This window comes from Mizuhopecten yessoensis, unplaced genomic scaffold (assembly GCF_002113885.1).
Source record: "Mizuhopecten yessoensis strain PY_sf001 unplaced genomic scaffold, ASM211388v2 scaffold11059, whole genome shotgun sequence".
NCBI classification, from domain to species: Eukaryota; Metazoa; Mollusca; class Bivalvia; order Pectinida; family Pectinidae; genus Mizuhopecten; species Mizuhopecten yessoensis.
Genome location: NW_018408858.1, coordinates 1,755,267 through 1,827,355, shown reverse-complemented (window position 1 = coordinate 1,827,355; position 72,089 = coordinate 1,755,267). Strand labels below are relative to the sequence as shown.

General features: G+C 35.8%; 2 protein-coding genes across 8 annotated transcripts in view; both read left to right on the top strand.

Annotated features, from left to right (window-relative positions):
- Window positions 1-4,080, top strand: part of LOC110465170 (alpha-N-acetylgalactosaminidase-like) — an 8,010-nt gene extending 3,930 nt beyond the window's left edge. For all 3 annotated transcript variants that reach the window (XM_021520821.1, XM_021520820.1, XM_021520822.1), the window contains exons 5-9: window positions 87-169; window positions 698-859; window positions 1,633-1,830; window positions 2,154-2,249; window positions 2,780-4,080. In XM_021520821.1, the coding sequence (XP_021376496.1) occupies window positions 87-169; window positions 698-859; window positions 1,633-1,830; window positions 2,154-2,249; window positions 2,780-2,944 (704 nt within the window). In that variant the 3' untranslated portion in view covers window positions 2,945-4,080. The remainder of the gene's footprint in view (window positions 1-86; window positions 170-697; window positions 860-1,632; window positions 1,831-2,153; window positions 2,250-2,779) is intronic.
- Window positions 4,081-13,048: 8,968 nt separating this feature from the next.
- Window positions 13,049-65,792, top strand: LOC110465198 (trichohyalin-like). 5 transcript variants are annotated; one of them, XM_021520865.1, is made up of 19 exons: window positions 13,049-13,202; window positions 15,764-15,816; window positions 17,145-17,167; window positions 17,473-17,764; window positions 18,199-18,445; window positions 21,132-21,674; window positions 23,889-24,472; window positions 24,740-24,840; window positions 39,752-39,910; window positions 40,297-40,369; window positions 41,168-41,396; window positions 43,227-43,314; window positions 43,670-43,831; window positions 45,396-45,540; window positions 47,413-47,430; window positions 51,491-51,778; window positions 53,663-54,579; window positions 55,452-55,538; window positions 64,895-65,792. In XM_021520865.1, exons 1-19 carry the CDS (start codon window positions 13,192-13,194, stop codon window positions 64,949-64,951), a joined length of 4,077 nt encoding a protein of 1,358 aa, XP_021376540.1. In that variant the 5' UTR covers window positions 13,049-13,191; the 3' UTR covers window positions 64,952-65,792. The 5 variants fall into 5 exon arrangements, with proteins under 5 accessions (XP_021376540.1, XP_021376541.1, XP_021376539.1 ...); XM_021520866.1 differs by lacking the exon at window positions 47,413-47,430 and adding an exon at window positions 46,572-46,640 and having other exon boundaries at window positions 51,491-51,709; XM_021520864.1 differs by lacking the exon at window positions 47,413-47,430 and adding an exon at window positions 46,572-46,640.
- The last annotated feature ends 6,297 nt before the right edge of the window (window positions 65,793-72,089 follow it).

The window sequence follows — 72,089 nt, the reverse complement described above, 5'->3', positions numbered from 1 at the left end:
GTGAAATAAAGTATAAACACAATAACTAATTAGTCTTACATGATGTTCTGTCTCCTCTGGTCATTTGTTTATTAAATATTTTACAGGCTTTCCCATCATGCGGCAATTTCTAAATTTAACTGGAAGGCCCATTCTGTATACCTGTGAGTGGCCATTACAACTCAAACACGTAAGTACAAATCCTACCTGTCCGAATGCAGTAAATAAATTTATAATAGAATAAAATAAATCACTAAGGATGGTCCATTTTTTTCGTTCACAACAAAGGCAATTACGTATTAATCTTAATATTTGAGTCCACGGTTTCCTACAAGAGTAAGTTGACAATTGCAGTCATTCAGCCCTTTATGTATACATGTAAAGCAAAACAATATGTTAACCCTTTGAAGATTAAAACAATTTTACATTCTCTTTTGTTTGGACATACATGAAAAAAAGATTTAATATTCATAAAAGGAACTTAAAACGTCATACATTGGAAATCCTTCACTAAAATCTCTTCATGTACATTGTATTGAAAAAATACGATAAAACTGTGTGATATATACAAGTAAAATCTTGATTCTTGACGAGATCTGGATGCTGTGATATATTTTGTCTTTGTGAGTTATCGCTGTGATATATTTTTTCTTGTGTCGTGACGTTGTGGTACTTTTTGATTTTATATATATATTTAACTTTACGTTGTCATGCGCAGCCGGACTATAAGGCAGTCGCCGAGAACTGTAATATCTTCAGGATCTTTAATGACATCGACGACTCCTGGGATAGTGTCACGTCAGTCATCAACTTTTACGGCCAGGACAAGTACAATTTCAGTGGCGTCGCCGGACCTGGTAATTTTAACGACCCCGACATGGTACGAATTGTATTTTTTTGTGCAGGTGCATGACGCATTTTCTGTTGTTTTGATGTCTCAACGGTTGTCGTAGTTTTAATCATGATTGATATGTCAATTATTCACACTGCCGGTGATTCCATTTTTAAGATAATTTGCATTTCTGATTAAAGTTATCTGACCGTTACGGTTCAGATTAGTTTCAGTGTTCATGGTTAAGAATAGAACATTGGGTTAAAAAACATATTTCTATTGTAAAGTATTATTGCAATAAATTACCGTTATTAATCCTAAATTATTTCCATCACTACACGATATTAGCATAGTACAAAGGAGTTGCCAAGATCTATCACCATTTTTGAAACAACCAATACATATGTTTAAATTAAATATTGTGTACCTTATAAGGTTTATTAAGTGGTGATGTTCAGATCTGAGAAATCAGTTACATTGCATACGTTATGAATGACATGTCAAAAATACAGTGTTCTTTTAACGTTATCAGGATAGCCGGTTGGTCCGAAAATATAACCAGGTACATGTAATGTAGATATGCCTATATATTTAACATACCTATATATGGATTTTGCACTAACTCGTGTCGTTAAACAAACACCAGTCTTGGAAGGTTTTAACAGTTTCTTCGTTCTTTTCATTTTTAAAATCAAGTAACTTGGCACTAGTACATAAAAGCGGGTGCCACATCCTGTTAAAATGTTGGGAGATCAGTAATACAAGTTTCTAAACCTTTGATAATTCGTGTTTAGTCGTAACATCGTTGCTTTCTGTCACAGCTCGTCATAGGGAACTTTGGATTGAGCATCGAACAGGAACGGGTCCAAATGGCTATGTGGGCCTTGTTCGCTGCCCCTCTCTTCATGTCAAACGATCTGAGGAATATTCGACCGGAGTCAAAGGCCATACTTCAGAACAAGCGTGTCATCTCCATTAATCAAGACCCGCTAGGGATTCAGGGGAGATTAATCTCAACAGTAGGTTACAACAGCTGACTGTTTTGTCTAATTTAGTCATATTAGCAGAGGTTTTGAGAGTTTAAAATGTTGTAAATGAAATACACACAAGTATTTTTATGTCTGAGTAGTACATGAATTGAAACAGCATGAATTATCGTTAACATCCCGAAGTAACTATTGAAACATGAACTCTACTTGTATTTGATATGTCATATCTATTTGATGATAATTATCTGCTGATTAAAATCAGGGATATAACATGAATTTTTAATCTAGCAGAGAAGCTGTCCATTAAATGAATATTTTACTCTTATAACTAAACAATTACGTGTTTCTTGCAGATGGGAACTGTTCAAGTATGGTCAAAACCAATCTCACCAAAAGGCAATTTTGCGTTTGCATTAGTGAATTTTGCAAACGGTGGCTCAGGAGCACTGGTAAGATTATATTCGAAAATACATTTATGCATGCCATTTTACATGTAAGACATAGAGTATATGGAACGTTGATACATTACAATTTTGATAAAATTGTTTTATCTTAAATCATGCAAAACACATGAAGATTTCTGGATTATTGTATTGGATTCCTGATCTCGATTTCTCAAAATAAAGGGTCCGAAATTTATGATCGAAAAACAATCTAAAATAATTATTTCATGAATCAGGGAAAAACACACAAAACAAAATACATAAAAAGGCCACAAAGTCAAAATAATTTCGAGTCGGCCCTAAGTTGAGTTTGAGCTTAACTCATTCGCCCCTACAGACACATGTGAACTCTTCTAATTCAAAGGTAGGAATAGTTCATAATGAAATTTCAGGGGTGAATGAGTTAAAGTACCTATTGTAACGTATGGAAAACTGCGTTTTAGCTCAGCTTGAGACGAAGTCTAAGTTTAGGTGATACTTAGTACCGAGAAGGAGATCACAACATTTACTTAAACAACATCATTATTTATTTGTAGGTCTCTGTGAAGGGATCTTCGTTGGATTTACAAGACGTTTGTGGTTATAACATCACTGACGCGTTCACAGGAAACTTTGTGACAGTAATTAAACCGAATACCTTCCTTAAATACACCGTGGTACCTTCTGGTGTCTTCCTGGGAATAGCCCATCTCTTGGTATAATGTGTGATAAAGGATCTACATCTCCTGTCAGTACCTACAGACAAAGGGGGCCAACATTGAATCTCGTTTTATGTTTGCAGCGTTTGAATGCCATCGGAATAAACCGGTTATTTTTCAAATCTGTATAACTGATATTAAATGTTTAGTATATATAAAGCAAATCTTCTCTGCCAGAACGAATAATTACATTTGCTGCCCTAGACACCATTGACTGATTGGTGATAATATTCATAATCGGGTTGATGGACCACATATGATTTGTTTATTAAAAACTCAGAAACAGTAAAGTTATTTTATACAAACGTCGGATTTTGATGATAATTCTGTCAGTTTTAACTGACTGAAATGTTTGTTTCGTATTTGTCGATAATGTATTGTTCATGTTGGGGTTATTGTCGGATGAAAACGCTTACTTCAATTTTCAGTTCCCTCAATATGTGCAGCTGCACTATTTGTATTCATTTACAATTTATTTACAATTTTGATGAGCTTTGTATATTATTGTTATTATTCTGTATATCTACAAGCAGCTATTTATTTGTATTGTTATCATTTATTTTACTGGTTCTGTTTTGACAGGTAATACTATATTATTTCTTTTCAATTTTGTCGATCGTAGGCAGAATACAATTAATACTATATCTTTTAAGAATGTTTTCAGAAATCTATGAACGTTTGCACAATCTTTAGGTATAGTGTTTTCATCTGAACTATTGAGGTAAAAAAATCTTTCTTTACCTGATATTCAAGATATAGCAGATAAAGCAGTTAAGCTCCCTCACACCTTTCATTTTATTTATTTTTAAATCCTTATTCCTAAATTTTTGCTAATTTAACACTTGATTAATAGTCCTGATAACTAACCTTTTTAATATGCACTGGAGTGAAAGAAAATTTGTTTCTCCTCTTACACAGTCAAAAACTGGGTGTCACTTTGCTTTTTTGCCATATTGTTTATCGTTATTTTTCACGTTTTGCAGGATCAAAAACGAAAGGGCTTTAGATGATGTAAATGAACAATAAACACCAATTTCCCACTGTTATATGTCATATTTTCATAATATTGGACATTAAAAGCATGTATAGCAAAAATCAACTTGATCCAATTAAAAACTGCAAACAATGGGTATTTCGTTTTGACACATTTTTCATATGCATGCTTGCTAATAAACTATTCTTAGCTTGTTAAATGTAGTAGAATTTTGTTTCAGTAAAGCAAAACGAGATTTGAACGTGAGTAAAACCTCTAAAGAGCAGATCTCTGTTTAGAAAGTTAAGAAAACATTCTGAGCCCTCCCTTGGATATGACAGTGTATATGATATGAAATGTACATGAACACAGACACCAGAACTAGTCCGAATTATTCTGACGTTTTATCGACTTTTTTCATATCGGTCTGTCGTCGATTAACGTCAGAACTCCGTCCCTCTATAATATGCGGGAAATATGCGACCCGCGCCCGGAGCGCACTTCAAACTGATATTTTATAAACAAATCGTCCCTTTCACACACGATGCTATTTCACTATCATAGCAAATCATGGAGGTAATGAAACCAAAATGTCGTCAATGAACTTAAATTGACGGTGTTATATTAGAAATGTTCATTTGGTTTTATTGAATTAACAAACAAACATCACGTTAGAATTCGGTCGTTCTGGTCGCATGAACCACGTCTGTCTACCAAGGGTTCGATTTAAATGATGCTTACAGTTTTACAATGTCAGAGTATTATTACATTTTGCTTGATGTTCAGTATGCAAATTACATGTATGTATAATCTATGTTATACTCGGGAAATTACCTGTCTCAGTATTTAGCTCATTCATCAATGTTTTAGATGATTCAAATGCATATTTTGGCTTTTAAAACACAAATGCCTATCTTTTTGTTTAATGAACAGATTTTTGGCTTCATAAAGACGACTGTTAGAATTTACAATTTTTCGACTGGCAAATGTGTCAATGTGGCCTTGTGGGTTTGCAATGGGTAATTTTATTTGTTTATTTCCATTTCGATTATACATAGGTTTGGTCTTTTGTTCTTAACCTTTTATTACGTTGACAATTAGTGTCTTGTAACTACTTCAAACAGTATTTCTTAATCTCTTTTTCTCCCTTTTTGGGCCCTTTTCGTTCATCAGAGTAACATGATTTAAGTCGCATTACAAACAGAGCGACACAGATTTGAGACTAGCGGAAGCATACACACAGGTATAGTATTTTGAGTGGTCATATGACCGGGATGCACGACAGGCACCCATAGGGCAGGCTGTCCTTATATATATGTGTGTGTGTACAGCAAGTCTGTCTATGCATAGATATCAGTTTTAATATGATATAGATCTTTCGGGTTCACAGTCAATACAACATTTCTTTTAAGATCAGTGTAGGTTGTTTGAAAAAGATATATTTCCATTTTAACTATGTACGATCACGCCAATATGTACGATAATTTTACACTGGAGTTTGTTAATTCAGTCTGTAGTTTTATAATAACAGTATAATAAGTATTAATACACATATGTGTAGGGCTACAGTACCTGATATGGAGGAAGTAAAATAAACGTATTAATGTAGCAATGTTATACATGACGATCAGCAGATATAGATATATAGTATGTGTGTTCGTGTTTTGGAATATATGAAACATGATCCATAACAACCTGTACGCTTTATAATTAGGAGGAAGTCTTCTGTATATATTCTTTTGTATTTAGTTTCTTTGTGTTGATATACTGTCGACTATCAGCAAAAAGGTTTGAACCTGTGTTGCATAACACGAGGTAGACATTGACACTCATCTACACACTAGGTATCACATTGCCCTGCGACACTTTAATATAGGGTTGAGGAGCAATATTTTTTTTTTGAGCTCAGTGCTAGTAGAGACAAACAAGGCATTTTGAATTTGGTCTAGTCTCGATTGACTGCTCAAAATATTTAAATGGATATGCATGGATTGGCTTCGTTTTAAATGGCGAATAAATCATGCACTGCTATATACTCGATAAAATAGGCTGTCAGTCATACACTTAACTTTCCTATGTTTGCCTCTAAATGGCTCTTAAAATACAAAACATTTCAGATGAAGTAGAGTTTCATAACAGTAACTCGTGTTCCAGCTAGGAAACATGATTACTATAAGTACAAGCTATATCAAGCATATATTCATGCATGAATTGATATTTCCAGCGACAAATATGGTCATCGCACTGATTATTCTAGTCGTCATCGGTACAGTTTCCGGACTTGACAACGGGTTAGCCAGAACGCCGCCCGTGGGCTGGTTGTCTTGGCAACGGTTTCGCTGTAATATGGATTGCGTCAATTATCCAAAGACATGCATCAGGTAATGATTATTCCCTTTTGAAAAAAGAATGTAGGTTGGGTTGGTGTCTTTCAACTCTGTAAGTATTTATTCAAAACAAGATGAAAAACAAGGATCGAAATGTATATGTTCAACCTCATATTGATATTCAGTGCAGTAATACTCAAATATATTCTTTGATAAACAAAATCATGTTTGGCACAGTCCTAAATATTTTAAGAAGTTGCGTTTTAATCCTTATGTTTATTTTCGAGAAAAAAAGTAATACACTTTTTTTAATTGTATATAATGTTAATTGAAAAAAACCCTAACGCTACTAAATGGTGAAACAGCCATTTTAAAAGGTCATGTTACCAAGTCCGTCAAGCGACAAAACGCCAATAGGAACCAGTCGGGAATTTCCGTCAAATTTTGAATTTGACGTTTCGCCATGATTGGTCAAATATTTCGCTTACAAGTATAACGGAACCCAATCAGTTTCCGATAGGGAAACTGTAACCTGTATTAGGTGTTTGCAGTTTTTGGGTTTTAACAACATTTTAGTATAAGCATTCTTACTTTTAAGGGTGATAAATGATAAATGTTGCTATGTTTTGCACCTTTAAAGTCACAGTAAGGCTGTACAATTGGTTCTTTTGTAAACACCTATATATTTGAATTATGACGATATGCAATGTTTGAACGTAATGCTTTACAATATCTATTTCTATTTGCACATTGACTAGACATATGTTATATTATATCTGAGAGTAAATGTTTATAGATGGAGCTCTAATGAAGAAAATATGTTTTCAAAGGGTAATAAGACTCTCGTTTTAACAGCAAGAAGGTATTCGTTTTGACATTAAGGGAGTATACGCTATATCCGGTATGAGTTTTGATAGTAAGGAATTAAACATTTTTATGTGGATGGATTCATACATTGAGAAACTAGCGTAGTATATGTGTGTAATATTTACAGTAGCGTTGGTTTGAAAATAAGAAATTACAGAGGATGAATGCTGTTTTAGTCAGAATTACGTCAAATTTGGGTAAAACCAATGATGCCAAAAGGAAGTCGCGCCTTCGCTGTATTGAACTTTGCTAATAGAGGATCAGAAACTCATGTAAGCAGATAGATATATTTAAGGAAATCTAGCATATAATCTCCGTTTTAATAGAGTTTTTTACTGGAAAAACTGTACAACATACACGTAGCAAACATGTTTGAACAGAACTTTGACTGTTTTCCAAGTACCATTGAAGACTTATAACTATAGTACATTGTATATATGAGTGCTAATACTAAATTCATTTTTATATTTCTGTGAAGTGATAAACAAATAACAACAGGATAACGTATGTATGACTAATAACGCTTAAACTCCGCTGTACATGAACGTAAGATACACACAGTTACTTGTAAAATTTGCTAAAAGATACAGTATGCAAAACAAAGTATACTTGACGTCATTGTAGATCTCTATGACACCTATAACTAAATGTACTCCTTTGTATGATTTTGTGAAGCGATCCAGTTACACTGTAAAAACAATGTGTGTGTGACACACTCACACACACACACACACCCTTGTAGGATTCTGTGAAGCGATCCAGATACATTGTAATACAATATGTTTGACTCCTTTGTAGGATTTTGTTAAGCAATCCAGATACATTGTAATACAATGTGTGGGACTCCTTTGTAGGATTTTGTGAAGCGATCTAGATACATTGTAATACAATGTGTGTGACTCCTTTGTAGGATTTTGTTAAACGATCCAGATACATTGTAATACAATGCGTGTGACTCCTTTGTAAGATTTTGTGAAGCGATCCAGATACATTGTAATACAATATGCTTGACTCCATTGTAGGATTTTGTTAAGCGATCCAGATACATTGTAATACAATGTGTGTGACTCCTTTGTAGGGTTTTGTTAAGTGATCCAGATACATTGTAATACAATATGTGTGACTCCTTTGTGGGATTTTGTTAAGTGATCCATATACATTGTAATACAATATGCTTGACTCCATTGTAGGATTTTGTTAAGCGATCCAGATACATTGTAATACAATATGTGTGACTCCTTTGTAGGATTTTGTGAAGCGATCCAGATACATTGTAATACAATGTGTGGGACTCCTTTGTAGGATTTTGTGAAGCCATCCAGATACATTGTAACACAATGTGTGTGACTCCTTTGTAGGATTTTGTTAAGCGATCCAGATACATTGTAATACAATATGTGTGACTCCTTTGTAAATTACTTCAAATGGATCTGATGGATTTAATGTAGTCTAGTATCTCAAAACACATAGAAGGACACAACACTTGTATGGTGCAGTGCTATTCGTTTTGGAATGTTGGATCTATTTCCAAATCTTACACAAACACATGTGGGGCTTTCAGCTGTCTTGATAAACAAGTAGATTAATTGGTAGAAGTGTATACTGTCAGACAGATTCTTGGTGTAGTCCCAGATAAACGACTGACAGTAATTGCAGTTAGGCAAAGATCTCCATATTACACGTCACCTATTTAAGAATAATAACCAAGATCCTTGACCATACAGGGGTTATGCTCACTTTCGCTCTATGCACCCCTGGTAAATGTCATAGTAAAATCGAAGACATGTAGCTAGCTGATTGATTAACGTTGATCCTTTACTTGTATATTGTTGTAGAGGAATTTACTTACATAGTCGATAAATGACCACTAACATTGATCCTATGTAGATCGTTGTGGAGGGATTTACTTATATGGTATATAAATGACCACTAACATTGATCCTATGTAGATCGTTGTGAAGGTATCTAATTATATGGTATATAGATGACCACTGTCCTTGATCCTTTGTAGATCGTTGTGAAGGTATCTATTTATATGGTATATAGATGACCACTGTCGTTGATCCTTTGTAGATCGTTGTGAAGGTATCTATTTATATGGTATATAGATGACCACTGTCGTTGATCCTTTGTAGATCGTTGTGAAGGTTTCTATTTATATGGTATATAGATGACTACTATCGTTGATCCTTCATAGATCGTTGTGAATGTATCTATTTATATGGTATACATAGATGACCACTGTCGTTGATCCTTTGTAGATCGTTGTGAAGCTTTCTATTTATATGGTATATAGATGGCTACTATCGTTGATCCTTTATAGATCGTTGTGAAGGTGTCTATTTATATGGTATACATAGATGGCCACTGTCGTTGATCCTTTGTAGATCGTTGTGAAGCTTTCTATTTATATGGTATATAGATGACTAATATCGTTGATCCTTCATAGATCGTTCTGAATGTATCTATTTATATGGTATACATAGATACATTCACAACGATCTATGAAGGATCAACGATAGTAGTCATCTATATACCATATAAATAGAACCCTTCACAACGATCTACAAAGGATCAACGACAGTGGTCATCTATATACCATATAAATAGATGACTACTATCGTTGATCCTTTATAGATCGTTGTGAAGGTGTCTATTTATATGGTATACATAGATGACAACTGTCGTTGATCCTTTGTAGATCGTTGTGAAGGTATCTATTTATATGGTATACATAGATGACAACTGGCGTTGATCCTTTGTAGATCGTTGTGAAGGTTTCTATTTATATGGTATATAGATGACTACTATCGTTGATCCTTTATAGATCGTTGTGAAGGTACTACTCATATGGTATATAGATAACCACTGTCGTTGATCTTTTGTAGATCGTTGTGAAGGTATATAGATGACCACTGTCGTTGATCCTTTGTAGATCGTTGTGAAGGGCTCTACGCTTGACCTTCTCGGCGTCAATGGTTACAGCGTAACTGACGCTTTTACCGGAGATTTCTTTGGCGTGATGAAACCGAACACCGACCAAAAATTCATCTTAGCGCCTTACAGTGTCTTCCTGGGAAAGGCGCATCCCCTGGTGTAATATGAGATTTGGACATGATATAATTTCATTAGTGTTGGTACATTTATTTCATTAGTTCATTTCTTTGGTGAAGTTAAACTCAGTTTATTGAACTGCTTGATGTAGATTTAAAGTTTAGGTTAATGTTTCCAAATGCATGTGGATGAACGAACGTGACATAATGTCAATATCTTAAACAATTTATAATATAATATAATATGTTTACTGCAATATTCCAAACTGTTATGACATAATCAAACCAACCTCGAAATCCCATTGTAAATATAGGAATAATCAAACTCATTTTTTTACAATGTATTTACCTGTTTACTGTGTTGGGAATTAATGGACCTACTTTTATCCACTACATGATCGTACGAAATGCATATATAGTCTCTCTGTAACAGTTAATATATATAAACGGAGAGTTTGACATCTGGTAGTCACAATTATACTACCATACATATCTGTTAATTTATTGTTGTTATTTCTTTTGGGCTGTGTTGTGTAAGGAATCCTAGACCATTTATTGTAGCAAAAGATTGTGTTTCCTTTGTCAACTCCACACTTTATAATAATCGTTATTTAGCTTTTCTGCATCACTTTTTTATTTCATTTTTTATATTTCTAGTGTTTTTCTCTTGATAATACTACCTGGAACTTTTGTTATATTTCTAAAGTAGTTTTTCGTTATATCATTCTGGATTTATATCTTTCAATGTTTATCATTTGTACGTTTATACTATTTGATATATTTACTGTAGTATAGCTAATAACAATGTGTGTTTTATACTATTATACAATGACACGTTTTACCTTGGGAAAGGAACATGAATAAGATCTCTTGTTTTTTCAATGGCAACGTGTATTATGCTCGTCAATATCTTCATTGTGATTGTCTTGTGGTTTTGAATATTTCTCAATTTGCATGTTGTGTTTTCAATATAAAATAAATTGAGTAATAACATTTTGTTTGTTCTAATTTGAGTTCGTTCTGATATACCATAACTCGTATTTCGTAAGATTTTTATCCTGGCAGAGTGTATTTACCACGAATGCTTCGTACTTAAATTCAAGATTATAAAAAAACATTGCACATACTGCAAGATTTGAGTTTTCCCTTTGTCTCCAAAACATATGTAGGCCTTTAGCCGATTCTTACAATAATTATTTGCTAGTGAACTTAAATCCATGCCTTTTGTAAGGATGAAAGTGTGCAAAGATGTTCTACTGTAAGATCATTTCATGTGAAATGACAATTATACAAAGTGACGTTTTAACATGTTCATTCTATCAAATTAACTGATTGCTAGCATCTAATTTACATTAATAGTAAACCAAATGCTGGAATATTGTTCCCTGGTGTCGCAAAATTGTTTTACACTTTCTGCAATACTACAATCAAACCAGTGTAAAACTACATTCCGTTGCTATTTTCAGTAATTTGATGTTGTCTTATTCTCAATTTCTTGGAAAATATTAGTGGTGAAATTTTTGCTTAGTATATAACATTTAAGAATAATTTTCTTGTAAATTGGCGCATATAACTTGAAGTTTGCTCACAAACATATCTGACCTTGATACATTTGGTGTGAACATCGTTACGATAAATAACACCTGGAAATGAAGAAAGTTTAGTTCTGATCTTAAAGGATTGCCTCCATTTCTAAAAATCTATAAAACAAAATTGTTGTCTCGTATTTGAGAAGATAAACAATCGTTGGTATAATTCCTTTCTAGTACCATTCCCTCTACATGTATAACACGCTTTGATTTTAAATATGCTTTATAGCGGTATATATCGAAACAATATATGCAAACTGTTCTCAAAATATACACTCTACCATGTTCTTTCCAGATGTTTTTCTTCGTGCACCATACAAACACATCTTTCCAAAATATGCATTTGCTACTATTTTCTCTGATAATAAAATTCTGAAATTTGCTAAAATTAACATCAGGTTTCTTTTTTACATCCTACTGTCTACGACTGCTTGTAGATATAATTTACATCCTCCATATCTAACTTGATTCTGTATTTAATACAAAAATCTGCATGCATTGTACCTAGACCAACATTTAGGTGGTGTTTCATTTCTGATAACGTCGCTTTTTATTTTGTCTTCCTTACAACTTTTAACGGAGAAAACACGAAGTTTATTGAATGTGAAAATTAAATTAATTTTTAATATATATATATATTTGTTTTTAATATGCGCAAAACACCTCCTCTCCATATCTTAATATGCTGATTTTGATTTTACTATTTTAAATCCAATGGATCGACTTTGTTATCTAGCTGATCAGAATGTGTTATCTAACTGATGAAGCTCATGTAGATTTTATTTCGGAAACGTTTTTTTTACACTTTTTGTCTCACCACAGACTTAGATCAGCTAATTCCATGGTCTTACTTCTGTTCCTGACTACATGCACTTTCATTTTTATCTGTGAAACTTTTGTAGCAAGGATGTGAAGAAATGCAAAAGTTAAATTTAAATGTATATTATTAGAAAAAAATTATCAAATCAAATCGAAAAGGGAGGGTGAATGTGTTGTTTTTAATGGGATTTCTCCCACTTACATGGAGCCAAGACATCCTTAAAAACGAATATTCAGCACTGATTTTAATTCTTAAATATATTTTTATTTAACTGATGGAGCACCTAAAAGGTCATTTGTCAGAGTTGACTATTTTAACAGTCTTTTTAATGTATAACCTAAAATAAAAGATTAAGTGGTTACAGCTAGGTAGGACCGACAAGTGTTGTTGCCAGATGTAAAATAAACGGCCTTGTCAACCCAATTCATTTGTAGCGTGCGACCAACCTGTCTGCAGTTGCGTCCCTTGACGGACACCGCGCGGAAAACGTGTATGCGCATGTCAATATTAGTTGGATTCTTGGCGACAACAAAACATGGCCAAAATACCAGCGAATGACATGTTTATGTGTTTTTACGTAGGAATGTGATCAAATTACTCACGGAGTAAGAAAAAACAACAATGGATTACGGGTAAGGACAGGTTGACAATTGGCTAAGTATGATTAGAACGCTATTTTCAAGTTTTGGAGAATATTTCTTCTATTTCAAACGTTTACCATTCTAACAGCAATGAACTGTCAAATCCGACAGTAGCTGTACTGTAGCCCTTATTTATCTTACCTTCCATTTGAATGGCACCGAATTCGAAGTGAGCATCAAGCTCGTGTAGACCAAATTAAGATATCTCTTTCTCCTTTACATACTATCATTTCACCTTGCTACGATGCTTGGCACGTGCCCGTGTGCATTGCACATTCCTTTGATTATATGCGTGCAGTACAGTAGATTTCAATCTGTCACGAGTACACATCTTTTAAGTGTTGATACCAAAAATCAGAAACAGACTTGCACCCAGTTATAGACCCTGATGCCATGCAATGCAATCTGTCCACATGCTACTGTAACAGCTAAGGAATATGAATTGATTTGAGCTTGATTTGTTGTTTTCTGTTTGCTTTTTATCATGTTTGTCGCAAAAATAGCGCTACAGCGCTAGTGTTTCTCTGTTTGATATATGCGATGTATCTTGTATCTTGTACGGTCACACTAATTTGCGCCATAGGAGATTTAGCGGCATAGGTATGCCATAGGAGTTTTTGCACGCCATAGCAAAATGTAAGTGTTATATCCACGAAATATTCTCATTTAACATGTTTTGGTAAAGTATCATTTAAAAAAAAATTGTACTTTGTTAGAAAATCGAACTTGATTACGAAGCACTTTTACACTAATTAGCGCCATATGTGTTTTTTCAAGCCATAGCAAAATATAAGAATTATTTTCAGCAAATAACTGTTTTATCCTTTGGTATATGCAATAAACAGGTTGTGGTAAAATTTCATTCTTAAAAAATGTTTATTTTGTTAGGAAATCGACAAAATAATTCTTCGCGATTCAGAAGTCAATTTCAAGGGAAGTAACTCGTACATTTGGAAAATATTTTCATTGTCTTAAATGTTTTTGTAATTTTTTCTATATTTACATTCATATATAAAAACAAAAAAACAGTCAAGTACTACCTAGTCTTGTCCTATTCATTGCTATGGCGTATTTTGCAAATGTACGAGTTACTTCCCTTGAAATTGACTTCTGAATCGCGAAGAATTATTTTGTCGATTTCCTAACAAAATAAACATTTTTTAAGAATGAAACTTTACCACAACTTTAATACTGCCTTACTGGCAGCATACTGACCCTGTGATATCATATATATATAAGGCCAGTTCCAGGTGGTTAGAGGAGACCAAGTCTCAGGATGAGACTTCTCAGAGGAGGGAAAATTATAACAGCCAGACAATACAAGGGGAAATACTGCCTAACTGTGCGTCAAGAGTTACTTTTCCAGCAATGCAGTACGCATATATATATATCTATAACCCAGGGACCCGCTCACTAGTTTAGCAATGTCCAGCATGGTCAGTAGCTGGGTATATTATATAGTCGACCACCCACACGTTTTATTTGGTGGCAGCATATACAGTAGTAACCCAGTGGTATCATGTAAGGTTAGTTCCCGGTGGTTAGGGGAGATGCATTAATGGTACACAGGTAGCCCAAGATTCCTCTGGCCCTGACACCAGACTTAGGCATTTTGATAGGTAAATGTCTGGTGTGGGGCCAGAGCGCACTGCTGTATGAAAACGTGGAATTCTCCAACACCGTTTGGTATCGAAGAGTTTTGGGGTGCTGACAACAAAATTATGACATAACACATACTTCACATATGTCGATAACTGGATTATTTATTGCTTCAAATCCGCTCTTATTATCACCAACAGCTGCTGCTTTCCGTCTGTAGAGTCCTCGGTTTTCAATTGTTCAAAATTTCCCACCTGAGCGAATGCCATTTTTCGAAGTAATGGGATATGCCCTGTAGAAATTTGAATGCCAAATAGATTATTTTTCAAATATTGAACTTCAATGTATGAAAATTAAATGATCCTTTTTATGACAGGACTTTGTAGTCGAAATTGGTATCAGTTATCACAGGAAATGCCCCAAAAGCAAGAATGTGGATTATTTCCCTTGGATGGTTGTCTGTATAAACAGACATTATGTTTATATGAGGAAGTTTATTTAATTTAGAGTTGAACTTAAACTGCCTGAATTGGTCAGAGTACTGACCATGATAAATATTTAAACATAATGATGAGTTTCAAAACCTCTTAAAATGCAAAATACTGCTGTGAAAACATGCTTTCATGCAACATTTCATGCAAAACTTTTTTTGAGCATTTCCAGACTATACCATACATTTATCTCGATGAGTCCATTTTGGTCTACAGTGATGAAAGGCTTAAGTCTTTGGTTACAGTCCAAGTGAGATTTTCACGTTTCTTTTCCTGATGGAACTCAAACCAGGATTTATGATTGAAAGATCTTATATATGGTACAGTGTATTTGTATACTTGGAAGTCGACAACTTAGAACTCCTCATTTTAAAGTACAAATATAACAATGAAAGTTAAACAAAAATAAATTCATATCATTTCCTTGGTTTCAGTTTTATTATTCATTGTTGTGTTTTCCAGGTACCTGAAGTTCAAAGCACAAAATGGAAAGTCTGGGATATTTTGGGAACAAGGTCAGTATATTTGTTGTAGGTAAATCTTATGAAACATAGAGGAAATTTATCTTTACAGTTACCTAACATTAATTCTCATTAATACTATATATAAATTAAACTGGATCTAAACAAAAGAAATGGAAAATTTTATGCAAGATTTTATGGGGTTTGTTTAAGTGTACGTTAGTAATTTAAATCAAAAGTCCAATTACGTATGTATACCTTTACCTTGACGTAAACACATGATCGATAACCTCGAGAATTATTTCAATATTTCAAAATGAAGCATCATAAAAATAGTGTATTCTGCTTTTATTTTTTTCCCTTCAGTAGATTTGAAGGGGATGTATTGAATGTCCACACTTCTAGTAAACACATATTTTTATAATCCCTTCACTATCAAATCAGTCTGTAGTTCTAACAGTGCAGTAGGGCTTCACGCCAAATGTTGAGGAGTGAAAACAACACTGTCCCTTGATCGCGACTGCAAATAATTTCAATTAAATTGCAGTAGAGCTATTGTTAATCGGTTATCACTGATAGAGTTTTAGCTAATTACTGCATTTTAATTTGTATTAACTGTGGTGTTTAGAAGTGTCAATAAATTTCGCTGAAGCATTGCGATCCTACCTATTGTCCGGGATCAGACGGCATCAGTGGTTATGCTCTCTGGTCATCTTACCTGTAAAAATGTTACCTGTCCCCAGCTAGTGTTTGTCGCCAAATCAGCAGTCATGACCACAGATTACCGATTTTAATAATTTTAGAGTGGGTCAAAATTGTGTTGCCAAAGAATATAGCCAGACTGATTTTTTTGTCATCAAATCTGAAAAAGTGTCGCCATTTGGTGACTTGGTAATCGTTAATGCAAGCCCTGCGGATTTATAAGTCTACTGTACGTGTACATCGTAAGTACCTGTACATGTACTGTAAAAGTTTGTTTTTTTACATTTATGACCAATAGTAGCTTTGATTTCCTCGAGAACGATAACCCAAGAATGACTTGACTGCGTATAGTGCGCACCCCCTATTTTGCATGACAATATTTACCTAAAAACATGTGTACTATACGTGCAAATTTACGGTACTACATCTGATTACAAAACAATTACTGATGGTGATTTAAAATTAATTATAATTGCCCATCATGATCACTATCCTCAAGTGTCTACTGGTCTATGCATACTTGCCAACTCTCCCTATTTAGGAGGGAGACTCCCGATTTTGGAACCTTCAATTTAGCATTTTCAACCTGTGAAATTGCTTTACTGTTCCTTTCTAAGAACTAATGGTTTCATTTGACATTATCAAACCTGTACTAAACAACAGATTCTTTTGTCTTTCAGAGAAAAAGAAAGCTGATAGAAAAGTGAGTTAATGGTTTATCAAACAATTCATTGTCAGTTTGATTCAGGAGTAATAAATCATGTATGTCCGACTGGATAATTTTAGTACGTTGTACAAGCTTGCTGGTATTTAATGAAACTGTAAAATTGTCGGCTTTACAGTACACATGTATGTAATCAGTTACAATTTTTTGTCTTTTTTTTTATTATAATGGTTGATAATGACTTGATAGTCATTTAAAAATTTGAAAGTTATTATTTATTAAAAAAAAAGAACTGAAGATCTTTCTTGCTAACAATTTTTATGTATTATTATCAAATTTTACAGTTTGGTTACAAGCGTAAAGATCAACGATTCACAATTCGGAAGGATCCCAACAACACCGAAGATTTAGAGCCAGAGCCGGGAAAGGACGATGACAGCACACCCAAACCTAACTTCATTGAGAGGAACAGGCACTTAGCTGCTAGCAAAAACAAAGGAAAGAAACCAACGTTACGCCCCTTAAAGCAATCTCCCACTGGCACAGTGACCCTTACTCAAGATCAACTTAACGCCATCTTAGCTTCAGTAGGGAAAGTTGCTACAGGAGAAGAGGACAACTTACGCATTTCAATAGGTGAGTTTAAAGCACAAAACAAATCAGTTCTTTACAGGTGTGTGAGTTTTCTTCTCTTTTTATTTATGAAATTAACTTTTTAAATTATTTTTTATTTTGATTTATTTCAAAAGAAATCAATGTAATCATGCACTTATAAATTATGCAATATAGAACATAAATAGACAGCAAATATCTTCTAAAGTTAAATAATACGGGGGGAAAAAAGATAAAAATTACAAGTTACAAACAATGAAGATGCAAAATTTCATTTAAATGCCCAGTGGAAGTCTAAGGGAGATAATCATATCTAAATATCTATATATGCAACATTTTTTCAAACATTTTTTTATGTTTTTATTTCTTCATGATAAGCTTAATTTATATCAGTAGGAAGTTCGAAATTGACTGTATTAAGTTCTGAAAAATTCTTATCAAGCCCTATCTGTTTTTAGATTCCAAGAAAAATTCTATTACAATTGAGTCTCCAAGGAAAAGTCGTGATGGTGATTATTATGATCATCACTCAGCAGAAAGTGGCTACGATGACGACGATGAAAAATACAACGACAATAAAAAGGAAAAAGAAGTGAAAACTAAAACGAAGAAAGCACGGCCCACGAAGGAAGAGGAAACAACCATCTTCTCCCTATTGGAGGAGTTTAGTCCAGAGACAAAGAAACCGTCAAAGTCAAGTAAAAAGTAAGATACATTGTCTGTAGTCACTGGCTTACTTTTCAGTCCTGTGTAGTCTCTGTTTAGTTATTTCACTTCTTAGTTTGGTTAATGTGGACTCATATTTTGCTATACTTCCTGTTTATAACATTATCATGTAAAAAGTGCATATTAATTAAGCTCAAAATCAGTTTATTGAATTCACCATATATTCCAAAGGTTCCATATCTTTAATGAAAATAGTTGTTCATCTTTTTGAACAAAAGCTGATATTTTGCAGTTGATGAATTCAGGTAAATAGACCTTTCAAAATTGGAAATTGTATGAATCAAAAACCTTGTTGGGTTGAGAATTGACAATCATCATTTTACAATCAAATTACCAAATCAAAAATTAGAGGTCATGATCAGTCAAATTGCAAAAAAAAAAAAATATTAGACGTTTAGAAACAGAAAATTTCATTTCAAATATTACATTACTAGAATTGTTTAAGCACACCATTAAACTATAATTGCCCGTATGAGGTAATAGTAGTTTTCCTTTACATGCAACATCTTTTGGATCAACAGTCAAAGTTCTGCCAACAGTTGATGGGTCCTTTTTTGTAAAAAAAATTGTTTTTTTAGTAAATGTTTTACATTTGAAAAAAATACATGAAAGGTGTCAAAATTAAGATTCTAAAACAACAGAATTTACTGTGTATTGCATTTACCTTGTTGCAATGACACAAGCACACCTATAGATAATATTTTCTATTTTTGTAGCCGAAAAGGCAGACAATTTTCTCAATTTTAGAATGGGTCCTTTTCACAAAATACAAGTGTGTATCTGGCAAAGCTCTTGACTGTATTTACTGTAGCTAGTTAGTTTGGCTAGTTTACTACACATGTCATACATTAAGATATTTTGTATCAGAGAAAATTAACACATGTGGTCCTTGTGTTGAATGTTGCCATTGTTCCCCGTTTCTGGAAAAGCAAAAGGACAGTATTATGAATGGGTTAAGATTCTCGATGTACATGAATGTACATACCTACTCAAGGAAATAAAGGTGGGATTGTAAACATGAAAATCTGGACATTGTTATCACTGCATGACACAGAAAAAATGTTGTAAATTAGGGCTGGCATAAGTATAGAATTTTGGATATTACCTAATTACAGGTACTAACCTAACATCCAGACAATCAGAACCTGAACTATACATTATGATATTGGTAGGCAGGTACTTGTAACAGTCCTATGTTTAAGATACAATATATATGCACTACATATATATTCCTCACATGCTAATCATATGCAACTGCTATATATATGTGTTAATTGGAAGCAGTGTGAACTGTGATGGCAGTATCCTGTCACCTGCATACAACTGCCTCTAACCATTCATTATGACTATTGTAGCTTTATTTATTTATTTGCACTGCATATAAATATATATCAAAATTAATCCAATTGAATAATAATACTACGTTGAATATTGGCCTGCTGTGAAAAGAAGTCGAGAATTCTGTACTAAACATGAAATAAGCCAAAGCTGATTATGAAGATTTTGAATACTGTCAATAAAGAAATAGTCTCAATTTCAAAGAAGACAGAGAATGTCAAAAACTTGAGTGGACCATAATGATATGTAAGGACCCTGAAACTATGGAAACAAGAATTTCTGTTAGAGTTGAGATAATATTGAAACAAGAACTTCTGTTAGAGTTGAGATAATATTGAAACAAGAACTTCTGTTAGAGTCGACTTCTGCGGAGGAACTTGTGTGCTTAAATGGTTCAGTTGCAGTATAATATCCTCACAATTTATAGGACTTTCCCGATCCTGTCCTGTTGTATCGAGCAGATATTAATAGAAGCAGTGCTGAGTATTTTCCTTTTTTCTGGAAACAAGTGTTTTTAATTTCCAACAGCACTAGCTCGGTTAAATCTGAAAATACAACTTCGTTGAATATATTTAATTTTCTGAAACATCTTTTTTATTTTATTTCCTTTACATTGACTAGATTTTGAACCAATATTTCCTTACTTTCCTGGGATAATGTGGATAACAGATTCCCTCTGTGATAGAATATTTCAATTAAACAACTCAAGTTTAATTACTTTAAGTTTCCTAAACTCATTCACCCCTGAAATTTCATAATGAACTATTCCAACCTTTGAATTGGAAGAGCTCAAATGTGTCTTCAGGGGTTAATGATTTAATTCTCCTGAATTTTATTTTTTACCCTTTCTGAAAGTGGGTGAGGTGAAAGAAACAGCAAGTTATATGTATTGCTAGTCAGTAGTGAATTTATCTAACTTTAGTTTACTTCATACATTAATACCAAGTCTTACTTCTTCAGGAGGTTAGATTACAAATAGCATATAAATATTTTTGTCTAATGATAACATGCTTTCGATTTTACATATTCAAAATATCTTTTCATTAACTCTTCTGCTGTTACTTTCTAATGCAATATATTTTAATACACAAATTTAGTTTTTACTGCTACATGTAAATTTTAATAGTTATTGAAATGTGAATTTTCACAATATTTTGTAACATTATCAATTTAATTTAAAGAGTTATTGAAAGAAAGTGACTGATAAATGTCAAAGATATTCATATTTTTTTTAATTCAAATTATGTAAAGAAATGTTAAAAGAAAACTATTTTATCTTTCCTAAAGTTTCATAAATGGTAAAGTAAATTATTTTGGTTTTCTATAGGGAACATACGGAAGACAAAAATAAGAAAAAGGAGAGAAAGAAAGTAGATGATGAGAACAATAATTATGGTTCTGATAGAGAAAATGTAAACGAGAGAAGAGGTAGAAAAGAGGAATCAAGCAGAGAAATAAGGCGTGGTACTGAAAAACAGAGTAAAGTCAGGAACAGAAGTAGGGATAGAGAGAGAAGTAGAAAACGAGATGGTAGTCAGAGCAGGGAACGTGATAGGAGACGGAGAAGGAATGACAGTGAAAATGACAACGATAAAGATGATCGAGAAATTTCACCAGAGAGGAAAAGTAGAACTAAAAGAGAAAAGAACGAAACACAGAAAAATAGAAAAAACATTTCTAAAGACAGGGAAAATGATAGACATAAGGCTAGTGAGGATGATGAGAGTGATAAGAAAGAGGAAACTGTAGAGAAAAAAATGGTCACACCGAGGGAGATAGCTGGTATACCCATGTCGTTACCGTGGAAACACATGACCGTGGGAGAACGGCGAAGGTTAATGCTAGCCAGGATAGAGGCTGAAGCTGCAATGTAAGTGGTGTGATGACCTTGATGTGGATTGTCTCAGATTTTCTGTCTTTTTTCTGATTGGATCAGGGGCTAAGCAAATTTTAAGTTATTATGAACCATTATTCATAGAGCATGTTTAGATGTTGTGCGGAAGATTTAAACATTCCGTCACTTTTCCATTTCTTTGCTTCCTGCCACAACTTTCTACACAAATTATTTGCTGCATGCTTATAATTTTAATGTCATGTTCAGTGTTCCAAGAAACCCTCAAATGAGGGGTTTCACCCCTATAACAGTTTTTGGACCCCAAGTTTTCAAGAAATGCCTTTAATCTTGGAAATGTAGTCGCTGAAATAAAGAATAATTCAGGCTGTATTGAACAAAATTTGTTTAACAAATCACTTTAAAAAATAAACTCACGTAGTATTACCAGTACAAAAACGTTGAAGGAATAAGGAAAATGAAGTTAGCAGAATTGAAATGATGTGTAAGAATTGTTTTAGACATTTACAGTACATATTTACATCAGCAAGGTGAAGTCTGGAACTATCTGTTCTGTGTCAGCCTCAGCTACTGTTGTACTACAGATCTGTTACAGAACCTACAGATGTTATAAAAGTTTATAATTTCTACTATGGAATTGAATTGAATACAATGTAAAGGTAGCTTTGTTAACTATAGCTAATACCAATGCAGAGTGATGTGTGTACTAATATGTGGTGTTAATGTAAGCTAACAGAGATAAGGACATAGAGCATAAAAATGTAGAGGAGTTTAATTGTTGACTGTACTAACATACATTCCCAGTAGGAATTAGAATATATAGCAGCGATAAATGTTAAATGACTAAACTAAGAGTGAGATTTGTATTACAAAGGTTTCAATACATGTAGAGTATACATTACCCTGAAAAATGCATGAAGTGAATATAGATTTCTTGTGGTGTGACTGATTGAATTTATAAAGGAATTTACCATCAGAGATCATTATATCAAATTCAAATAATTGGTACTGCTGAAATTCTATGGAACAATAACAAAAAGGATTTGAATTATTGGAAGTTGGATTAAATAAATACAGATGTACATGAGTTTATATCATATGGAATTGTCACATACATTAATTCACGATGACTACATTCTTAAAGGTCCTCTAGGGTCTGTAGTACAATCAGTTTAACTTAAAGGTCCTCTAGGGTATGTCGTACAATCATTTTAACTTAAAGGTCCTCTAGGATCTGTAGTACAATCAGTTTAACTTAAAGGTCCTCTAGGTCTGTAGTACAATCAGTTTAACTTAAAGGTCCTCTAGGGTCTGTCGTACAATCAGTTTAACTTAAAGGTCCTCTAGGGTCTGTCGTACAATCAGTTTAACTTAAAGGTCCTCTAGGGTCTGTCGTACAATCAGTTTAACTTAAAGGTCCTCTAGGGTCTGTCGTACAATCAGTTTAACTTAAAGGTCCTCTAGGGTCTGTCGTACAATCAGTTTAACTTAAAGGTCCTCTAGGGTCTGTCGTACAATCAGTTTAACTTAAAGGTCCTCTAGGGTCTGTCGTACAGTCAGTTTAACTTCTGCTGTCTTGTATCTCTTATAATAATTACATGATCAGCCCTGTGTTATGTTAACTCTGGTGTGAAATATTCGGGATCATTTCCCGAAGAGGTCAAATGATATGTCAATGACATATATACAACTGATCAAAGGAGGAAACAATACACAATATTTCCTTTCACTAAAAGATTATTTGATATAAAACATCTTAGGAGATTTTCCAAAGTAGAAAAATAAGTACTGATATTTAGAATAATTTTATCAGCAAGTTGGTGTAATCAACAGTTTTCAGCTGACACATATTTTCTACAGATTTGTTTTACCATATAGGATATGCAAGAAATCTGTCAAAAACATTTGCTTCCTTGTAATTAGTTTTTTTGCTTATTTTTTCACAAGAAATGGTATTATAGACTGACCATTGTATAAATTTCTGCCTTTGATTGAAATGTTAGAGGAGATACAGAGTAAAGATATTGTGGAGTTTGCAATTTTAACTGGTACACTTATAAATCAGAAAAGGTTTTGGTAATACAATGTAGTATGGAATGAAGCCTGGTAGTTCAACATTTGTATAGATTTACCAGCTCATTGTTGTAAACCTGTGGAGAAAACTTTGTGCTAATGGATAGTTGTTATGTCCGCCTGATTTTCTTTAAATGTGTCTTTTGCTTGACCTTTCAGAAAAGAAATTGAGAAAAAGAAATTTGAGATAGAGGAACGTGAAAAAATGAACGATGAGGATACTTCTCGTGGAAGGGGAGAACACGAAAGAAATGATCGTAAAAGAAATGATCGTGAAAGTGAAAGAAAAGACAAAGACCATTATAGAAAAGACTATGACAGAACTGATCGTGACAGTAAACGCAAAGAAAAGGAGAGGGACAGAAACAATCATCGAGATGATCGCGATGATCACGATGATCACAGGAGTAGGCACAATAAAAAAGGAAGTCGAGAGCGAAGACGTTACAGTCCAGAACAACAGGAAAGTGATGACGATGATTACTACGATCGTGATCATAGAAAAAAAGACAGTCGCTCACATCGAAGGAAAGATAGTCCAGACTCGCGGGAAAGAAGACGCAGGGATCGGCGTAGGGATAGAACTCCATCTGATGACGATCAGGACGAAAAGAACACTAGTCACAGGACAGAGGAGAAATCGCCAGACAGGGCAGCTTCCAAACCTCCCACAGGCCTGCCCCCTCCACCCAAGCCACTCACACTGGCGGAGAAAAAGAAACTTCAGTGGGAAAGAGACAGACGTATGTGTTTATTTTTGTGTTTAAAGTAGAATGGAGTAAGATCGGGTTTAACCTTTTACAATTTAATTTTTGGGGATTCAGCCTCTGCTAAGCTGGTATTGTAAAACTTTCGTCCTATAAACTATATGAATAGATTAGGACACATGGACTATAAATTGACATGTAAATAGTTTTAAAAATTGTATATTTTTACAAAGAAAAACTTTGTGGTGAAAATGAAAAATAATGGCATTTTGTTATGATTATGATTATTATTATTTTTTACAGTTGAACTGGAAAAGCAGTATGACCCATGGGGAAGGCCAGGAGCTGGGGCACCGATACGGACCAAGTCCGGGAACGTAGTAGCGGACTACAAGACAAGACAGGTGCCTACACGAGTGGTTCACGATCGGCGAACCTTCCTCATTGACTAACGGGTGATATTGCATGGTGTATGATGTCGGGTCAGGGTTAATGAATTACATAACTGGCTCTACAACTAACAGACTGAATTGTATTATAGTGTATATTACTGGGATGGGTTAGTGAATAAAAGGCTCAAATGGGTTGAATTTTATAATGTTTACATAGGATTAGTCTTTAGCTAAAATGGGAACCAAACAGATATAATTGAAAACTGGAAGGGGTTATGACTGTGAAGAAGTAGAAAGACAGTACATTTGGTGATTACTTACATAATATTATTTATAGAATTTAATAAACCATATTAAATACGGTATAATACTTAAACTTAGAGTAAAGAAAATATATTAAGTCACCATTAATTTGAGATTATTATTACATTGTTACATTAAAAAGGTGATATGCACATACTGTAAATAATCAGATTCTTATAAAATTTCATTTAATTTGATTGTTTTTATACTGAAAAGATAAAAGACAATTATACAAGGTAGTGTAGTGCTAATTGTTGTTCTAGATCAACGTGCAGGTTACATGTTGTATCTGTTGTAAGAGCTGGTGATTCGGCAGCTGGGGATTCCAATGATAAATATTTCCTATGTAATAGGTTATGTTATAGCTGTTCACAGAATACCTTTCATCAAAGACATTGTGTACCAATTTGATGTTTTGCAGCTTGTTGATCAAGTGAATTCTGTAGATCTGTAACCTATTTTGAAGCATGTTTTATGTCTTGTGAGATGAGACTGCTATCCATTATCTATAAGACTATATGTTTGTGTTAGGTATGGGTCTAGCCTTCTCACTGCGTCATACAAATGTCTATGGGACTATATGGTTGTGTTAGGTATGCGTCTAGCCTTCTCACTGGGTCATACAAAAGTCTATGGGCCTATATGGTTGTGGTAGGTATGGGTCTAGCCTTCTCACTGGGTCACACAAATGTCTATGGGACTATATGGTTGTGTTAGGCATGGGTCTAGCCTTCTCACTGGATCATACAAATGTCTATGGGACTATATGGTTGTGTTAGGGATGGGTCTAGCCTTCTCACTGGGTCATACAAATGTCTATGGGTCTATATGGTTGTGTTAGGTATGGGTCTAGTTAGGTATGGGTCTAGCCTTCTCACTGTGTCATACAAATGTCTATGGGACTATATGGTTGTGTTAGGAATGGGTCTAGCCTTCTCACTGGGTCATACAATTGTCTATGGGACTATATGGTTGTGTTAGGAATGGGTCTAGCCTTCTCACTGGGTCATACACATGTCTATGGGACTATATGGTTGTGTTAGGCATGGGTCTAGCCTTCTCACTGGATCATACAAATGTCTATGGGACTATATGGTTGTGTTAGGTATGGGCCTAGCCTTCTCACTGGATCATACAAATGTCTATGGGACTATATGGTTGTGTTAGGGATGGGTCTAGCCTTCTCACTGCGTCATACAAATGTCTATGGGACTATATGGTTGTGTTAGGTATGTGTCTAGCCTTCTCACTGGGTCATACAAATGTCAATGGGACTATATGGCTGTGTTAGGGATGGGTCTAGCCTTCTCACTGGGTCATACAATTGTCTATGGGACTATATGGTTGTGTTAGGTATGCGTCTAGCCTTCTCACTGGGTCACACAAATGTCTATGGGACTATATGGTTGTGTTAGGGATGGGTCTAGCCTTCTCACTGCGTCATACAAATGTCTATGGGACTATATGGTTGTGTTAGGCATGGGTCTAGCCTTCTCACTGGATCATACAAATGTCTATGGGACTATATGGTTGTGTTAGGAATGGGTCTAGCCTTCTCACTGGGTCATACAATTGTCTATGGGACTATATGGTTGTGTTAGGAATGGGTCTAGCCTTCTCACTGGGTCATACAAATGTCTGGGACTATAAGGTTGTGTTAGGTATGGGTCTTGTTTTATGTCTTGTGAGATGAGACTGCTATCCATTATCTATAAGACTATATGTTTGTGTTAGGTATGGGTCTAGCCTTCTCACTCGGTCATACAAATGTCTATGGGACTATATGTTTGTGTTAGGTATGGGACTAGCCTTCTCACTGTGTCATACAAATGTCTATGGTACTATATGGTTGTGTTAGGTATGGGTCTATCCTTCTCACTGGGTCATACAAATGTCTATGGGACTATATGTTTGTGTTAGGTATGGGGCTAGCCTTCTCACTGGGTTATACAAATGTCTATGGGACTATATGGTTGTGTTAGGGATGGGTCTAGCCTTCTCACTGCGTCATACAAATGTCTATGGGACTATATGGTTGTGTTAGGAATGGGTCTAGCCTTCTCACTGGGTCATACACATGTCTATGGGACTATATGGTTGTGTTAGGAATGGGTCTAGCCTTCTCACTGGGGCATACAAATGTCTATGGGACTATATGGTTGTGTTAGGTATGGGTCTAGCCTTCTCACTGGATCATACAAATGTCAATGGGACTATATGGCTGTGTTAGGTATGGGTCTAGCCTTCTCACTGTGTCATACAAATGTCTATGGGACTATATGGTTGTGTTAGGTATGGGGCTAGCCTTCTCACTGGGTCATACAAATGTCTATAAGACTATAAGGTTGTGTTAGGTATGGGTCTAGCCTTCTCACTGTGTCATACAAATGTCAATGGGACTATATGGCTGTGCTAGGTATGGGTCTAGCCTTCTCACTGGGTCATACAAATGGCTATAAGACCATAAGGTTGTGTTAGGTATGGGTCTAGCCTTCTCACTGTGTCATACAAATGTCTATGGGACTACATGGTTGTGTTAGGTATGGGTCTAGCCTTCTCACAGGGTCATACAAATGTCTATAAGACCATAAGGTTGTGTTAGGTATGGGTCTAGCCTTCTCACTGGGTCATACAAATGTCAATGGGACTATATGGCTGTGTTAGGTATGGGTCTAGCCTTCTCACTGGGTCATACAAATGTCTATAAGACCATAAGGTTGTGTTAGGTATGGGTCTAGCCTTCTCACTGGGTCATAAAAATGTCTATGGGACTATATGGCTGTGTTAGGGATGGGTCTAGCCTTCTCACTGTGTCATACAAATGTCTATGTGACTATATGGTTGTGTTAGGTAGGGGTCTAGCCTGCCCACTGGGTCATGCAAATGTCTGGGACTATAAGGTCGTGTTAGGTATGGGTCTAGCCATCTCACTGGGTCATACAAATGACTATGGGACTATATGGTTGTGTGAGGTATGGGTCTAGCCTTCTCTCTATGGGACTATATGGTTGTGTTAGTTATGGGTCTAGCCTTCTCACTGTGTCATACAAATGTCTATGTGACTATATGGTTGTGTTAGGTGGGACTATATGGTTGTGTTAGACTGGGTCATACAAATGTCTATAAGACCATAAGCTTGTGTTAGGTATGGGTCTAGCCTCCTCACTGGGTCATACACATGTCTATGGGACTATATGGTTGGGTTAGGTATGGGTCTAGCCTGCCCACTGGGTCATGCAAATGTCTGGGACTATAAGGTTTTGTTGGGTATGGGTCTAGCCTGCTCACTGGGTCATACAAATGTCTGTGACTATAAGGTTGTGTTAGGTATGGTTCTAGCCTTCTCACTGGGTCATACAACTGTCTATGGGACTATATGGTTGGGTTAGGTATGGGTCTAGCCTTCCCACTGGGTCATACAAATGTATGGGACTATAAGGTTGTGTTATGTATGGGTCTAGCCTTCTCACGGGGTCATACACATGTCTGGGACTATCTGGTTGTGTTAGGTATGGGTCTAACCTTCTCACTGTGTCATACAAATGTCTATGTGACTATATGGTTGTGTTAGGTAGGGGTCTAGCCTGCCCACTGGGTCATGCAAATGTCTATGGGTCTATATGGTTGTGTTAGGTATGGGTCTAACCTTCTCACTGTGTCATACAAATGTCTATGGGACGATATGGTTGTGTTAGGTATGGGTTAGGTATGGGTCTAGCCTGCCCACTGGGTCATGCAAATGTCTATGGGTCTATATGGTTGTGTTAGGTATGGGTTAGGTATGGGTCTAGCCTGCTCACTGGCTCATACAAATCTCTGGGACTATAAGGTTGTGTTAGGTATGGTTCTAGCCTTCTCACTGGGTCAAACACATGTCTATGGGACTATATGGTTGCGTTAGGTATGGGTCTAGCCTTCCCACTGGGTCATACAAATGTCAATGGGACTATATGGGTGTGTTAGGTATGGGTCTAGCATTATCACTGGGTCATACAAATGTCAATGGGACTATATGTTTGTGTTAGGTATGGGTCGACCCTTCTCACTGGGTCATACACATCTCTGGGACTATATGGTTGTGTTAGGTGGGACTATATGGTTGTGTTATGTATGGGTCTAGCCTGCTCACTGGCTCATACAAATCTCTGGGACTATAAGGTTGTGTTAGGTATGGGTCTAGCATGTAGTGATGGTTGTGTTAGGTATGGGTCTAGCCTTCTCACTGGGTCATACACATGTCTGGGACTATATGGTTGTGTTAGGTATGGGTCTAGCCTGCCCACTGGGTCATACAAATGTCTGGGACTATAAGGTTGTGTTAGGGATGGGTCTAGCCTTCTCCCTGGGTCATACAAATGTATGGGACTATATGGTTGGGTTAGGTAGGGGTCTAGCCTGCCCACTGGGTCATACAAATGTATGGGACTATATGGTTGGGTTAGGTAGGGGTCTAGCCTGCCCACTGGGTCATGCAAATGTCTGGGACTATATGGTTGTGTTAGGTATGGGTCTAGCCTTCTCACTGGGTCATACAAAATAATGTAAGTATTTCTTGGATGATCATTAGATGGCCAAGGTGAAGAAATGTTAGGTATGTGCTGTTCTGCCATAGCAGTATAGTATAAATACATGTAACTGGGCAGGAAAGTTATAGAAAGATATATGGACATGAGAGAGTACGGAATTTGTGTTCCAATCCTATAGTAACCCGAAGAAGGAAATATATATACTGTTATTAGGAAGCATTGCTTTGTCCCAGAATGAGGAGGATGTGTGTTAGCAGGAAACCGGTGTAGATCTATGGAGTGAGAAAAGCTTACCTCCTCAGTATTTTTCCTGAAAAGGGGTTGCTGCATGTTTGTAGGAATCTGCTAGGGAAATACCTCTGTAATGTAATAAATACTTGAAGTAGAAGTGGTGCTCATTCCTGGAGGAAGAGAGAGATGACTAACGGTGTTAACAGAAATATATGTTGTACCTGGAAAGGGAAGAAATGTTTAGACTCTGGGGAAAACCGATAACATGTTACATGCAGTAAGAACTTAGTGTTAAGTCCTGGGAGTAAAAGCGAGAAAGCATCCAACTCTGAGAATACCTGCAACGGAAAACTACATGTATGGCTTCATTCCTGGTACATGTAGTAGGAAACAGAGGTGTTCAGTCCCAGGGGAGGGATACTTGAGGTAACAGTGGTGTTCAGTCCCAGGGGAGGGGATAACTTGGAGGTAGAAACTGTGGTGCTTAGATACAAGTTGAGGTTATGGATATGTGTAAAAATCTGACTTGTTTAAGATGCTTCAGTAAACTGTAGCCTGGGATATATGATATGATTAAGTTATAATACCAGTGTTTCAGCCTTTGATTGGTTGGTTTTCCGTTGAATGCTGCGATTATGCAGATTGTTAAAATAGAATCTTGATGTTTGGTCGCTAATCAAAACATTTAAAACAGTATTACTCATTTGTTGATAAAAAATTGGCATTGAGAGGTAAGCATGAACAATGGTACAAGACATAAACTCTTAGAATCTGATTATAAAAAGCAATTCAATGTGATAAAATAATTAGAAAACTAAGTTATGTCGAGATCAAGAACAAAACCTATCTTAAGGAATGTATGTCTCATTGTATTTAGGTAGAAAGTATGTTAACATATGTATATATTAGATACTAATAATTGTTAAAAGCATGGAATTTTCATGCAGACTTTCTAGTCTCCAGGATCACATGAATAACAGCATTTTCAATTTTTTACTTAATTCATTTGTTTATGAGTAACTTAACTTAAACTATATCATCAAAATATAAATAGTATTATATATTCCATTTTCTGATTATTATTTATGCTAGGTAGTTTGTTTATACAAAGTTCCTAACTTATCTAATCCTTTTTAATTTTGCATTAAATATTGACAAAAAAGGTTTTATGCTTAGAGATAGTGTCTTTTGAAAATCATAGCAATTAGCATACATGAATAATCTATTTAATACTTAATATACAGATATAGTCTCTCAAAGTCTCTTTGTGTATTGATTTTCAATGCTGCCATTAAGCTTGTAATTATTTACGCTATTTATTAAAGTGAACTCCACTACATAGAATACTCATTACCACCAGGCTGTGCTACTGTTGGCTTTGATACTGCTATACTGTATTTGGCCTCAAGAGATTAAGTAAAAAACAAGAGCAGTATGTAGAGTAAAATGCAAAATTCATTTTTTTAAATTGAACTAAAATTTGTTCAAGTTGAACAAAATGCATGGTGAATACCTAAGTGTGTTTGATTTCACATTGCCAGTGTTTATATAGTGACATAGAGCTCTTGACAAAGCGTACATGGTTTAACGCTGTAAAATGGTCTGTGACTAAATTCTCAGAGGAGTATAAACAGTAACCAGGCATCAATACTACATACTGGTACATACATAGCTATAGACAATAAATGGGGTACTATATTGTTAAAAGGACTTTGGTTTCTGTCGTTACAAATTGACAACTTACACATAATTGAACAGAACAGCATTCGAGTTATCCTGTCATGTGATACCATACCATTCCCTAGTTAGTCATGATAAACATATACATATATAGATACGGTCATGAATATTTAAAGATGGCATTCAGTGGCTCCCCCAAGGATTAGAACCAGGCCTAGGACGAAATTTGTTTAATAGCTATTGGTTGGTTCTGCGATGCAATTAAATATTATGTATTACAAGTGTATATAAAAATAGATTACGCGGTAATCATATTTAATTATCTACCAGATGTTGCTGTAAGGTTTCTTTGTACTGATCTGATGGGCTTATTACAGGTTTTGCTGATAAAGAATATGCAGATTCTAATAAAGTCTCCTGTATGTATATGTCCTTTGAGATTGCTTGGTCTTAGGGTATTCATAAAGCTCCAAATTGGTCCTTTAGCTTTTTATCATCCAATACAAGTGTAATGGGACTCATGTTTCTGTTACTGTGATGTAAATTACTAGTAACAGCAGAAATTACAGGAAGTCCAGAAGTTTGTACTTCTACCTACCAGAGTGGGAAGATAGCAATTTAAAGGATTTAGCATAAAAAATCTTTGGCTTTAATTTTCAATGCAGGAAAAGGGAAAATGTTGATGTAATTTAAGCCTCTGATCTCAATTTATAGTTGTTATTAGTTTAAAATAGAAATATACTTGTAAGGTTTTCAACTAAAGTTGTTGGTGTAGGGAGAACTAGGGTTTGTTTACCATTTATTGTTTATATTTGATATGGAAATTGATTCCAAGTAAATTAGCTAACTAAGTAGCTCAATTTCCCTTCACGTTTAAGTATGGTAAATATTTACTCCGATTACAGGTAAGACTTTAGAGGATTTTCTCAACTACAGTATTTAAATTTGAACAACGACTTTGCCTGATTTGTAGATTTTTTTCTGAAAATAATTCATGTTTCGTTTTTGAAAGTTTAATTTGCATTGATGTTTTGTCAAGAGCTTTGTAACGTACCATCAATGCTTTAAGTAGATGTTTAAGGACAGTCTGCTTTGATAAAAAAAAAATGTTTTTATTGCAATTAGTTCAACCCAACAAAATTGACCACCACATATGGGGGTTTTCACCAGTGTTAAAAATTGTTCTGCTACTTTTCAGTGATTGATTTAGTATGGTAATTTAAATATAGTATATATATATATGTGCAAAACTTTATTTGTTTTAAACACTCTAATCAAATGTAAACCAAAAAAAATCTCAAAGTTAGTTAAGAAAATAACAAAAGTAATTTTGGTTTAATTAGGTTTATAAACTAGTATAATATGACAACAACATATAGTAAAACAAATACATATGTATACATGGGTTTTTTTCATGCAAGTTTGCCTACATTTGACAATTAGGCAATGAACCTATATGCCAATAGACAGTTTATTTTGGCTCAGTTGAAATGTCCAAGGCCATTGATAAGAAGGTAGAGTTTATGTGGTCCATTCTCCATCTTCACATAAATCAGAATTATGTGGGGAATAATAACATTGCTCAAAAAGTATAGTGTATATTTTATATAAGGCTAACCCTGGTATATATTTATCATTGGATTTTAGAAAAAAAACTTCATACTTTTTAGTTGTAGTGGGCATTTTAACTATAGTCTCTCCAATTGTAATTTGTAGTTGTGTATTGGCATCTAATGGACACAAATGTGATGGACCAAGGTTATTTGTGACCTGCTCAAGTCAGGTATATCAAAATGATGGGAAATTAGCATAATTGCAGGATTTACCAGGGTTACTGAGTGGTCAAAGTTTTTTGTTACTAAGCTCATTTTTATGCAAATGATGTTTACAGTTTGTGGGGTTTAGTATTTGATGCGGGTTGGTGTAAAATTTAACGCATGCTCAGATGAAATTTTGTGTTCTAATGATAACTATATGAGAAAATGTTGTGATTCTAATAATTCTGACCTTGTTGACTTGATTTGATAAAGTTGGTCAAGTTTTTCATAAAATATTGAAAATGTGGAACCAAAAGTGTCTTTCTATGAAATATTAGTGACATTATGGTTGGAAAATACAAAGCATTACTGAGTATTTACAATTTAGTGCTAGATGATCTGATCATAAATGTTTTTCGTAAATGTGTTATCCATTGTTATTTTCTGTAAATACATTTCATGTCCCACTCCCCGTCTCCATGTTCATGTATACTATAAGTTCTATACCGTTTGGTACAGCTATACTTGTAATGTTTTAATCTACATATTTATGTAAAAGAGTGAGATTTCAAATAGCAATGAATTCATGTATAATAATATTTTGATCTATTCATATGTGCAGTTATACCTTTCTATAAAACTTTTATTAACTTTTGCAAATTCAGTTTATATTATTAGTTGGTCCCCTCTTAGTTGAACAGGTATTTCTTGATGTCTTCGATACGTAGACTATGATCATTGATTTTTTCCCCCATGATCCTAACGACTTTGACATGACATGGTATGACGGTACACTTTTACTGTATATTGTTATTGTCGTCCCCTAGGTACTGCAGAGCCCTGTGTACAAGTACTTGTGTTGATATTTATATCTGGTGTATTCCTACAGTATATGTAGGTATGATCTTTGTGCTGATGACATAGGATTCACTCCCTCACCACAACACACACAAACAAACCAGTCAGAGTTCACCAGGTCAGAGTTCACCAGGTCAGACTTATTAGAATCATTCACTGTTATAGCTGTTCACAATTACTTGTTTTGTTGGAATTACGATAGAATCAACTTTTAGACAACAAATCGTTATGATATCCATTATATGTTTACGTTCATTTATTGATCACTCTGTGGATGAGAGACATCATAAATAATTCATGTCTGTTTTCCTCTAACCTAAAGGTGAATAGGTCACTACAGATGGTATCTGTTGGTTGGTTGAAAAGTGTTCAAACATCCGTCCATTTTAGTCTAATTATAGTGATACCTTATTTGTGTATGTTAACGCATGCCTTAACTTTATATTTACGTTTTTTCCTTTTCTTTTGGCATTAAAATATATTTAGGTGTCATTTATTTTGTCTGTTATTATTTGTTCACTACAATTAAAGAAAGTTTTGTACAATTATACAAAAGTCTGAACTCTGACTGGTGCATTTTGTGTGTGTCAAAGACAACCTGCCCTCCCCTATATATAGCAATGATAGGTTACAGATCAATGAAGGGAGATTCCATCTAGAATCAGAAAGGTGTTATATAAACTGATCCATATTGCACTACACTATCTTAGAATAAAACTACCACTACTGTATTTTCTGTATTAAGCATCCTGGACACTTTGGTTATTTTAAGGCACTTTATAGAAATAATTTAGTGAATAAAAAGGTCTGTCGCTTTGAATACATTTATTTTCTGCCCAAATCTATGGAAAAAGGCTTTCTCTAAGTGTGGAAAAGTAATGATGAGGGTAATCAAAAAGATTTGGACATAAAATTACGGAGGTGAAGTTAATTATGGCATATCATGCACCATATTTGACATAGTAAGCGCCCCTTCCATTATAAGCAATCCCTATCCTTTTTCTGATCTGGGCATCACATTCTTTTACAATAGTTTACCAACTTTATTACTTGGGGATGAAAGCATATTATGACTTTATTGGAAATTTTGAAATGTTCTACAATTCTTCTTAAGCGTCCAGAGTGCTTACTAAGGTCAAATGAGATGTGTCTCTTTTTTTTTGGACAACACCAGAGAATGCAAAAGACTACTGCTTTTGTGGACATCTGCTTAAATCCTTCAGACACATTAGATTCTGACAATATGAAGAAAGTTCACAAATGAATACCAGTTTTGCTAGATTTATGCTGTAGAAACCATTCACATTGTCAATGAAGTTAAGCTCCAGCAGCTGATGAACTTAGAATTCTCTTGGATTAATATACAGCAACACCCACGGGCATTTTCCATCTTATTTTGTCCTTTATACAATGTATATATAAGTTCCTGATTACCTCCGTATGTGATATATGTGATATTTATGGTACCATTATTTGATTAAGTAACATGGTCTTTGTTTGTGCTCTGTATATTTATACTAACCAGTAAAATATTGACACATATCTTCAATTGAGCTTCTTATACAGTCACTCATGCTCTGTACACTTTTGTTATGGATTCTGTAAGATCTAGGAATCGGCCAAATTTCAAAGTCAAGTTTAAATAATGACAGTTTTGTTAACCTCATTTCTGAACAAACAAAGTTTCTCAGTGTTATTTGATCTTATCTATAATTATATTGGGTATAGGAAACATGAAAAGAAAGCATACTGTGTTTGTGTATATGTATGTATAGTGTATGAAATCTATACTAAGGGTCAAATATTTGTGGCGCTTGCACTTTTAAATTGTTTGATCACTACATTGAAGAAACCTAACCAAAGACATGTTTTAAATTAACCATCCTATTGTCAACAGAAGGGAAAGGTACTAATGATAATTTAAGAAAGTTATTGAAAAACAAAACAACCTGGTAGATTCCCTCATTGACAGTGACTTAGTTACCTGTTTATGGAAACCTACACACATACTTAGTCGTCCATGATGCATCAAGAATGCTTCAACACTGTTCATTTTAGGCCTGAAAGTAGTTGTGTTTCCAGTAACATGATATGTAATGTTAGTTCTTCCATTATTTTTTCTCGGATCATGGTTATACTCTCTAGTCAAAGGCCCAACCTCACTACAGATTTTTAGTAACTTACAATGTAATATTTTCTAGGTTTAGATAAAGAAGAATGAATTTCTGTGCACTTAGGTCTAGTTCAGTTATAATACTAGTACTGTATCTGTCTGATTATCTTTTGATGAATAAATGAAAACGCGGGCAGTGTGTCGCTGTATATAATATAAAGAGTAACAGCCCTTTGTTAACTGTCACTTTGTCTGCTGCATATCTCAAATGCTCGGTCATCTGCAATTGACAAGTTTTGTATGTGAATACCCCCTAGGAGGGCAGATTTTTGTCAGTAAATTAACTGTATACAGAGTTACGGCCCTTTGGTCATTGTGCCTCACTGTATTTAGGGCGTATCTCAAATAATCTGTCACCTGCAATTGAACCTCATGGAATGGCATTGTTTTTCACACTGAAATTTGGTCTTGTGCTCCCCTATAAACAGAGTTACGGCCCTTTGTTCAGTCGTTGGAAGGCTGGGGAAGATGGATTGTTTGCAGTGCTGTAGTTATTGTTCATTATTACAACAACAAAAAACAAGAAACAATAAGGCATCTAAAGAGATAGGACATTTTCATAAAATATTAAAGCTACATAGTTGCTGACTTTAAAGATGTGCTATGCTGCTAAAGCACCGTGACCAATATTGATACATCAAATATGTAATGTATAAAGATCATACTGAATTGTCAGTCAGCTAAAGCACCGTGACCAGTATTGATACATCAAATATGTAATGTATAAAGATCATACTGAATTGTCAGTCAGCTAATATAGGATAGAGACACCCTCAAATGTCGTGTAACATGTATAAGACATTAACACTCAAAACATAGCTGGCTTTGATGCAATATAAAAGTTGAGAGCATTATATAAATGTCCTTGACTACATATAGATACAAGGTTATTGTAAAATATCTTTGTCTACATATATACAATGGTATTTTAACCTAGTACATATTCCCTAATCAATTGTTTATAAATAATTCCATTAGATGTACTACAGTGTTTGTTTGGTTTCTAAGTAACAGAGATGGACGGGTGTCATTGTCAACGTAGTAAATAATTTAACACAGCTAGAGATGGCTGTACCAAGGGAGGTAACTACAGTTGACTTGAGCTGATGAAAGAGTTGTGACCTGGAAGTATAATTGACTGAAGAATAAATTGGAAATCAGTAAAAAATAATCTTAACCAGACAACCAACAAGAGTAAATCATTGTTCACTATATATCCTTATGAGTTTAGGGAGATTTTATATTTCTCTTAAATTATAAACAATTAAATTAAACTTCAAATTCTGAACATGTTCTTATTGATGAAAATGAGATTAGATTGAAAGCCTTAAGTTTTACCATTAAATAAAGGAAAGAGAATGTTCTGGCACACTTTTATTTTAAAAAATGTGGTATTAACTGTAAATAGAAACCATTCAGGGGAAAAAAAGAGTGTAAAATCACTGAATGATATAAGAAAAATATTTATGAAATATATTAATTAAGACCAGAAATTAAGTATTCACTATTAACTTCACCAAATTACTATTACATTGGCAAACGAAAGTCCTACAATGTAGGACAGAACTTTTTAGAAAATCATTCATACCATCATCTGTAACACAATGGAATTCCCTCAACTCCTGTATAAAGTCAACCCATTCTCTTGTTGCATTTAAAAACTGTTTCAAACATGATGTTTTTTCTATTCCAAAATTTTTAACAGTAGGAGATAGAAAATTTACAATTTTACACACCAGACTTAGGAACAAATGCAGTAGTCTTCAATATGACGTTTATACAGTTAACCTCAGTGATAACCCTTTATGTTTATGTGGGGAAGTAGAAAATGTACATCACTATTTCTATACATGTCCAAATTACTCAACTGTAAGAAATCACATTGTAAGAAATCTTAGGAACATAAATCTCCAGAGATCCTCCTAACAGACATAAACACACTTCTCTGGGGTAATCATGATCTCACTTTTGAACAAAACAGTAAAACCTTTACCTATGTATGTAAGTACATTAATGATGCAAGCCGCTTCTAGTAAGTAGTCTAAATTACAACAATTACATCATGTTCGAAGAATTAAATTGTCTTTATCTGTGTTAAAACCTCGGTTAATTCTCTATGAGTAGGTCGGGGTATAGAGAAACAGTCGTCAACAACCTATTTTGTTAATTCAACTTAAATTTAAAAAATAAATAAAAATAAAAATAAAAATGAAAAGTACATGTTAAGACAGCTATGATGTACGTAAAATGTATTTAAGTTAGGAGAGGGCTTAATTAAGTTGTAAGAACTTGTGCTCAATCCTTTTTGTCATTTTCAAGGCCATAAGAATATGTTTAAACCAAACGAAAGTCCTGTAATAATAACTAGACATGTATTTCAAGTCCTGTAAAGTAACTTGACCTGAATCCTGTAATTTAAGTAGACCCCCAGTCCTGTGATGTGACTAAAGTCCACTCAGATATATATCCAGTCCTGAGTCCTGTGGTTTCAACTAAATCATGCATATTGTAACTAGACGGGAGTTGTGTAATGTAACTAGGCTTATAATTAGTTGTGAGCTGTAACTGAGTCATGTAGTGTAACTAGACCTTAGTTGTGGAGTGTTTCTAGACCTGAGTCATGTAATGTAACTAGACCGGAGTTGTGTAATGTAACTAGATCTAAGCGCCCTGTAATGTAACTAGATCTAAGCGCCCTGTAATGTAACTAGATCTAAGCGCCCTGTAATGTAACTAGATCTAAGCGCCCTGTAATGTAACTAGATCTAAGCGCCCTGTAATGTAACTAGATCTAAGCGCCCTGTAATGTAACTAGATCTAAGCGCCCTGTAATGTAACTAGATCTAAGCGCCCTGTAATGTAACTAGATCTAAGCGCCCTGTAATGTAACTAGATCTAAGCGCCCTGTAATGTAACTAGATCTAAGCGCCCTGTGATGTAACTAGATCATAGCCCTGTGACGTAACTAGAACATAGCCCTGTGATGTAACTAGATCTAAGCCCTGTGACGTATCTATATCTAAGCCCCGTGATGTAACTAGATCTAAGCTCTGTGACGTTTCTAGAACTTAGCCCTGTGATGTAACTAGATCTAAGCCCTGTGACGTATCTAGATCTAAGCCCTGTGATGTTACTTGAACATAGCCCTGTGATGTAACTAGATCTAAGCCCTGTGATGTAACTAGATCTAAGCCCTGTGATGTAACTAGATCTAAGCCCTGTGGCGTAACTAGATCTTAGCCCTGTGATGTAGCTAGAACAAAGTCCTGTGATGTAACTTGATCCGAGTCCTGTTATGTCCATTTAATCCTTTTTTGACAAAACAAGAAGTGCCTATGTTCAGCTAAAAGTCATTTGCTATTTTCCTGGAGCATTGACCCTTGAACTTTTATCAGGAGGAGACTCTACGGGCATCCATGGAGGAGATGGAAGTAAAGAAACAGGAGCAGAAGGAGGCCCTGATCCGGGAGATGGAGAAAAATGAGCCCACACCAAAAGCCAAGGCCTCACAGAACAACGTCCCCCATGCTATGAGGAGCTCCTTTATGTTTGGGGTAATTATTATAAACATCTATATATACATCATACTGTACCTGCCTACCTTGAACCAGGATAGGGGATTATACCTGCTATGAGGTGTAAGGACTAGCTGCTGATCATGAGCTCATGTACTTGTGTCCTTACGAGATCTCGGGTAATTCTAGATGACTATCATTCCAAATGGTTATGACCATGGCAGTGGTTGAAACAATTTCCTGTACCCATCACACATTTTTATTTAAATGCAAGGTTTGCTTTTAGGATGGAATAGTGACATACAACAGTAGAAATAGGACACTATATATTTGCTGCTATTTTATATTGATGTTTTAATAGATAAAGAAGGAAATATTTGTGCACATATACTTGACAATCCTGAAAACATTTTTTTTTTTTATAGCAAGTTGCTCCAGACTCGAACCAGTTTGAAAACACCAAGGAGTTTGAGAGGCAACAGTGGCTACAGGAACTAGGTAGGTTTACGCTGATTAACTATTTCTTATGTTCAGAGGCTAAAAGACAGGTTAAAATCTCTTATGTTCAGAGGCTAACAGACAGGGTAAAATCTCTTATGGTCAGAGGCTGAAAGACAGGGTCAATATAAGTAGTAGCTATATATATAGACAGTCTATGAGAAAGGTTATTGAATATGATAAAATATGGATAAAGTCCGTGCCCTACCACATTATTGTGAAGGTTTTTGCCTTTTCTGTTGGTCGTTCCATTTATAGGACATCTTGGTTAAACATTGGCTTTTGATTCATTTTTGTGATACATCACACTAGAGTCCAATAGTTCATGTAAGATACATATTGAAGTTCCACAGCTATATATGAAAGGTTGGTCAATATGACCTATATTTTCCACTTCACTGACTTTGGTCATACTTCACTGACTTTGGTCATACCTCACTGACTTTGGTCATACTTCACTGACTTTGGTCATACCTCACTGACTTTGGTCGTACTTTGTGTTTACAATGTAGCTCCATTTCCATCAAAGCAGAGTAAGGGTATAATTATGTATTTTGTTTTTCAAACATTTCTTTATATAGAAAATGGAAATAGACGTATGATTAAAAAAAAAAAAAAATGAGAGCAAGGGCTGTCCATTTGATTACCAGTAAATAAAATGGTCTGCTTTGTGTTGTATCCTATGACAATGAAATTTACCTATGCTCCACATACATATTTTAAAAAAATGTCAATAGTTTTTGTATTGGTCCATTTGGCGTGGGAATCAGAGAATACATTTATTTTCATGACCTACAGACAAACAAAAGGAAGAAAAGCGTCTAAGACAGAATAATAGCAAGGCCAATACTGCCAACCAAGAAACCTGGGCAGACAAATTCACCTATCACAAGCCAGCCGGGTACCCAGACCAGCTTAGAGAGCCCCCTGCTGGCTATCCAGATCCCTTCTCACCAAGGGACAAAACTCTAGATGGAGGAAGGGTTAACAGTGCTCCATCACACATCCCAGACAAAGATGAAGACATGTGAGTCACACTGTACCTGTATTACAGGCAGAATCAAAACTCTTCAGGTTGTAATCTACTGATATTCTTAGGAAGGGAATACATTGTTATCTAACATTAAAACTTAATTACAGTTTACATTTAGGCGTGTACTAACATCTAGAGATTGGGTAATTCCGTCTTTGCGTATTGCAGAGTTATCCTCTCTTGTGAGCAGGTATTGATTGTTACATCATTTGTTTGTGAGAGTAACGTCATCAATTTTTAGCTCACCTGGCATGAAGTGCCAAGTGAGCTTATGCCGTGGTGCGGCGTCCGTCGTCCGTCGTCCGTTGTCCGTCGTCCGGTGTCAATATTTTACTTTAAACGACTTCTTCTTAATAACCGAAAGGCCTAGGGTGTCGATATTTGGTCAGAAGCAAACTGGGATGAAGGGCTACGAAGTTTGTTCAAATTAATGACCTTCACCCATTTTCAAGGTCACAGGGGTCAAATATGTTGAAAACTTTAAACAACTTCTTCTCAATAACCAAAATACCCAGGGTGATGATATTTGGCCAGTAGCATGCTGAGATGAAGGGCTACAAAGTTTGTTCAAATGAATGACCTTCAATAATATTCAAGGTCCCAGTGGTCAAATATGTTAAAAACTTTAAACAACTTCTTCTCAACAACCAAAATGCCCAGGGTAATGATATTTGGCCAGTAGCATGCTGATATAAAGGGCTACAAAGTTTGTTCAAATAAATGACCTTCACCCATATTCAAGGTCACAGGCGTAAAATATGTTAAAAACTTTATACAACTTCTTCTGTATAACCAAAATGCACAGGGTGATGATATTTGGCCAGTAGCATGCTGGGGTAAAGGGTCATCAAGTTTGTTCAAATGAATGACCTTCACTTATATTCAAGGTCACAGGGGTCAAATATGTGAAAAACATTAAACAACTTCTTCTGAATAACCAAAATGCACAGGGTGATGATATTTGGCCAGTAGCATACTGAGATGAAGGGCTACAAAGTTTGTTCAAATGCATGACCTTCACCCATATTCAAGGTCACAGGGGTCAAATATGTTAAAAACATTAAACAACTTCTTCTGAGTAACCAAAATGCCCAGGGTGATGATATTTAGTCAGTAGCATACTAGGATCAAGGGCTACCAAGTTTGTTTAAATGTATGACCTTGAATCATATTCAAGGTCACAAGGAGCAAATATGTTCAAAATATTTAAACAACTTGTTCTGAATAACCAAAAGGCTCAGGATGTTGATATTTAGTCAGTAGCATGCTGGGATCAAGGACTACTATGTTTGTTAAAGTGAATGACTTTGACTTATATTCAAGGTCACAGGGGTCAAATTTGTTTAAAATCTTTAAACGACCTCTTCTGAATAACCATGGGTCCCAGGATGTTGATACTTTGCAAGTTGCATCCTGAGATGAAAGGCTATAAAATGTGTTCAACATAATGACTTTGTTCGACTTTCAATCACAGGGGTGATATGTTCTAAAAAAAGTTAACAGGGTCTTTTGAATGAATTTTAATCATAAATACTGATATTTTGCCTGTAGCTTTATTTTAGATCACTTTTAAGGTTACAAGTGTGAGATTTATACCAGGTGAGCGATGCAGGCCCATTGGGCCTCTTGTTGAGAAAACAACGTCATTTTCTCACACAAACCAATGACGTAACAATCAATACCTGCTCACAAGAGAAGATAACTCTGCAATACGCAAAGACGGAATATCTTTTAAAAAAAACGTTCACATGGTACTGCTCGAAGTCTTCATGTTTATGATCTTGAGACAAATAGGAACATTGTCTATACCTTTCTTTCCATTAGGACGCACATACGAGGCCAAAACGTGTTCATGGATCCGGTCACGAGAAATGAGCTGGAGGAAAAGAGGAAGCGCCTGCTGGAACACCAGGTAAGCTGCTGATACACCGTGATACGTAGATGTGCCAAAAGGGTTTCTAAAGTCAAGGTCAAGTTCACTGTTACTTACAAAATAAAAATTGGGAGTGTGAAGGGAGTTTAGTTAGGAAAATGTCAGGGGCCCTTGCTGACCTGTCAGTGTTCTAGTACTGATAGCATTTCTATTCACATGCAATAAATATATATTGCACTACACTTGACCAATTTACTGTTGGTTCTGATCCAACAATAAGACCATGCAGTTTCACCACGACTGTTGGGCCAGTTCTTTTTTATTTATCCTGGAATCTGTGTATTTAATTTGACCTTTGACCTGTAATTTTGAATTCATCCCTGGTCATTGACAGCAAGCAGTGATGGAACAGGTTCAACAGAAACAGCGAGAGAAGCAGAGAGAGCGTGAGCTGAAACTGCAGGAAGACATGGAGGGGGAGATAAAACTACAGGCCGAGCGCGACCGTATACAGCGCCAGTTTGACCAGGAGCAAACCAAAATCAAAATGAAAGAGGTAAGGTGTCTTACACTCCAAATTTGTGGGGTTTTATCAAATATATGTTCTTTTTGGTTTTATAAATAAATGTAGTAATATATCAAAACTGAAATTGTTTTGTTTTGTTGAGAAAATTTGGTTTGCTTGCAAAATCCACATGGGTGTGATTAACACTCGATGTTAACTACTACTATTAAAGGTGCAACTTGGTCCATTAGTTCAGGAGTAAATTATAGTAACAAGCAAATGAAGATGAAAAAATAAAGGTGGGAGAAAGCAACAACTATTTAAGGATCCTCGTACCTGACTGCCACGACTATAAATTAGGGGAAAACCTTCCTGCATTACAATAACTTGAATAAATCATTTCTGGAAAGAAACCCATACCTTGCCAAACTTTTATGAAAACGCAATAAAAATGAAAAAGAAAGGATATCAACAGCAGTGTTCTGAGAGTAACATTGCAATGGGGCCAGACCTTGACTCAAACCCTGAATAATACTCACAATACGGTCCCCCAACCTGATCAAGGTAGTTCCCTGGCCCATAATACTCACAATACGGTCCCCCAACCTGATCAGGGTTGATCCCTTGCCCATAATACTCACAATACGGTCCCCCAACCTGATCAAGGTAGTTCCCTGGTCAATAATAATTACAATACGGTCCCCCAACCTGATCAATGTAGTTCCCTGGCCCATAATACTCACTATACGGTCCCCCAACCTGATCAGGGAAGTTCCCTGGCCCATAATACTCACAATCCGGTCCCCCAACCTGATCAGGGTAGTTCCCAGGCCCATAATACTCACAATACGGTCCCCCACCCTGATCAGGGTTGATCCCTTGCCCATAATACTCACAATACGGCCCCCCAACCTGAACAGGGGAGTTCCCTGGCCCATAATACTCACAATACGGTCCCCCAACCTGATCAGGGTAGTTCCCTGGCCAAAATTAATCACAATACGGTCCCCCAACCTGATCAAGGTAGTTCCCTGGCCAATAATAATTACAATACGGTCCCCCAACCTGATCAGGGTAGTTCAGCTAAAGCAAAATTAAGGGGAGGTTACTGTATGTATACTACAAAACTACAGCGGAATTCTCAAGAGTTTGCCTGCCCCTGCAGTGGGACACAGATCCTAAAATAAACAATAAGGCATTAGAAATTGTTTTAAGGGAGCCCTAGAGATTTTTCTCTGCTATCAAAATCTTATTCCGTCTTTTCGTATTGCAGAGTTATCTGCACTTGTGAGCAGGTATTGATTGTTACGTAATTTGTTTGTGATGTAGTTATTTATCTTCTCAAAATAGTAATATCTTAAATAACTATCAATATATTAGAGTACTAACTTGGTACACACACAGATTTGGTTGCAAATGGAATTATTTGATATTAATTGTCAATCTTACATCTAATGCAATACATTGCAATCCTAAGTATGACATTGATGGAGAGAAGACGCCTTGTTAATTTTGTACTTTCTGCAATTACAATATTATAGCTACATATATTAGCACCAAAATGAACATACAAACTGTATTACAGATACAGTTATATTTGTTAAAATGTTCACAGGTTCGAAGACAGCAGGAAGTAGACCAGCTAAAAATGGCCATGGATGAGGCCCACGAGTCTGCTCTCCGCGAAAAAATTACACGGCGCATGCAGCATCTAGAGGAAGGTGGCCATGACACCACGCACCTCAAGGCTACATTACAAGGTAGGTAACGCACACAATTACATGTTTATACAGGTCATATCAAAGGACCACTGGGACTAGCTAGTTATACCTCGCAAAAGGCTAGACGAAAATGGACGTCCTTTCTAATTCTGTGATTATTTAGATTCAGCGTGTTGTATTGTATCATTACCTATATGGCCAGTCTTAAACATGGACGGGTAGAGGGTAAGTAAGGGTCATTGCTGGAATAGAGTGAGGGAATCAGAAGAGTTCAGATATCTGGTAGGGGTAGAGTGTATTGTCTTCTGAAGTATTTCTACTTGTTAGGGGATACCTAATTGCATCTTTCTCGGAAATTTGTGATGTGGAACTTTTATAGTAAATCATAGGGTAGACACTAGACTATCAGAAACTGTAGTAAGAAACAGGCTTTGAAACGTATCTGGAGTTCCACTTGCATGATTATCTGTAAATCTAGTGTGTTGTCACTTTATGTCAACAACACACTTTATAAGTCTCACAAATATTAGAGAAATAGCGTTTGAGCAGAAAAATCATAATATTTGTTGTTGTACATGTATTATGTATATATGCATGTAACACAGGCTAGATAAGATACGCTTCCTTTGGTGTTGTCAATAATAGATCACAATTTCAGATTGAAATATACAGTTGTTTTCAGGAATTTTCTGATTCCAAAATTTCAAAACTCAAATGCTTTGTTAATATATATGCTTGATCAAACAATTTTCAAAAATATTGCTTCGTTTTTTATGACAAAATAGGTTTCAGTCATCATTGAATTAATATATGTTTGCATTTCCAGGTTGATATGAGACACAGCATTATATGCATGGGTATTTTATGAATATTCAATGATATTAACATATTTAGTATAAGTACCTGTGAATGTTGTGAATAGATTATTTTTCTTTCAGGAAGATATTTTTCTAATAACAAGGTATAGCTACTTGGCTGATTCCTTTAATATCCCCTGGAATCTAACAGCTCCGTTATTTACCAGGGTAATAGTAAACATATTGGCTGCATCATACCCTTCAATGTTCTAGACAATCCTCAAAGTGGCCGTCACCTAGCAACTGACAGAGACTCGTTTCGAGATCACCACAAATCTAGGGGTATGAATTTAAAGGTGGCCATCTTGTTGGACACTTTGTGTTACACTTGCACACTGTTTGTTTCACTCTATCCACATGTGTTTCTGACTACTTTGCATATTCAGATGGTTAATGACATTTGCATATTCATTAATTTCATTATTAATGAGTGTGAATACTCATAAGAATGTTGATTTATTAATGAATGTTGAATATTCATTAGAATGCTGCATATATATGTAACATCAATGAGGGTTATGATGTCAGTTATTTCTAAACATTTTCTTCAGGTTGGTAAGTATGGATTATGAAAAGATTTTTGTAACACAACCAATAAGTGTTTCTATGTAAAGTTTCGATTAATAGTACGGTATGTACTCTGTCACCTTCATCAGACAAATGACAAGTGAAGCGTATGTTCAGAAAGCGTAGCTGAATTGAGTCATTTCGCTACATATATAACAACTAATTTTACATACGCTTACAGCGTAGCCGAATCAGCATCGATTTGTGGACAACTCGTACATATTTTACACCTTTGTGTGTATACGCTTTACTGGCCATTTGTTTGATGTAGGTGACAGAGTACATACCTTACTAGGCATCCAAAGGTCACATAGAAACACTTAGTGGTTGTGTAACAAGAATCTTTTGATAAACCCTTGTCAGTACCTTCCATTGATGATGAAGTGATATATTATATGCAGCATTCTTTGGTTATCGCCATTTCATTGTCACTGTTGACTGTTGCATTGTCATCCTTTATTTGTGTTCGTCCTTTTGTTCCTATCAGACTTGTTGCCAAACACAGGTATGTAGATACAATATTGTATGCTAATTTCTTGGATGCAGTGAGATGGGGGTCACCTTGGGTATAAAAAAATTGTAGAAGTTCACTCATTAGTGAATCTTAGGCTATCAGTCACTGGATAAATACTGTAATAGTTTAGTTAAATAGTGTCTATATTTATTAATGTAATCATATTTTTTTTCAATATATGCATATATTTTTTTCTTCATTTTAGGTTAAGTTTATAATTACAATTAATGTAACTTAGAGATAGTCTGGGTGCTGGATAATTATTTGTTTATAAAGTCATTTAGAAAACTTCTGGTCTGGTAATTTCTATGGAAAATAGCATTCTATAATTATTGAATATTTGGTATATTGGAAATATTGAGCAGACAATTTCTTCAAATAGTCAGTTGTACTAGCTACATCCTAGATACTCCAGGGGTTACGCTCACTTTCACTCTCTGGGTGGTCGGGTGGCGCAGTGGGTAACACACTTGCCTTTCACCAAGGCGGCTGGGGTTCAATTTCCCAGTTGGAAGTGAAAAGGTATGGGGTCACCTGCCCTGTCTTCTCCGGGTATTCCCCCATTAAGACCCCCGCGTGCTAACATCTGGGCCAAAAAGAGTGATTAATATAAGTTAATATAAAACTCTCTGCACCACTGGAATATGTCATAGCAAAATTGAAGGCACACGGCTAGCTATTTGGTTGGTCTCGGGTAAAATAAACCTGACCAATCACTAGGCTGATACATGTCCTTTGAAGATTACAGAGGAGCTGACACCCGACTTTGAAGCCAATCAGTTTTACTGTTACTACGCGACAGATTCTTTTGATGTACATGTACACCAAAGGATCATATTAGTCTTCTCATCTCACCCACAAGGTGAAGCACGCTGAGTTCGATTTTGGTATGACAAATTCCAGGGGTTACGCTCACTTTCGCTGTCTGCGCCCTTGGAGTATTGAGGATGGTTCTACTAGAGACGACACTGATGTAATTAACAATAGTTCCTAAGGTTAGCACTGTGATGTCTTTCTTTATATTTATGTTATTTCTTGTTATAAGGAGGGCATAGCAGACACAATATAGGAATATGACATACAGATTTTAAATAAACCTGTTTTTGTAAGCTTGATCCCTAATTATATAACAGGCAACTCATCCCTGGCTTAATTCCTTCTCTTTCTCATGATCACTGCTTAATACATTTCCTCTACACTAAAACTGACAACCCTGACATGGCAAGACATGGACATCACAGTCATTTAGAGCCATGTTTTGGTTGAAAATTGTCAAAATTTCGAGAAAATACAAGAATTTATTATATTGCAATTATAAGACCACAAACATAAGCCTTGCTAATTCAAGGGTTCCAATTTAAAATTGATGAAACATTACTTGATATATTCTGGAGATTAAAAAAAAAATAAGAAAATATGCATTTTACATTGTAAGACATTGCAAAAAAGCAAGTATTTGAAGAAAAGAAATAATACTGATATCATTTCCAAATAAAACTTGAAATTTTGAGGGGTGTTTGATTTGTTGTGCTTCCCTCAGAGTTAAATGTCCTGATTCATGACTATAACATGTGTTTAATGCTGTCATCTTGTGTGATAAATCTACCAAAGACCTACATATGTATATTATATAATGTAATCTGTATGTTATTTCTTTCAGCATAAGTGAAACAAGATATGCTTGATGAAATTATATTCTGCTTTAACAGTTAGTAGTAGTAGCCCTGTATAAATGTTAGACTATGATAAATTAAAAATAGCATAGTAAAAAACATTTTGTAGAAATTTGGCAGTGGGGCTTTGATAAATCAATTTCTAATTCCTCACACTGAAGATGTTTGTAAAAACATTATTAGACATAAAAAATAGCTTGGTATATATGCAAGAGGTTCCAACATTTTACTGTTGTCATAATTAGTTACTATACATGGTCTTGGGAATGAATTTTGGCAAATTCATCAATTTATAAATACTTGTCAAAGTCTTGCACATTTGTGTGCTTGAGACTACTGTAGGTCAAAATTGGTTCAAGTATAAACTGTTAAAAAAATAGATTAGACCACATGAAAAAAATCTTGTGTTTCTGCTTACCCTAGATTTTTGTGCCAACCCTCAAGTTTTTGTTGGCTGTTTTGATATGCACTGTTAAAGTCAGAACTCCTGCTCTATATTTATATAAGCAAAGTAAAAATATTTTTCTAGAATAAGAAAAGTTGCCTACCTACCTACCCTATTTTTTCTGAGGACGATAGCGGAAACACAAGTAATGTTTTGGCCTTACAATCCTTTCATCTGCACTTAGGAGTCATTTTACTGATTAAACTCAATTAATTAAAACAAAAACCTCTTTCCTTTTTTGGGCTCTACCCTTCTGCCCCAAAGACACTTATCCCTTCATTTACACAAGGTTGCATGCATGAGCCTTGACATTCTGTATCCCTTGGTCCAGGAATACCCAGGCAAATAAGGTTACACTCTCTATATCCCTATTTGAAAAATGTAAAAACTTAAGTCTTTAAAAGATTAGTTTTTAGATATGGACTGAAGACTCCACCATTATCAGCAAACTCACAAGTTATGTGACTTCCAGTTCTTTTATTTCATATATCAATGTAATGTTTATATTACAAAATAAATTACTGCCCAAATTGCACAATGGAAATCTCACCATAGTTCAATGTCCATATTTGTATGAGGTTATGTCACAGTTCAAATGTCACACTATGTCAGCTACTAGCTAGGTTGTGTTTCACTTTGTACAAGGCTATAGATATACTGTTTCAGGAGTCTGACTTTGATAAAGTACAGTACAGGCAAAATTATTCAGCGATTGCCTGGAATGGTTGTGTAATGGCTAGCTACAATATTTCACTACTTATCTTCGGATCTTTCACTGGATCTTATTTCAAACCAATTTTGGAAATTTGAAATTTGATACATCTAAATTTGATAAGGATATTGATTTCAAGTCTGGTGAAACGGCTGAGGTCATAAAATACACAAATCTGTAACCGGCCTAGAGCTGTTTGACACGTAAATCGTGACAACATGTGGAGATTTATGGAAATGTTGTGGAATAGCTATGGCAGACACCATTTACCAGTCACAAGCTGTGTCAAGTTCAGTCCTTTTCACCCGATATACGTATATATGTAGAAAAATATCTGGAGGATTTTCTCGATTTCATTCTGATAATAATTTGTGATAGAATAATTTTCTAAGCTCTGAGTATATTCTACATGTATACCATAACCATATTTAATATTTCAAACTTTTCAATCTGGGACATATAACAATAGAATTCCTAACTTGATTGTAAGTCCAGTGGAAATTTAGTTGAAACGAGTTAATGTATTGACTGATATTGGTTCGGCAGATGAAATCTAGCGAAACGAGTTAATGTATTGAATGATATTGGTTCGGCAGATGAAATCTAGTGAAACGGGTTGAAGTGTTGTATGATATTGCTGAGGTAGATGAAATCTGTAGCATTGGAAATAAACTATTATGATTTGATATAAGGGGGGTGTACTGTATTAAAATCATACCAACTGAATATTTATTTATAAGTCGAAGCATTCAATCTTCTTCAGTCATCAATGGTGAGCATTGTCAACCATATTGTAACTTGCTGGTATAACTTTCTGATATTTAAAATAATGGTTATTAACTTTGTTCTCAACTGAATCAGGAAATATTAAATTAGATTGACACAAAAGATTCATTTCTGGTATATCAACCTTTTACTTGCCTCATGATCAGGTATAGATACTTCCTTATTGTTTATCATTGGATTGAAAACAGTTTCTGTCCTAATTCTGTTATCCTAATGGTGAGGCTACTGAATATTGTATTTCACATTGTTAGATTTATTTTGCTTCACATATTTTTGCTTCCAGGTCCATGTTTCTTAATTCTAAGAAATTTTGAAAAATCTGAAATGAACTTAGTCTATCTTATTTTTCTTTCTCCTAACACTGGCCATGTATAACTGTTGTGACCGAATGTTGTATCTCTTTTTCTATCATTTCTTAAAATGTTTTCTTTACAGCCAAATTAACACCCCGAAATAATAATCCAAGTACTCATGTCCAGCCAGAGTACGTACCAGGCCTGAGCCTGGAGTTATCTCCCCGCACAGGGCCCACACACAGGTCACACCGAGAGGCCCAGATCTTGGATAACGCACCATACATAGAAAACCGGGTGCTGACCCCGAGTCGGTTTCGACATGGTATCGACGCTTCACGAGAGTTCGGCACTCAAACTGGTATGGGACGTTATACTCCCCCTGTGTCTGATGATAAAACAGTCCATGATAATGATCTATGTGGAAAGGGTTTGTATAGAGTTCAGTTCTAGGCATGAGCATGGCCAACTCCACAGTATATCTGGACACAATTTATAACTATTGATGTCTCTTTCCATACACCATTCTCTTCTTTTAAAACTGATTTGCATGCCTTTATTGTAGTATCTAGGGAATTGTCTGGCACAGTCATAGCCATTCAACATTGCATGCAGCCCCAATATTAGTCTCCTGTACTCCCAAGTTATAGAACTGATTACATATCATAGTTGTGTATGTAATAAAGAAGTATGATATAGTATCATAAAATACAATTGATATTGTGCTAAAGCATTGTGTTGTACAATGTAAAAATTGTGTTCACTGTGATCCTATTATGTATTGGGAAGGAAAACTTAGGTTAATTAATACATTGCATGCAAGAGAGTGATTTCCACAGTCTCTGTGTTGGGCACAGTTACAGTATCAGTTCCTTAACATGTTTACAGTCAATAGAATGTTCTTTAAGGTGTACAGTATTGAGAAATGTTTGCGACTATAATTGTTTTTGTTTTTTTTTGCTCTCATTAATTGAGAGCTTTGTTGGTGCTATATGTTACCATCAGGACCAAGTCAATACTAGACTAGTATCTAGTGGTGAAGGGAGACTATTTGTCTGGGTGGAGGTTTTGGTGTTACATTAAATATATTGTTGTAATGTTTTTAGACAAAATCATCAGTTGAAAAATCAAAATCATTGACCTTTAATTGAAGACAGGAAATATGAAATCACCTATGAATTTAGAATAGATAGGGAAAATGATGTATTGACTGAGAAATGATCTAGTACATGTACTTATACTTAAGTAAGCATTATCCTTGTATCTATATATCATTGAAACATATTTGAGAAAGATGAGCATGCATGACAGAAAATGCGTTTACATGTAGCATGTGTTATGTAATTATAGGAAGTGCTCTCTGAAAGATTTCTATACAAATATTGCCATAAGTGGGATTATGTGTGCTCAGAAATAAAAGCATGAATAAACATGTGTATACATGTACACCTTAGGGACAAAAATCAGGCTTTTGAGCTGTTCTTTAAAATAAAATCATTAGATCTTAGAAAAAAGGAACAGTTTTAAGCAAATCTACTGGTTGTAAATTAAATGTTGATTTTAAGGGTCTAAAATGGGGAGTCTAACTCCAATAAAGGTAAAGTTGGCAAGTATGAATAAGTTTTAACAGGTGTGCCTATTTTGTGTCCTGTATTATGACATTAACGTGTTGGAAATAAACATGTAGCATCTATTATACATAAACAGGAACAAGGTGGAAGTCTTCTGTATTATCTAAAAACTGATTTTGTTCAGGTGGCAGTAAATTGTTGACCATTCAAATTGGGAAATATTGAATAAAGTCAGGAAAATACAGCTGAAATTCCTTTGGGAGGGGGGNCTTTTCAAACTAAATAGAAATGCTGATTGTTATTATCCACACTTAATTAAAATGAAATATTTGTGAAGAAACAGATCAAGATATTTCATATCTGTATTGATTATGGAGAGTTCATTAGTTATTAGTTTTAAGAACTTAGCAGTTCCGAGAGTGCTTTCTGCAAGACAGAACAATTAAGTGATAAGCTAATGCATGGCGATGGAATGATCTACAAAACAAAAACATAATAATGTGAATGAAGTGATACTTTTAAAATAATTCTAATAATACAGATAATTGTACCGTGAAAATTAGACTCCATTAACCCTTTCACCCCTATGCAACTTTGGTAGACTCTCCCATACACTGATCTGGATGAGTCCATTATGGTCTACAGTAGTGAAAGGGTTAAAATATGTGAAAATTGTCTATATTGCATTGTTTCTTTGACTATTTGTTGCATTTTGACCAATGTTCATCTCCTTGTTTTTCCAGTTGAATTTGGTACAAATACTGAACTAGGGACTCGGAGAGAAGAGAGTGAGGTTCGTATCATGTACAATGCACAGGGGAAGAGAGTTAGGGTAAAGAGTGCCGCAAAGGAGGAAACCAAGAAATATCAGCGAAAACCAGAACCTCCAATGGAACAGAAATCAAAATCGAGGCCAAAAGAGGAAAAAGAAAAGGGAAAACCCAAGTGGAATTTTCAAAATAAAAGACGCAAAAGGCCGGTGAAACAGTCAGAAAAAGATATTAATTTCCAAGAGAAAAGAAAGCAGAGTGAAGTTAGGAGGTTGAAAAGAGAACAGGAGTTGATGAACTTAGTGGACATGAATCGTGATCGTATACCTGGATACAAGGGAGCTAACTCTCGTGGTCATTCACCTGTGTCTGATCATGAAGGTCATAGGTCAAGGAGTGAACGGTTTAATGCTAGTCGGAGGTCTAAGTCACATTCACCAGTAAATGTCAGTGCACGGCGAGAACAGACATACCGGATGACCTCGCCCAACCTGACGCAACGTTCGTCTTCGCCGGGGCCAAAAGTCGTTGGGCCAATTGAAAGCAGCCACAATACAGCCAGGGGGAGATCACCCCCAGTTCCTGCCTTACGATTCAAAAAAGACAATGCATACGACGTACACTTAGCAGAGAAACAATCTGCTCGTAAGTACGCTGATGGGAATCCATTAGATATACCACTGATGGAAGGAGAGTTTGTGCCATTTATGAGAACTGTAGAAGTGCTTGACCCTGCCCATGCAGGCTCCCCTGTCCCTATATCTAGGGAGGCCACAGCCGTGGTCAATGCTCGCAAGGCCTACCTCAAGGGGATGAAGCCTGGCGACTATGGTAACAAGGCCAACAATTATGAAGACAGATTGAAAGTTCCAGGCGAGGAGAAATCTAACGTAAGAAAACATTATACTTTAGAAAAAAAGCACAACATGCATGGACTGCAACAACTGCAGAACTCAACAACTCTAAACAAATTACTTGGCTAATTATAAGTCTGATGAAATATCCATTTTAGTTACTATACATAACTTTAGTTTCATGGGAACTTGAGTTACCGTACATTACTTTACTTAAGTTACATTATTTGTATTATCTTACATTTCTTCACTTATTGACTAAATCTTGATTCAGAAGCTATCATTTATTGAGATTCAGAAGCTTATCATTTTATTGAGAGGTTTAGATGTCAAGCAAAGAAATATAACATTTTATCAATAGAAAAACTTTGTCTTATAACTACACATCGGTCCTGTTTACACTGATAGAACCCTCCAGCAAATAGCATGTTCCCTGATTTGAAGTATGATGTACAGTTTATCTTTCAGAAAGTAAGATTTATAACTTGAGCATTTTAGACATTATTGTTATTGAAAGGTAAAATATTTACTTCTATGCTTTAAGTATACATGATTATACATAAAGATAAATACAAATTGGATTATATTGTAAGAAATGTATGGAGTTGGACCTGGTTTTCCAAAGTAGTAACACACATTCACTGAAGAACTGCTTACTGATGCAATTTGTCCAGCAATATTTTGGCATTATATAAGTGTTTGTAACATATGGGGAAGGATTAATTTATAAAAGAAAAGTGGACATATGTCAGCAGTAAGCAAGATGGCCAAGGAAATGAGGGTCATTAAAGGTTTTACTGTAACTTGTGTCTCTGAAAAGGATGCTCAATGCTCTCCCTTGATGACACAGTGCACTTGTAAGGTTGATTACGGTAATCTAGTTAATGATGTGTCTCTGATGTTCCTAGGACCCCATCATGAACCCTGCTCTAGTCAAAGACCACCCCACTCACAGACAGGAAGCCATTCTTCAACAGCTCTCCTCACTAAAGATGGTAAGTAGGGTGCTCGTCATCTCAGGCTAATGTTTTTAGGGTTTTTTTCTTCATTTTTCTTTTTTTTTATATTGATTTCTCCTAATTATAATGATTTCTCCTAATTATAAGAATGAAATAGAAATGAACAAAAATGTCTTCATTTTAAACAATTTGTTTTTCTTCTGATTACTCATGACCTGTAGGAAATAAAATAATAAAAAAAAAATTAATCTAAAAAATTGATGCATGCACGCAACGTGTCAAAAATACATCCCAGCCTGTATAGAAAATAACCATGTCGTTTTTACAAATTGTCAGTTAGAATTGATCATGTGTAAATTGAATTTGATCGGGATGTATAGGAACATTGGCATGATTGTATATCAACCAATAGAGGATACAATCTGCAAATTGTTCTCATAATAGTTTTAGAAAAGGGCCAAAGGTGCCTGTCAAACCATCTTACACCAGACACTATATGATGTATACAAACCTGTATTCAGAAACACATGCACATTGCATCATGCCTGTTTGAAATTTTACTGCTGTCTGTAAGATTAAACCATAGCAATCACTTCATCGACTCGCTCATGTTTCTATGCAGTATTCACATTTAGTTGTTGTTATATCTATTTCTGTTCCATGAAATGTCGTTTGATGATGGAAGTGATTTTAGAAAGTATTGATTTTCGTGTTTATGGGAAGTTTATCACGATAGAGAGAAACGTGATTTAGCGTTAGAGATTTGTAATGTTGTTTTGAGAGCAAATATAAATCCCTGATGTGGTTTTCTCCTCCGTTATCCACTATAGCTTTATTGCTTGTAGTTGTTACAGTCTACGTCTTCACGACCACGCTGAGCTAAATCGGACAATATATACTGGCCTTTCTGTCATGTGATTCATGGCTTTATGGAAATTGTAAACGATTAAAATAGACAACATTTTACAGTGAACATTTACTCACTGCAATAACAGAAAGATTTTTCTCGAAAGAGAAATATATCAAATTTAAGCTCCTTGCAAACTTCATACAGTACCGGAACATAGACTTGAAGTTGTTACTTTTAAGCTCACTTGCTTGAAGTGCAGTTGAGCTTATGCTGGGGTGTGGTGTTGAAGATTTAGAAAGAACTTGTTACAAAGGACCCTGTAGAAACATAGAGTATGACACGCTTCCCTTGTATAAACATAGAGTATGACACCCTTCCCTTGTATAAACATAGAGTATGACACCCTTCCCTTGTATAAATATAGAGTATAACCCACTTCCCTTGTATAAACATAGAGTATGACCCACTTCCCGTGTATAAATATAGAGTATGACCCACTTCCCTTGTATAAAATAGAGTATGACCCACTTCCCTTGTATAAATATAGAGTATGACCCCCTTCCCTTGTATAAACATAGAGTATGACATGCTTCCCTTGTATAAACATAGAGTATGACCTACATCCCGTGTATAAATATAGAGTATGACCCCCTTCCCTTGTATAAACATAGAGTATGACTCACTTCCCTTGTATAAACATAGAGGATGACCCACTTCCCTTGTATAAACATAGAATATAACCCACTTTTCTTGTATAAACATAGAGTATGACACGCTTCACTTGTATAAAATAGAGTATGACCCACTTCCCTTGTATAAACATACAGTATGACCCACTTCCCTTGTATAAACATACAGTATGACCCACTTCCCTTGTATAAACATAGAATATAACCCACTTTTCTTGTATAAACATAGAGTATGACACGCTTTACTTGTATAAAATAGAGTATGACCCACTTCCCTTGTATAAATATAGAGTATAACACACTTCCCTTGTATAAACATGGAGTATGACCCACTGCCCTTGTATAAACATAGAGTATGGCCCACTTCCCTTGTATAAACATGGAGTATAACCCACTTCCCTTGTATAAACATAGAGAATGACACGCTTCCCTTGAATAAACATAGAGTATGACACCCTTCCCTTGTATAAATGTAGAGTATAACCCACTTCCCTTGTATAAACATGGAGTATGACCCACTGCCCTTGTATAAACATGGAGTATGACCCACTGCCCTTGTATAAACATGGAGTATGACCCACTTACCTTGTATAAACATAGAGTATGACACGCTTTACTTGTATAAAATAGAGTATGACCCACTTCCCTTGTATAAATATAGAGTATAACCCACTTCCCTTGTTTAAACATAGAGTATGACACGCTTCCCTTGTATAAATATAGAGTATGACCCCCTTCCCTTGTATAAACATAGAGTATGACATGCTTCCCTTGTATAAACATAGAGTATGACCTACATCCCGTGTATAAATATAGAGTATGACCCCCTTCCCTTGTATAAATATAGAGTATGCCCCACTTCCCTTGTATAAACATGGAGTATGACCCTCTTCCCTTGTATAAACATGGAGTATGACCCACTGCCCTTGTATAAACATAGAGTATGGCCCACTTCCCTTGAATAAACATAGAGTATGTCCCACTTCCCTTGTATAAACATAGAGTATAACCCACTTCCCTTGTATAAACATGGAGTATAACCCACTTCCCTTGTATAAACATGGAGTATAACCCACTTCCCTTGTATAAACATAGAGAATGACACGCTTCCCTTGAATAAACATAGAGTATGACACACTTCCCTTGTATAAACATAGAGTATGACCCACCTCCCTTGAATAAACATAGAGTATGACCCATTTCCCTTGTATAAACATAGAGGATGACACGCTTCCCTTGTATAAACATAGAGGATGACCCACTTCCCTTGTATAAACATAGACTATAACCCACTTTTCTTGTATAAACATAGAGTATGACACGCTTCACTTGTATAAAATAGAGTATGACCCACTTCCCTTGTATAAACATACAGTATGACCCACTTCCCTTGTATAAACATGGAGTATAACCCACTTCCCTTGTATAAACATAGAGTATAACCCACTTCCCTTGTATAAACATGGAGTATGACCCACTTACCTTGTATAAACATAGAGTATGACCAACTTCCCTTGTATAAACATAGAGTATAACCCACTTCCCTTGTATAAACATGGAGTATAACCCACTTCCCTTGTATAAACATAGAGAATGACACGCTTCCCTTGAATAAACATAGAGTATGACACACTTCCCTTGTATAAACATAGAGTATGACCTACATCCCGTGTATAAATATAGAGTATGACCCCCTTCCCTTGTATAAACATAGAGTATGACATGCTTCCCTTGTATAAACATAGAGTATGACACACTTCCCTTGTATAAACATAGAGTATGACACACTTCCCTTGTATAAACATAGAGTATGACCCACTTCTCTTGTATAAACATAGAGTATAACCCACTTACCTTGTATAAATTGTATAAATATAGAGTATGACCCACTTCCCTTGTGTAAATATAGAGTATGACCCACTTCCCTTGTATAAACATGGAGTATAACCCACTTCCCTTGTATAAACATGGAGTATAACCCACTTCCCTTGTATAAACATGGAGTATGACCCTCTTCCCTTGTATAAACATGGAGTATGACCCACTTCCCTTGTATAAATATAGAGTATAACCCACTTCCCTTGTATAAACATAGAGAATGACACGCTTCCCTTGAATAAACATAGAGTATGACACCCTTCCCTTGTATAAATGTAGAGTATAACCCACTTCCCTTGTATAAACATAGAGTATGGCCCACTTCCCTTGAATAAACATAGAGTATGTCCCACTTCCCTTGTATAAACATAGAGTATTACCCACTTCCCGTGTATAAATATAGAGTATGACCCTCTTCCCTTGTATAAACATGGAGTATGACCCACTGCCCTTGTATAAACATAGAGTATGGCCCACTTCCCTTGTATAAACATGGAGTATAACCCACTTCCCTTGTATAAACATGGAGTATGACCCACTTCCCTTGTAGAAACATAGAGTATGACACCCTTCCCTTGTATAAACATAGAGTATGACTCACTTCCCTTGTATAAACATAGAGGATGACCCACTTCCCTTGTATAAATATAGAGTATGACCCCCTTCCCTTGTATAAACATAGAGTATGACCCCCTTCCCTTGTATAAACATAGAGTATGACCCACTTCCCTTGTATAAACATAAAGTATGACACGCTTCCCTTGTATAAATATAGAGTATAAATCACTTTCCTTGTATAGATATAGAGTATAACCCACTTACCTTGTATAAACATAGAGTATGACCCACTTCCCTTGTATAAACATGGAGAATGACCCACTTCCCTTGTATAAACATAGACTTCCCTTGTATAAACATAGAGTATGACACGCTTCACTTGTATAAAATAGAGTATGACCCACTTCCCTGGTATAAACATAGAGTATAACCCACTTACCTTGTATAAACATAGAGTATGTCCCACTTCCCTTGTATAAACATAAAGTATGACACGCTTCCCTTGTATAAATATAGAGTATGAACCACTTCCCTTGTATAAACATGCAGTATGACCCACTTCCCTTGTGTAAACATAGAGTATGACCCACTTACCTTGTATAAACATAGAGTATGACCCACTTACCTTGTATAAACATAGAGTATGACCCACTTCCCTTGTATAAACATAGAGTATGACCCACTTCCATTGTATAAACATAGAGTATGACCCACTTCCCTTGTAGACAGTGGCCAAATAGTGGAAAAGGTGAAATTCCTTTATAGTTGGATGGGAGCCAATGGTTTGGAGGATAAATCTTTGAAAAACTACTCTGAAATTGAGTGCATGTTAAAAACTAGCTTGTATCATAGAATAAAATAGGGTTTATTAGGGTAACTAATAAAGCTAATTTAGCATTAGGGATCCCTTGGCCAAAGGGGACTCAACACAGTATATCAAAGTGTGTTGTACCTGACCTGGGCAGAAGGCCAGGGTCTATTGGGGGTAATTGTTTAACCGATTATACTACAAATGAAAGGATATTAACCTCATTTGGTATACAGACTATCCTTGTGTAAAGGGGATTGGAGCACAGGAGGTTGGGCATAATTATGGAAATACATGTAGCATATACACGTGATTTTATCTAAAGGGAATAGAATTAAAAATTTCGAATCTTTCATAGCTAAATGTTTGTCTGTTCTGAAGATGTTTTTTTTTTACTTTAAATGTTACCGTACTCAACATAACTAAAGTAAAGTCATTGGCCCCTGTAAAGTAGGGTTCTGAACGGAAATATAAAAAGGTCCTCAACAAATTCATAGATCTGTTAATCAGAAAATCTATTTTCCAATTTCTCTCTCTTTTCAAATTCAGTGGGATTCCCCAGGAATCATTGGAGCATTATTACCCTATTATTTGTCAAATGAATGATAGCCTGTCTACAAGAAAAGCATTATTTTGACATGAGTAACCTGTAGGACGTGTAATCGTTTAGATTTATAGTCCTCAAGGATTACAGTTTACCCCAGATAAGATATTCTCATTTCTCGTTTTCCACTTTTATGTCTTTGAAAATATTGATCAGCTGATGCTGTGGGAGTGTAAGCATCCTGGTCCAGTAATGCATGGGTGGGTCGCTGTAAACATCCTGATCCAGTAATGCATTGGTGGGTTGCTGTAAACATCCTGATCCAGTAATGCCTGGGTGGGTCGCTGTAAACATCCTGGTATAGAAAATGCTGGGTAGGTCGATGTAAAACATCCTGATCCAGTAATGCCTGGGTGGGTCGCTGTAAACATCCTGGTATAGAAAATGCTGGGTAGGTCGCTGTAAAACATCCTGATCCAGTAATGCCTGGGTAGGTCGCTGTAAACATCATAGTACAGTAACAGCTTGATGGGTCGCTCTAAACATCCTGGTACAGTAACGGCTGGTTGGGTCGCTGTAAACATCCTGATCCAGTAACGACTCAGTGGGTCACTGTAAACATCCTGGTACAGTAACGGCTGGTTGGGTCGCTGTAAACATCCTGGTCCAGTAACGACTCAGTGGGTCACTGTAAACATCCTGGTCCAGTAACGACTCAGTGGGTCACTGTAAACATCCTGGTACAGTAACGGCTTGATGGGTCGCTGTAAACATCCTGGTCCAGTAATGCCTGGGTGGGTCACTGTAAACATCCTGGTATAGAAAATGCTGGGTAGGTCGCTGTAAAACATCCTGATCCAGTAATGCCTGGGTGGGTCACTGTAAACATCCTGGTATAGAAAATGCTGGGTAGGTCGCTGTAAAACATCCTGATCCAGTAATGCCTGGGTGGGTCACTGTAAACATCCTGGTATAGAAAATGCTGGGTAGGTCGCTGTAAAACATCCTGATCCAGTAATGCCTGGGTGGGTCACTGTAAACATCCTGGTATAGAAAATGCTGGGTAGGTCGCTGTAAAACATCCTGATCCAGTAATGCCTGGGTGGGTCACTGTAAACATCCTGGTATAGAAAATGCTGGGTAGGTCGCTGTAAAACATCCTGATCCAGTAATGCCTGGGTGGGTCACTGTAAACATCCTGGTATAGAAAATGCTGGGTAGGTCGCTGTAAAACATCCTGATCCAGTAATGCCTGGGTGGGTCACTGTAAACATCCTGGTATAGAAAATGCTGGGTAGGTCGCTGTAAAACATCCTGATCCAGTAATGCCTGGGTGGGTCACTGTAAACATCCTGGTATAGAAAATGCTGGGTAGGTCGCTGTAAAACATCCTGATCCAGTAATGCCTGGGTGGGTCACTGTAAACATCCTGGTATAGAAAATGCTGGGTAGGTCGCTGTAAAACATCCTGATCCAGTAATGCCTGGGTGGGTCACTGTAAACATCCTGGTATAGAAAATGCTGGGTAGGTCGCTGTAAAACATCCTGATCCAGTAATGCCTGGGTGGGTCACTGTAAACATCCTGGTATAGAAAATGCTGGGTAGGTCGCTGTAAAACATCCTGATCCAGTAATGCCTGGGTGGGTCACTGTAAACATCCTGGTATAGAAAATGCTGGGTAGGTCGCTGTAAAACATCCTGATCCAGTAATGCCTGGGTGGGTCACTGTAAACATCCTGGTATAGAAAATGCTGGGTAGGTCGCTGTAAAACATCCTGATCCAGTAATGCCTGGGTGGGTCACTGTAAACATCCTGGTATAGAAAATGCTGGGTAGGTCGCTGTAAAACATCCTGATCCAGTAATGCCTGGGTGGGTCACTGTAAACATCCTGGTATAGAAAATGCTGGGTAGGTCGCTGTAAAACATCCTGATCCAGTAATGCCTGGGTGGGTCACTGTAAACATCCTGGTATAGAAAATGCTGGGTAGGTCGCTGTAAAACATCCTGATCCAGTAATGCCTGGGTGGGTCACTGTAAACATCCTGGTATAGAAAATGCTGGGTAGGTCGCTGTAAAACATCCTGATCCAGTAATGCCTGGGTGGGTCACTGTAAACATCCTGGTATAGAAAATGCTGGGTAGGTCGCTGTAAAACATCCTGATCCAGTAATGCCTGGGTGGGTCACTGTAAACATCCTGGTATAGAAAATGCTGGGTAGGTCGCTGTAAAACATCCTGATCCAGTAATGCCTGGGTGGGTCACTGTAAACATCCTGGTATAGAAAATGCTGGGTAGGTCGCTGTAAAACATCCTGATCCAGTAATGCCTGGGTGGGTCACTGTAAACATCCTGGTATAGAAAATGCTGGGTAGGTCGCTGTAAAACATCCTGATCCAGTAATGCCTGGGTGGGTCACTGTAAACATCCTGGTATAGAAAATGCTGGGTAGGTCGCTGTAAAACATCCTGATCCAGTAATGCCTGGGTGGGTCACTGTAAACATCCTGGTATAGAAAATGCTGGGTAGGTCGCTGTAAAACATCCTGATCCAGTAATGCCTGGGTGGGTCACTGTAAACATCCTGGTATAGAAAATGCTGGGTAGGTCGCTGTAAAACATCCTGATCCAGTAATGCCTGGGTGGGTCACTGTAAACATCCTGGTATAGAAAATGCTGGGTAGGTCGCTGTAAAACATCCTGATCCAGTAATGCCTGGGTGGGTCACTGTAAACATCCTGGTATAGAAAATGCTGGGTAGGTCGCTGTAAAACATCCTGATCCAGTAATGCCTGGGTGGGTCACTGTAAACATCCTGGTATAGAAAATGCTGGGTAGGTCGCTGTAAAACATCCTGATCCAGTAATGCCTGGGTGGGTCACTGTAAACATCCTGGTATAGAAAATGCTGGGTAGGTCGCTGTAAAACATCCTGATCCAGTAATGCCTGGGTGGGTCACTGTAAACATCCTGGTATAGAAAATGCTGGGTAGGTCGCTGTAAAACATCCTGATCCAGTAATGCCTGGGTGGGTCACTGTAAACATCCTGGTATAGAAAATGCTGGGTAGGTCGCTGTAAAACATCCTGATCCAGTAATGCCTGGGTGGGTCACTGTAAACATCCTGGTATAGAAAATGCTGGGTAGGTCGCTGTAAAACATCCTGATCCAGTAATGCCTGGGTGGGTCACTGTAAACATCCTGGTATAGAAAATGCTGGGTAGGTCGCTGTAAAACATCCTGATCCAGTAATGCCTGGGTGGGTCACGGTAAACATCCTGGTATAGAAAATGCTGGGTAGGTCGCTGTAAAACATCCTGATCCAGTAATGCCTGGGTAGGTCGCTGTAAACATCATAGTACAGTAACAGCTTGATGGGTCGCTCTAAACATTCTGGTACAGTAACGGCTGGTTGGGTCGCTGTAAACATTCTGGTCCAGTAACGGCTGGTTGGGTCGCTGTAAACATTCTGGTACAGTAATGCCTGGGTGGGTCGCTGTTAACATACACAGAAATTAGATTTGATAGTGATTTGATGATCTTTTAATAGAAATGCTGAATATACTACAATATTTGGGTTATACATAGTAAATTTCAGTAAATAGTACAGTAATGCATATGTTTAGTGGTGATCAGATTCCTTGGTTATATCAATACAACAGTTATCTAAGTAGGTACTGTATCACATTCCATGCATTATCAACATAATCTTCTCTAGTCGTACATGTAACCATATAAAACACATTTCTTATTTCAGCAATTATCCTGTTACATAATAAGTCAGTGATAATCTTGTAAAAAAGAGCAATTTAAAACTGTGATTTTGTAGTACAGCTGTAGTAGGTTCATCATTGTCTGGTGTATAATTATATAATTTAGCTGATATATGTGTACATCTACTGTGATCCTCATTTAAATGTCAGTTTTTCAATACTGTTTAAAGTACCTACAAACTTATTACTCTAATAAGTAAAACATCATCAGGTTTTTTTTTTTTAACAAATTAAAATAAAAGTTCAGTATAGAAATTTCATTAAAGATTCATATTGATGTGTTATCATTTCAGAACCTGATGCAGAGACGGAGGGAGTTGGAAACGTTCTCTCCGTCCGACTTTGAGTAGTAGGAACATTTCAGTGTATAGTTTACAGCATTCTGTGATAATTTCTTGCATTTTTAAACACAGCTATTTTACTGCTACAGTACAGGATCCTTGTTCTGATAAACCTCATCTGTATAGTGACATTTTAACGTCACATCTAATTGTGTGATTAAACTGAAAACTAAACTTCACTTTGGGGTTTAAAGTGATCCTTGTCGGATAAAATAATGAAAATATTTAGTTTTGTAAACAATTTTGAAATTGTATTTCCCACTTTCTGTGTCATCAATTAAAGTGATAACACGCTTGAGACAGCGAGCTGAGGAGGTTTGGACCAAATCACTTGTCATTTTTCAGACACATACAGCAAGTTTCCATATTCAATAATCTTTAGGAACAGAAAACTAAATGGCTGGCTGGCATAATATGTGTTGTATTAATCCATATGCTGGTTTAGGTATCATGTCAACATTTCCTGTAGGATAATGCACAGCCAAAGTGTGTGGACCAATTTTTCCCTGTTTTCGATTTATTTTCGCAAAAATAAAAATAAAAATACCGCGAGATAGAAATGATAGTTCTATGTAGAAGCATTGTTTTTTATCTTTTGGTGGTAGCAATGTGAAAAATAACTTCTACGAATGATGTTTTTCTTGTTTTTCGAGGGGAGAATTGAACCAAAATAGTGGAAATTAATTTACTTTTGTGAGAGGCATCCTCATTTATTAGTGAACTCATTGGATGGAGTTAGCTCCCTTTGTTCTACCCTAGCCAGCTACTGGTAGGGTACGTGAACTTGGGGCCTGTTCGTTTAAGAGGAACAACCGGTTTGTCCGTTTTTAAATGTAACAATTTCGGGTATAAAACGTGGCGGACCTGCAAATGTTTATGCAGGCCTTACAAGGCTTTGTCAAGGCTCGCCTGAAAGCAGTATCAGATTACTAGGTCCGACCTTATTTAATAAACGAACAACTGTGGTCCGACCGGTTAAACCATTTAGACGAAAACGGCCCAGGTGAATTTTTACCTTACAATGGAGTAATATACAAATACAGAGGCAGTGTTAAAGCAAGGCTGCTTACTGACAGAGTGTTTGCACATACAATGAATTCAAATTATTGATTTCTAATGCATTTTATGCATGGTGGTCTAATTTGTGATAAACAATTTAGTTGTTACGGTAATGACATTTGTGTTTCATTTAATGTTCATGTCATGAAATGTATGCATCATCATAAAATCTTTAAACAAAATTAAATCTATTTCAAACTGTTTTAATCAAGAATTCCGTCATTTAATCAATTGATCACTTTACTTAAGGATATATGCTACCTTTTGCATCATACTTGTGACTTGTGTTAGAGTTATCTCCCTTATAAAATAATATAGTAATTATTGGTAAAAGTTAAGAATTACCAGATTGTTATCAATCCCTGCTTTCTTGTCTATTTTTTTAAAATGTGTTATCAATTAAACATGTCCATTGATTAAACATGGTCAGTTCATAAAATACAATTTACAGGTTCCTGAGTGTGGAACTCATTTTAAGGGATATATATCACACTAAGGTAGCATATATCCTAAACGATGGCATAGAGATGGTGTGGAGGTTGATGGGGCCCAATATCTTATAGGATATAGCTGTTATCAATTAAGAAATGTTGACAAAATCAAATACAATATACATCCCCCCCCCCCACCATAACTTCATTGTATGTTATGTATACTGTTTTAACACTGACTGATCTAGAATGTCTTCCTGGACCCACCGTTAAAGTTACTTTTGTTCTGTTTCGCAAATGAACGGTTGTTGGTGCTTGAACTTTTCATAACTTTTTGGAAAAATACATTATTGCAAAAAAAAAATTACAGCTTTTACCTTGCCTTGACTTGTACAGTCATTATCGAATGTTCTGTTTAAATATTATAAAAAAGCGATAGTGGTTAGACTGAATGTAGTTTTGTTAAACTTAATCTTGTAAGTATTTTCATCTTATTTTTACACTACATTTAAATTTCTTTTTCCCTGACAGTATTTATAGAAATTTAAGGATTTCTTTGATAACAGAAAAATAACTGATAACTCTTTACATCGTGTGTATTGCGAAATGTTGACAGAAATAAGCAGAAATTTGTCTGTAATATTGAGGTGGCCAAATTTTGTTTTTGTTTTGTTGTAATATGTTGACAGTGACAGACTGTGAAGGTATTTAAATTTCCGTCACAACCCATAGAGGGTCAGGTTTTACTCACTTTCTCCACACTAAGGGAACGTTGTCTAACTAATCCTGTTTTAAGTATTATATTGTGTCTCTTAATTGATTTGCTGTCAGTGTATCACTTTCATATGTTGTTATAGTATTTGATTGTTATTTGTTTATTTATTGAATGTACATACATATATACATGTAATTCCTTTGTTTGAAGAATCAGATCTAATCTATTTGCATTTAATATTAATGTTTACCTTTGAAATTGTGAAAGTAAATCGTGTAAATTCTTGATTCATTAACTACCCATCCTAGATCTCCCCTTTTTTACATCAACATACCTGCATTACACTGGTGCTATATGTAATCTCTGTACTGCGATCTGATAGTGATTCTTTATGTATCTATTAAATACTGACTGTGATCTGGCTGTGGTGCAACATATCAAAGAATCTTGACTTAGGTCGAAAATATCTGTAATATTACTAGGTTAACTCATTCAACCCTGAAGACACATTCAAACTCTTTCAATTCAATGGTTGGAATAGTTCATTATGGAGTTTCAGGGGTGAATGAGTTAACAACCAAGGGAACTGTGCATGACACAACTTTGGAATATACCATTGAAAAGAGAAAATCTATTCTCCTTTTTCAGTCTTCATTTTTCTTTTGAACAAGGCATTTACAGTCTATAAAATAACAAGCATAAGGGCAAATTCAATGTACACTTGCAAAAGAAACACATGCTGGGGCAAATGAAGGTAAATTGCTCTTTATAGTATTTGTATCATCATGAATTAAAAAAACTTCACATGTTAGCTTCAGAATATAACAAGTCAAGATTGAATTTCTATTACTGATAAATTACAGTAGATTGTACTGTGTGATACAAATCGCTACACTGTGAGGTTAATGAAAACCAATATAATTAATGATTCTTATCAGCGAAAATTGAGTAGGACTGAAAAGTGTAATATCACAATATCTAATTTGTGTTTCATGGCAATTTGTTTCCAGGTTTTTTGATTGGCATGAGATATCTTTGAGTAATCAGTCGATGACGTTGTGTCTCCGTTTACAAATTTGAAAGCAGTAGATTGTTATGTTGTGTATTGTTTGAAGCTAGCCCTAGAGAACCTGGTCGAGGTGTTGTATAGGGAGAGTTGTGAAGATTTATACTTACTTGTGATAAAAACTCTGTTGTGCTACTTCTGTAAGAACGTTCTGAAAAACGATGATATTTGTATACGCTTTTATATATGATATGATATTCCTTTTTAATTTATTTTCCTTCTCTACATTTTATGTAACAGAGAAGCATTTTGTTCATATTCCATTACGCACACACCTGTTCAATAGTGCCAGACATGTTGATGGTTGGTGTCAGACAGACAGGGTTATCTAATTGTAGTCAAACAGTTTCTAGAATGGTCAAAATGACCGTTATCAGCAGTCACAGACACTTGGGTTGTCCCCTTTTAATGGTAGAAAAACAATTAGGTTACTACAGTCAGAACAACTATTGTCAGCAGTGACAGAGTTCTCATGTTAATTTTGATTGCATGAAATGAAAATATTGTGGATTTAATATGGCAACTTGTGTATAATTGATAAAACTGAATCTCAATTGATTTTGTTTCCTTTTTATTCTAGTACAAGTAGTAGCTGATTCCTTGTATACATGTTGTAACCAGCTCTAACTGAAATATTGGTAGAGACGTACATTTCTGGGATATGTCATGCTGACTTGATAAGAAGCCATATTTACCCTAATTAAAGCCCCCTCATTGAGGGTGAAGCTGTGTGAATTTATGTTTAGCATAAAAACGAAATTTTGAGGCACAACCCATATGGGCATTCCTGGACATAATTAATTATAAAGTAATGATATGATTCTAAAATTAGAAAGAAAGAATGTTTTTTTTGTAAAAAAAAATATCTTTCGTTTTTAAGTTGTGCTCTAACTATTACTACTTCAGTGGCGTCTATAATTAAATAAGATGCTGGATTCTTCGAAAAATGATGGGAGGGGAGGAAGTTATGAGGGCTTTTATTACAGTAAATATGGTAATCTTTCTGATTAAGCCCCTAGCTAGTCTAAGTATGTAGGTAGGTGATGTCTTAGTGACATGTGTAACAGACTACAAATTTGTACCAAAGACATCAGATAATAAACTAAATATTTATACAATCAATGTTTGTCTTGTTTTAGTCTTGATGCAATTTGCAAATCGAGTAAGGCATCGTATTCGTTCATTTATGGAGGTCAGAACTGACAATTATTCCTATGATTTTCAAAAAGTTGATAGATGTGGGAAGCACATCCCTCGAGTGTCACAGCCCTCAAGTGTCCCAACTTTTCATGTGTATGTGTGCTTCTGCTTGCTCTTTGAAAAACGGATTCTTGAGTTCTAAAACAGCGATTCCGATGAGTTGAGAAACTGACAACAAGAAAACTGTTAGTGAATATTAAGTTCCGGAATCCCCAGTTTACCCTGTGTATGAGTCGGTCCTGACGTTAAATTTCCGTAGAGGCATGTTTGGACGTTTTTCAATTTTGAAAATATTTCACTATAGTTCTATCTGTTCAAAAAACGAAAAATGAAATGAGCTTGTTGGATACAGTGATTCTACTAACCAGTGAACATGTATGTAGATCTAGGCAACAGAACTCAGCTAATTGTGAATACAATGCCCATTTGTGAGGTATATGCATCAGTTCTTACTGAAGATATTGATGAAATACCAGCTTTGGAAAACCTTAAATTCGTGATCTGCTGTTCTTGGATTGGTAGTTAATTATATAGTTAATTTCGTTATTATATAAGGAGGTCGTTGTTTTCAGCTTCAGGGGAAAAGGTACTATAGTTATTGAAAAGAATTAATTTCTTCGTAGATTCGTTTATAGCGACAGACAACGGTCCAGAAATTGTCACATTTTCTTATGAATTTTTGTTTAGTAGATGGCCGAGCTGTACTGGGGGACCTTGTTATGTACATTCGTCACAGGGGCGTGTGTTCTATAATCAAACTTGGCACCTCCATACATGTGTAGAGAGGGAGGGAAAACAAGCCCATTGTTGGCGTCACGCCACTGAATACCTCTGAAACGGAACTTTACATCCGTGCGAGGTTATCATGATGTCCAAATATTCCGCATTACGAGAAAGAGAAATGTGTCTGTATACTATACGATTGTTAATGTCAACTTTATCTGATTTCGTCCACAATTAATGTCAGACGTGTGTGTGTGTGTGTGTGAGNGAAATTCACGGAATGGGCTTCATTGTGATATCCGACAACAACACTCTTGGGGAACACAGCCATTTTGTCAATGACCAATCAGATGATTACAGGATAATTGGTAATGTACGTTGTCACACTGAGCTATCTACCAAATTGAGTGGTGATAGTCGCTAAATTTCCTGTGAATACTCGTTGTTGCGTTTGTGTTTGACAAACCACTGATGTCTGAATTGATTTTCAGTTTCTCTCTTTTAAATAAAAATAAATGTGTTATATAAATTATTGGTTGTTTAGGTAGTCCTAGAACAAACTCTTCAAACTTGTAGTACAGGTCAAGAATGTAATTTACCTGTATATTGGAAACGTCAGAAGGCATTCTTTCATTCATGGATCTGTTTCGCTTTAAAAACGAGTAAAGTTTGAACTTAATGCATCATACATTCCTTGTTTATATATGCTTAATAGAAATTCAAAAACACTTTAATTCGCTATCAAATGTTCTCATGAATTAACACAACATACCTTTACTATTCAAATTAGCACAACTATACATATATCTCTCACAAATTAGCACAACTGTGTATATCTTTAACAAATAAGCCCAAAACGATTATTTCGCACGAATTGGTTCAACAATAAATACCTCTCCATTTTTACGAAACCATGTATACTTCTTGTGAATTAGCGCTACACTATCCCTTCAAATTAGCGCAACAGCGTATGCCACGAATTGGCACAATAGTAATATCTCCCAAATAAGCGCAACTCTATATCTCATGAATTATAGCGAAACCGTGCATATATCTCACGAATCAGTAATATATACCTCTCCCTTATTAGCGCAACAATGTGTATATCTAGACTTATCATAGTGATATATATCTCTCATATAAAATGTATTTCGCGAATAAGCACAACATTGCAAATCTCTCATTACTTTAACATATCTGACGACAATGTATACCTTATGATGATGCATAGTTCTCATGATTTGCACGGTAAAGGATATCTCACGAAAACGTGCTATGCCATCCTCGATAGCCAGGGATTACGCTCACTGTCGCTCTCTACACCCCTGGAATATGTCATAGCAAAATTGAAGGCACGAAGATAGCTGTTTGATTGGTCTCGGGTAAAAAAAATCTGACCAATCGCTAAGTTGATACCTGTCCTTTGAAGATTCAAAGAAGAGACGCCCGACTTTAAAGCCTGTCAATTTTTACCGTGACGTGACCGCGAGATTCTTTTGATGTATGTCTCATCAACAAGGTGGCGCACACCGAGCCTTCAGTTTTGCTATGACATATTCCAGGGGGGCAGAGAGCGAAAGTGAGCGTAATCCCTGGCTATCGAGGATGGTGCTATGACGACGGGCTTTGCAACTTAACAAGTTATATAAAACTAAAAGACCTTGTAGCATAAAAAAAATATTTTATCATAAAACTCCGAAATTTAATCCGCAATGTTTACGCGCGGATGATTGTGATATTGCGGCAAAATTATCTCTAGGTTTCTCTTCAAATTACATAGACGAGAATAGGTCTTAATGCTACCTTACAAACTATAACCGGGATTTGTGTTAGAGTTATCTCCCTTAGAAATATAACCGGGCGTGCTCAAAGCGTGTTTTTTTTGTGATTCGTCCGAAATACCGTTCAAAATACCTTTTTTCCTAGAGTGGAACACAAATAAAGGTATCTCGC

What these genes read in the sequence shown, in the direction of transcription:
- LOC110465198 (XM_021520864.1), top strand. An exon ending in ACAGTGGCTACAGGAACTAG is followed by an intron (nt 40,370 to 41,167) that starts GTAGGTTTACGC and finishes CATGACCTACAG; the next exon opens with ACAAACAAAAGGAAGAAAAG. An exon ending in CCTCAAGGCTACATTACAAG is followed by an intron (nt 45,541 to 46,571) that starts GTAGGTAACGCA and finishes TCAATGTTCTAG; the next exon opens with ACAATCCTCAAAGTGGCCGT.